We start from the raw sequence: 72,089 nt of genomic DNA, 5'->3' as shown, positions 1-72,089 counted from the left end.
GATCATGAATTTAAAACATGCTCATAGCACAGTGCTCAATTAAGAATGCCACGACTGCTGGAATTTACTAACTATGCATCAAATGATGGATAGCACTGTTGAGGGCAACTTATTTCAGTGACGAGATTGTAATTCGAGTAAAGCAATCTCAGTTCTGGGAGTTTTTCTAAAGACAGGAACTGTCTGTGAAAAATGAGATCGACATTTCAATAAAATACTATAAACCTCCACATTGAACCTGTCAGTGGTTTTCATTATTTTAAGTCAGATAAATTTCTGTCAAATAATTAAACTGTAAATGAACCGCAACTTTAAAAAACTTTCCCAAGAGTAAGGATCATATTTTTGAAAAGCACTAACATTTCATCGCCTTTGTTTTCCCATTGGCGTCTCACCCATATGGTCATTCTTCATGTATGACACAGGGCTTTTGCAGGTGGGACCCATGGTGTAGTGAATTTCAAATCATGTGGGATGTTGAATGCTCATAAGATGGGACTATTGCTAATATGTAAGCCTTGCCCTGGGAATAAAGTCCTAAACCAGTGGAAACACTATCGCAGTCTGAGGTTTGTAGATTGTGTTAAATTTTCTACTACTGAGGTGTATGCTCAGGAACTAATTCCACAGACAGGCGTCAGGGAAAGCGGGTATTTATTGTAGTCTTATTCACTCCACACTCCAAATTATGACTGCTCTCTCAGGGCTGTTTCTGGGCAGATCACCCAATACTCAGAATCACTCAACCCATTTACTTAAAGGAGCCACGCCCCAACATACATAACAGATTGTGATCTTACATTTAAGTTGCCCAGTGCTGGAAGGTTCTTTGCAAGTGTTTTGCTCGTTTTTCAGCATATCTGTCTGCAGTTTCAGGAACTGGTGCAGTATTCCAGTGTCTTGCATCCTGAAAGCATGACCAGCCAACTCAGATGATTTAACTTTCTATTTATCTCATTGGCAGCTTTCTCCATCTCCTTCCTCACCTCAATTCATCTGATTACTCCTGAGCACGTTGCAAGACCATTTGGGCCGTGAATGTCCAAATCTGGCACTGGCTAACAAGTATCGTCCATTTGGTATGATCTTTCATACACTGACTCCTTTCTTAAATCCTCACAATATGGCCTACAGTTCTTTGGCGTACTAAAAGTTCTTGATTTTACCTCTTTGAAATCATTACCTGAGCATGACAAATCTTGCATCTTTCCTCTACTTATAGGTTCTTCCCAAAATGGAAAGACGGTAAGAGACATTACCCCTGATGGTATGAGCATATCTGAAATGGGACATTGAGTGGGAAAGACAGGCCTTACCAAATTTTATATGCTGCGCCTCTTCTCAAATTGGACTCACTGGAGAATGTGAATGGATAGTGAGGACTGGAAGCTGCTTGCCTGAAAATATTGGCAAGCCTGGCAGCTTGATTTTCCTTTAAAAGGGATTTACTTCCATTGTCCTGCAACAGGGAACAATGGATTTGAGAACAGCTCACATGTAAAGAGGGAGTTACCAAAGATTCCTATATTCAGCATTGGACAAATGCTGCAAGAAATAGAGCAATGGAGGGTGATTCTGATTGTTGCTGAAGGATACTTATCTGTAAAATATCAGCTACAAGCTGCAAGTATAGGAATGGGGGTGATTGCGGGAGGTTGGATGCAAATGGGGGTGAATGAATGACTGAGTGAATTCAAGTCTCCCACAATCTTAGGGATAGAAGATGAAACTCATACACAGAGCATTGTCTTTCTTTGCACCATTCTGCATTCAACAGAAACAAAATGGTTCATTTTCACTACCAACAATTCGCTTGCAAAAGGCTGCCAGCAAAATAGATACCAGGTAAATTAGTGTGGGACAGAATGGCACAGGTTGTCAGCGAATAAGGTGCTGATTGTGATGCTTATGGATTTAATTGTACTTTTATATATGCACTCTGCTTGTGGGCCTGACCTCTGCATAACCATTGGGAAAGGACATGAGCTGGCAGTGGCCAGCAATTATCCTTACTTGTTATGATCTTTCATACACTGACTCCCTTTCTAAACCCTCACAATATTGGCTACAGTTCTTTGACAAAGTAAAGTTTTTGATTTTACCTCTTTGAAACCATTTGCTGATTTATGCATGACAAATCTTGCACCTTTCCTTTACTTATAGTTTCTTCCCAAAATGGAAAGACTGTAAGAGACTCTGACACTTCCCAATATATTACGTCAAGCATTCTGCACGTAGCAAGCAGAAAATTAGTTACTATCAGCCTAGCAAATGTAGCCAGTGTATCAGAGGAATTGGCACTGGGTAGATCACAAATCGTAAATCGGGAGGAGCAAGTGTAAAAAAAATGCAGGAGATGCAGATGAAATATCATGCCAGCTTTTGAGCCCACTTTACACGCGGTTACTATTCCCATGGAAAAACCCTGAACCAAAAAAACAAATTTACCAAAAGAACCACCAAAGAAGAAATTAATAACTAAACTTCAGTTTTTGTTACTTTAACTGGAATCAGAAGTAATGCAAATTAAACACGAAATAACAGGCAAACAATAGTTCAAGTAAAAAGGAAAATTTTACTTTAAATTGTTGAAAGAACAAAGATATCTTCCACAGAAATATACCTGTTTAATCTCACAGCCTTTCCTGTTCAATTGATTTGCACCTCGAGTCACGCTCACTGGCAGGTGTAGTGTATTCCATCCAAGGTCCCTAGATACAGTTAGCAATGACGTGTGCACGTTGTTAGAATTATGAGATTGAGCCAACTATATTATCTTGGCCTATTTCTCTAGGCCTTTTGGTTAAGATCAAGTGTGGTTTTGGCATCCTTTACTTGGTTGAAGTCATGAGGTTACACTGAGGCTTCATTTGAAGCAATTTTTAAAAGTAGCATAGAGGCCTTTCAGTTAAGATGCAAATGCGATCAAGCCTTGGAGAAGGTGCAATGCCTATTCCAATCAGTTTGGATTGTGTAGATCAAGCCCAAGGCTGGAAGAGGAATGTCTGTCCTGTCAGCTTGGATCTGGAATGTCTCACTTGCTGAGACTTTGAATTGGACTTTGATTGGATCAAATTGGATATAAACAAAAAAAATCTTGGCTTCTCTCTTTAAATTTAGATTAAAATTAAGAGGATCATGTGATCATTCCAGTATTGCCTGACAACAAATCTGGCTAAGCCAAGGGACCTGTCGAGCAAGGTGCTAAGTTCTTATGTATGGGAACAAAATATCACAGCAGTTGTGCTAACAGTAATTGGACTTGCTGGCTCCAAGCTTTTGGGCAGAAGGGAAAAGAGAGGGATGAAAAGATAAGCAGTTACTGCGGTCAGCTGAAAGAGACTTCAGGGCCAGAACTTTCCTAATGTTCATGCCAATGGGATTCTCTGGTCCTGCTTCAGTGAACGGAGATTTGACTGAGCACCAAAGTTTCCATCCTTGCTGGCAGTGGTGGTAGGCATGAATGGCTGGAAAATTCCATCTCCGGTTTTTTGCAACCACTGAACCCAAATATGGAAGGAAGATGGTCTTTAGTCAAAGAAATGCATCCGACAGTCATATAAGGATTCTGGAAGATTTGTGCTGATGTGGCTGGGGTGGAGAGAAGGATCATTGGAATAAGTGTTACTGCTAGTGGTAGATTTGGAAAACTTTCCGAAAGCTGCAGTAAATGCCTGGGGACAGTCACTCAAAGTTACTACTTGGTGAAATGGGAAAATGTGAACATTTGGACACTGGGAACAACTGTGGGCTATTTGCTAATAGGACTGTAACTCTATTGAGAGTGCAACTTAAATATAAAACGGGAATGTTCATGTCTATGGTTTAAAGTATAAGTTGCCAACAAAATTAGTGGACAAAATCTAATGAGAATTTGGCAGAGTGTCAGTTCCGGTGAGAAAACTGTCATGGAACTCTCCAGTTCCACTGGCCAGTTTACCCTCCAGATCTTATCATGTCAACTGCCAAAAATTGGATGCTGTTTGTAGCACCAGTCTGGCGCTGGATACTGGTTCCAATGAGATCATGGTGCCCTTTTTAAAGGGTGTTCTTATAACTAAAAAATCTCCACCCCCTCCACCATCGCGAGATCGGCATTCTGCCCCTCCCCTATCACTGCTGGCATTGGCTTTAACATCACATTTTTGAAGAAACAGCTTTAAACTAGTAAGTTTGAATGTCTAAAGTAATCTATTAATCTGGGTCTAAGGGTGGGATTTTTCAGCCATGCTTGCCCCAAGACTGAAAATCCTGCCCAGGGTCAATGGGCATTTTTATAGTTCTGTCCCGCCACCTATGATTCCCAGGGTAGACAGGATGGGAAAATTTCACCGAAAGTCTCTGAAACATTCTGGGCATGCTGCTCTCCCTCTGTCTTTTGATAAAAGGCTGCCAGCATTGTACAAAATATTCCAAATCTGATTTGCACTAAAGAGCAACTTAGAATAAATTATCCATCAAATGCTCTTGGGACGCTTTCCTGTTTATTATCAGCCACACTAAAAGCAGCTTCACATAATCCAAACACGTTCAGTGGCTAATCCAGTTACTAATCAAACATAAACACTTTCCTTCATCACGTCTGCTTCTAGACATGCTTTTTTTCTCTCTTTGCTCACTAGTTTTTAATCCTCACTTTGTCTGAATGAGCTAAACTCAGCCAAGATGGCAATATTTTCCTTCGGTGACTCTGGGATAAGGAGGGGATTAAACATTCCAGAGTTCTAAGCTGTTTCCAGTCACTCCCTCTGTGTAGATGCCAGATGGGAACAGTTGGGCTCAGCTGTAATGCACCTCATGCTGACTGACCTCCAGACATTTCAGTGCTAGCCTCACACTTGAGGAATGATCTTTGAAATGAGCTAATGGAGGGCAGCTGATGCTTGTGGAATTGTATCTCTTAACATGTTCAGGACTGGAGGGGAAAAAAGAAATTTCTTCATGTCCATTAAAATAGTCCAACCAAGTCAATTGCAGTTTTTCTCTTGCTGCAGAACGTATGCCTAATTCATATCCGCTGTGATGACAAAATACAAATTAGGACATTTCAGCAATTTTCTGATTCTTAACAAGATCCCTGAGACTTTTCTCTCAAGTCTTTTGGTTTGTAAGCTTTGCTGCGTTAAACAAGTCTTATAAAAATCGCCATCAAATCAGGAAATGAATGACCTTGTTCTTTACCTTTACAGCATGCAAAAAATCCGTGTCAGTTTTTAATGCAAATGCCCTTTATAGTCTGAAACAAATATCAAAAGATTTTATGTTTAAGACCAATTATATTGCAAACTCTGGGGCGCTTGATCCAAATGAGGGTATAACTTCTAACTAATATGGAAAGAAATTACATTTAAATCTTGATTAACAGGGAAAATAGTCTTGATATTAAAATTGGAAATTGAAAGGAGGCATTTACATGAGAACCAAAGAGGTCATCCCCCCAACCTCAGCAACTGTTAGAGGCCCAGGAACACAATCTGAAAGCAGAAAAACAAGGAGTAAGTGAAAAAGAATTTCACATTAGTCACGCGATTGAAAAAATTATATATTCAAATTCTTAAATGGACAGCATGCCGATAGTTTCTCCTGATGTAGATCAAGGCCTGGAATGTAAGAATAATTGAATGAGGAATAGTATGTACAACTCACCGGCCTTGAAAGAAACCAGTTCATCTTTGAACTGATGATGGAATCATGAAAAATTGCTAATAGCCATTATGGTTATTAGAGATTTCAATGGAGTCTGTTGAGAGTACAGTTCATGGGTTTGACACAGTTCTGCCAGCCATTGGGCCAAACATCGCTTTGTGGTAGCAAACAACACAAGATAAGGGAAGACCACCACCATAATAAAGCACACCATTGTGGGAAAATCCCTGTGTGCCAGAAACCTTCCATGAAGGCAGTGGAATTGGTCTCAGGTGGGAAAGAGCTGAAAGTTGAAAAGTGAGGGGAAGATTTGGATGGAGAATGATGGCAGAACGACACCAACAATAGGAACTATGTAGCAATTCAGTTACCATGGCCTGAATTCTCTGGCTGTTTTTGCCAGCGGGATTCTTTGGTGTCGCTACAGTGAATGGAGATTTGGCTTAGCGCCAAATTCTCACTTGCAGCGTCAGCTGGGCGTGAACAGCCAGAGAATTCAGCCCATATCTTTGATTACCATTAGAGTGGCATAAAGTTAATTAATTCCTCAGCTAATGTAAAAGTGAGGTCATGCAATGTCCATGACCAATTTGGTTTCCTGACTGACCAAATCTTTACTGATGATCTATTTTAGCATGGCGATTCTATAATAATTAAACATCTATATAGCTCGCATAAATCAGGAACACAAATGAGTTAAAAGGTTATTAATTAGTGCTGTGTAGCTGCAGTATCAGCATATACTGTTCACGTAAAAAGTGAATTTCTTTGTAGATTTAATGTGGATCAATGTTTTAATTAATTTAAGTAGTGCAGAATGTCTGACGAAAAGTCTTTTTTTCATTTTAGGCATTAAGAGGGTGTAACCCTGTTTGCACAGCATCTCTGCAAAGAGTTTCTGGACCGTGTCTCAAGATTTATTCAAAGTAGCTGCTTTCTTTCCAGTGTACGTTGGGCCAAAACTCTTCAGCTCTTCCAGTACATTCCTATTATTACTCAGTCAAGAAATCAGCCGAAGAACTGCAAACTAACTGGGAACCCAGGTATACTGTGTTGAACATAAGAACATAAGAAATAGGAGCAGGAGTAGGCCATCCAGCCCTTCGAGCCTGCCCCGCCATTCAATAAGATCATGGCTGATCTGTCGCTGCTCAGTTCCACATTCCCGCCCTCTCCCCATAACCCTTAATCCCCTCTCTTATCAAAAACCCATCAACCCGTGTCTTAAAAATATTTAGCGAGGCAGCCTCCACCACTTCAACGGGCAGAGAATTCCAGAGATTCACCACCCTTTGAGTGAAGAAGTTCCTCCTCAACTCCGTTCTAAACCGCCCCCCTTTTATCTTGAGGCTGTGCCCCCTAGTCCTACTGTCTTTTTTGAGTGGGAAGAGTCTCTCCACCTCTATCCTATCCATCCCATTCATCATCTTATACGTCTCAATGAGATCTCCCCTCATTCTTCTAAACTCTAACGAGTACAAGCCCAGTTTATTCAGCCTCTCCTCATAGCTCAACCCCCTCAACTCCGGTATCAGCCTAGTAAACCTCCTCTGCACTCCCTCCAAGGCCAAAATATCTTTGCGCAGGTGCGGTGCCCAAAACTGCACACAGTATTCCAGCTGCGGCCTCACCAATGCCCTATACAGCTGCAGCAAGACCTCCCTACTTTTATATTCAATCCCCCTCGCTATGAAGGCCAGCATCCCATTCGCCTTCCTGGCCACCTGCTGCACCTGCAAGCTGGGTTTTTGCGACTCATGCACAAGGACCCCGAGGTCCCTCTGCACCGTCGCCTGCTGCAGTTTTTCGCCCCGTAAGTAATAGTCCTTCCTACCATTCTTCCTACCAAAGTGGACCACCTCACACTTGCCAACATTAAATTCCATTTGCCATTTCCTGGCCCATTCGCCCAGCCTATCTAGATCCTTCTGCAGACTCTCCACACCCTCCGCACAATTTGCCGTTCCCCCTATCTTGGTGTCATCAGCAAATTTCGACACCCTACACTCGGTTCCCTCCTCCAGATCATCTATATAAATGGTAAAAAGCTGAGGCCCCAGCACCGACCCCTGGGGCACTCCACTAGTCACCATCCGCCAATCCGAATAGCACCCATTGACCCCCACTCTCTGCCTCCTATTTGACAACCAATCCTCTATCCACGCTAACACCCTACCCCCAACTCCATGTCCCTCGACCTTCTGCAATAACCTCTTGTGAGGTACTTTGTCAAACGCCTTCTGAAAATCTAGAAAGACCACATCCACCGGCTCTCCTCTATCTACCGCCCTAGACACATCCTCATAGAACTCCAGTAAATTTGTCAGACACGACTTCCCTTTAATGAAACCGTGCTGCGTCTGCTCTATCGAGCAACTCCCTTCAAGATGCCTCGCAATTTCCTCCTTAATGACAGATTCTAACATTTTACCCACTACAGACGTTAAACCACCCGGCCTATAATTCTTCTTAAACAACGGCGTAACATTAGCCATTTTCCAATCATCCGGCACTTCCCCAGAATCCAGCGACGTCTGGAAAATAACCACCAAGGCATCCACTATCACCTCCGCCATTTCTTTCAGAACCCTCGGATGCATTCCATCCGGTCCTGGGGACTTGTCCACAATCAGCCCCTCCAGTCTGTCGAGCACCGCCTCTCTAGTAACAGTAATGTCATTAAGACCCTCCAGTCCTACCACCTTTCCATCGCTAACACCCGGCAAATTATTCACGTCCTCCTCCGTGAAGACAGAAACAAAAAAGTTATTCAATACCTTAGCTATATCCTCATCCCCTACCACTAGGTCCCCTTTCTCATCCTCTAAAGGACCAACATTCACCCTAGCCAGCCTCTTCCTTTTTATATATTTATAAAAACTCTTGCTATCCTTTTTTATATTAAGCGCTAGCCCAGCTTCATAGTTTCTCCTACCCTTCTTTATCAACTTCTTTGTCAATCTTTGTTGACATTTAAACCTCTCCCAATCCTCATCTCGCCCACTACTCTTAGCTGTTTCACTATAAGCTGGCCGTTCATGCCAGCAGGATTCTCTGGTCTTGCTGCAGTGAACGGAGATTTGGCTTAGCGCTGCATTCTCCATCCTCCCTTCTAGCATCAGCAGGGCATGAACAGCCAGAGAATTCAGCCCGTATCTTTGATTATTATTAGTAATTCTAATAATAATCACAGATATGGGCTGAATTCTCTGGCTGTTCACACCAGATAATGGTACTAAATACCAAATTACCATTGCCGCAGAACATGTTGCACATCTCTTACCCTGTTTGTTCTGTCTGTTCATTTCAAAGTTAATACTATGTTCACGTAACATTGTTGGACTCGTAGAGTCTTACCTAACCAATTGTAGCCAGAGCAATAGTTTCTCTTCCTACTACACATAATTATCTCTGGAATTCCGACATTCATTCAAAAACATTGTGTTAGGGTCTTTATCCATTCTCTTAGCACCCAGCTGTACTTGCTTCGATCATTGACTAACTCATCATTGTTAGCCTATTTATCTGACATTTAGTCCAAGATGAGCAGCAATTTCCTCTGGGTAGACATTCACTATCTTCAGCCCCCACCACAAACCTCTTTCCTTTGCCTCCACTTCCATTACCACATATGACTCACGGGGAAATTACCTAGTTATCTCCATTGTAGTCAGGAATGGAGATGTCACTATGTCCAGCCAATGTTTGAAGCAGAGGAATGATGGAAGAGAAGAAAGTGTGAGTCTAATGTGAGCAAGTCGCTAGATAGCTTAATAGAATATTTTACATGATTTCAGATATGATATCTAGAACTGCTTTGGCCTGTCATTGTAACTGATTGTTTATACTGCAGAGTGAAAAGCTCCAACACTTGTAAGTCTTCAGGCTAAATAATCCCGTTAGCAATATCTGATGGAATGCACAGTCTGAATAAACTGTTGCCTTCATGGTATTTATTGTTCAAATAGCCATTTTTTTGCACAACCTGCAGTTCCAAACAAATGTAATCCTGGTATTAACAATGAGTGATTGAAGACAATGTGAGTCCCTTGTGATATTCTGTTGACCGTTACAATTTCTTCTACATGTTATTAACATCTAAATCCACTTTGATTTATTTTAATCCATAAAACAAATTCTACTATTGCCATTGCACAATCATCCACACACGATTCCTTTCCTTTAGTCAGTGTGAGATTAAATTCCCTATCATTTTGTAATTACCTTTCGATGAAAGGGGGATTTTTCTATGAATCGATGTTTTCTGAAACATACTTGGTTTCAGAGTACTTAGTTGCACTAAAATGGAGTCAAATTGCATCTTTGCAAACCAAGGAGCAAATGCTGAAATCTGAAATATAACCAGGGAATGTTGGAATTACATAACAGATCAGTTTGCGTCTATGAATATAAAAGACCAGATGCTGTTCTGGATGAGGCCCACCTTTCAACATTGAAGAATACCTTACCTAAAAATGTGTTCAGTCTTTTCTCAGTCAGATTCTACCCAACTGATCTACTATATGTTTTCTAAGGAAATTTGCCATATCAGCTACAACTCTCACCAACTTTTACAGATACATCATAGAAAGCATTTTTTCTGGTTGTACCACAGCTTGGTATGGCTCCAGCTCTGCCCAGGACTGCAAGAAACTACAAAAGATCTTGAATGAAGCCCAGTCTGTCACGCAAACTACTCTCCCATCCATTGACTCTGTCTACCCTTCCCACTGCCTCGGCAAAGCAGCCAGCGTAATTAAGGATCCCACCCACCTGGACATATTCTCTTCCACCTTCTTCTGTTGGGAAATGATGCAAGAGTCCGACTCAAGAACAGCTTCTTCCCTGTTACCATCAGACTTTTGAATGGACCTACCTCCCACTGTTGATCTTTCTCTACACCCTAGCTATGACTGTAACACTACATTCTCTCCTTTCCTTCTCTATGAATGGTATGCTTTATAAAGCATGCAAGAAATAATATTTTTCACTGTATACTAATACCTGTGACAATAATAAATCAAATCAAATTAAATCCAGCATTTTTGTTTTTTTATCAATGAGAATTCCTACTTGCCCACAAGTAAATACCAAACCAATCCATTAAAATTCATAAAGGCAATGCAAATCAGTTAACCTTTAATCTTGTATGAGCTCGGCAGGTATAAGCAGTTAGTTAGTTGCAGCTAATTAACTCAAAAAATAAATGAACATATGTACATACAAAAGAACATATATCCAAAATATTGAAAGACCTGCACAGAGTGGATGTGGAGAAGATGTTTCCAGCTATAGGATAAACTATTTTCTGAGAGGACAGAATAAATAACCAATATGAGGAGGAATTTCTTCAGCCAGAGCATGGTGAAACTGTGGAATTCATTGCCACGGAAGGCTATGGAGGCCAGGTCATTGAGTGTACTTAAGGCAGCAATAGATGGGTTCTTGATCAGTAAGGGAATCAAAGCTTATGGGGAAAAGGCAGGAGAATGGGGTTGGAAAACATATCAGCCTTGATTGAATGGTGGAACAAACTTGATGGGCTGAATGGCCTAATTCTGCTCTTATATTTTATGATCTTTCTTATACATACGAACAAAGGGTGAGATGTTGGCACAGAAAGGGACTGGGACATAGAGAAGCAGATATAAAAAGCTAATTCAATTCAGATGAAAGGCCATTGGCGTGAAATGTTAATTTTTTTCTCTTTCCTTATACTGATGCTGTCTGACCTGGTTTCTTTTATATCAGTTACAAATAATCTCTGAAGAGAAAATGCATCGATCAATTAACCGATCCTTAAATCCAAGTCAGCAACCCAAAGCGTTGTTTCCTGCTCTTCCCATTATGAGCAGGCAATGGGAAGGCAATAGTCATTAACTCCTTCAGGAAACAGCACATAACCATCCAGGAAGAATTAAAATACAATAACCTACATTGATCTTACATTGTTTCTAGTAGTGGAATATTCCACATGAATAGTACTGTGATGAGATGTGGCAGTGCTGATGCCTCCAGATACTTGTGAGCATCATTCTTTTCTTCTTGTTGGCAGGTTAAATGCTTAAGCCTTAAACCATCCATGAGAGGCCAGCAGAGCACTTGGTCGATTTAAGAGGGATTATAAGTGTTTGGATATTAAACCACAAGATGCAGCTGTGCCTTGCCATAGTTATTTCATCAGTTGGAGTCAGCATGATGGAATGCAATCCGCACTATAAATGGGACACACTTGGACTTCCAGAATATCCCAGAAGTACTTACAGTCATTTTAAAATTGAGAAATGTAAGTAAGTGGTTCATAAAAGAGGCCATCACTGAGGGTGAACAGAATAGGAAATAAAGCAAAGAAAACAAGAAATAGATTATCACAAAGCTTGTGTCTTCAGAATCTGTACAGGTTGTAGAAAGACGAAGTGAGTCAGGGGTATCACAAATTCCACAGTTTTGAGGTCTTGGGAAAATCTGAATAAAATAACTTCCATTTATTTAGAACTTCTTATAACTTCAGGACATGAAAAATGCTTCAGTGCAAATGGAGTACTTTTGAAATGTAGTCCTTGCTTTAATATGGAATCGCAGCAGATAATTTGCAGACAAGAAGACCCAACAATGAGATAATTGGCCAGATCATCTATTTTTGATCATGTTGGTGATGGAAGGAGATAAACACCAGCTAAGATGGTAGGAGAAGTCCGAATGAATTATAATAGGAAATGATGCAATGAGGGAGCATGGAGGACAATGGTTCTGCAATGTAAAGTAGAAGGAACATCTCCATCTATAATACTGTAAATTGTTTGCAAATTAGGTTAGCCTTTGATAGATATAATTGAATTACCAGTGTCCTGAAAAGCTGCTAGTACTGAATCTGGAAGGCTTTAAAGGGGTGAAATGGAATGAAAACAAGCTAGTGATTGGTGCCTTGCTGACGATAACCAACTGTAGGCTGGTTCAGGGTGAGAAGGCTGATCAAGAACCCTGACACTACTTTATGTCATAATTTTCACTAAAGTATATATGGGAACCCACTCCAAATTAATTTTAAACCTGTTATCTACAGCATGGAATCAGTCATCACACACTCCTCAGTAACAATGAATGGATTCAAATTTAAAGATTCCTAAGGCTAGCTTTTCTCAGAGATGGATTCAGCACTGAAATTGCACTAAAGCAGGACTTCTACCAACATAAATGTGGTCTAATTGTGTAATCTTATTCAGTCATTTTCCATATATTGGGGCAGCACGGTGGCGCAATGGTTAGCACAGTGTCTGGAATTTGCACTTTCTCCCCGTGTCTGCATGGGTTGCCTCCAGGTGCTCCAGTTTCCTCCCACAGTCCAAAGATGTGCAGGTTAAGTGCATTGGCCATGTTAAATTCTCCCTCAGTGTACCTAAACAGGTGCCGAAATGTGGCGATTAGGGGATTTTTCACAGTAAATTCATTGCAGTGTGAATGTAAGCCTGCTTGTGACTAATAAATATCCTTTTGGAGGTTCCATGAACAGAACTGAACACAAATGCAACACTCCAAACTGGGTCTAACTAGGCTTTATACAACTATTCCATTACATCCTCTCCCTTCTATTCCATTTCATTTGAGATAGGTACAGTACCTTTTTTTAATAGGTATTTTTGGTAGTGGCACTGGGGGACACGAAGATACAGTGGTTAGCATTGCTGCGTCACAGCGCCAGGGATCCAGATTCAATTCTGGCCTTGGGTGACTGACTGCTTGTGTGGAGTTTGCACATTCTTTCCCTTGTTTGAATGCGTTTCCTCTGGGTGCTCTGGTTTCCTCCCACATTCCAAAGATATGCAGGTTAGGTGGATTGGCCCCAATAGTGTCCAAAGATGTACTGGTTAGCTGAATTGGTCATGCTAAATTGCCCCTTAGTGTCCAAAATGTGCAGGTTAGATGGATTGGTCATGCTAAATTGCGCCTTCGTGTCCAAAGATGTGTAAATGTGCAAGGTTACAAGAATAGCAGGGAGTGTGGGCCTTGGTAAGATGATCTTTCAGGGAGTTGGTGCAGATCCCATGGGTCGAATGCCCTTCCTCTGCACTGCAAGGATTCTATAATAGTTAGGGTTCCATAGTCTTTTTAATGATTTTAGAGATTATGGTACATGGATCCTAAATCTCCCTATTTCTCCACAGTTTCTGACATCTCACCATTTACTGAATACTCCAATTTATCTTTCTTCAGTTCAAAGTGGATGATCTCGCATGTCCCCATATTAAACTCTATCCACCATAAGTTTGCCTTGCTGTCTTAATCTATCGGTGTCTCTTTGCAACTTTCTGCTTCCAGCTACGACCTCCAACTCGATTCCACACCCATGCCAGCAGGATACAGTACCTCTAACTCCACGTGTCACCATTTTTATTAATGTGAAGCTCTCGTGGAGTCTAATCAAGTCCCTTCGGGAAGTGCATATAAATAACATTTATATACAATGACGCATCAGGTGGAGAAGGAAGGGAAGAAGGGGCAGCTAAATGAGGGAAATGAGAAATATAACCATTAAAAAAAAGGGACATTACAGTTTTAATGTTTGTGAAGTTGAATTGTCTCATGCCATTCTGAACATCTTCAATGTGAATTTTGTTTTCGAATTGGTGCTTTGAATTTATTCTCTACATTTAGTTGTGTTTCTCTTTAATAATCTGAAACTTCTGGTGCAGTGAACTCATGTTAATGGTCAGATTATTCACAACCTATGCAATTTTTTTCTGTTCTAAACACATGCAGTCATTCACCTGAATGTCTACTTTTTATTCCAAGATAATATAATTCCATATTATTCAACACTGACAAATGATAGGGTATTTTCAAAAGTAACAATTATGATGACAACCAAGAGACAGAATGGGGTTGACATACGCAAAGGAAAACTTTACTTCATAGATTTGAAGCAAAAATAGTCCTCTCTTAAACTAATGCACGTTGTCTGGTATAATTTGACACACTATTCATTCAGGTGCAATAAATTTGAGGTTTTCAGGGTGACTGATCAGCAAAATGCATTTATATAACTCTTTCATTTGACAAAATATACAGTTATAGATAAAGAGTCACCTGTATTTGTAAGAAGATGGACTAATTGACAGCACAAAGAGAAATAAATGGGTATGATTTGATGGCTATAACAGAGACATGGGCGGGGGTGGTAGTTTCCCGTCTCACTTGCCATGGGAATGATAGTGGGTTGGGGGGGGTGGGGGGGAGGTGGTGGTGGTTTGGGGGGGGGGTGGGGGAAGAGGGGGGGAGTGAAGACCATGTAAAAGGTCCATTGACCTCGGGTGGGATTTTCTGGTTTTGGAACAAGTGGGCTGGAAAATCCCACCCATGGTTGCAAAATGACCACAGTTGGGAGCTGAATATTTAAGAGTATTTGATATTTAGGAAGGACTAGAAAAAAGGAGTAGGAGGTGGGGGTAGCTCTGTTAATAAAGGATGAGATCAGTACAGTTGGAAGAAATGATCTTGGTTCAGGGGAGCAAAATATAGAACGCGTTTGCGTAAAGCTAAGATGTAGCAAAGGAAATAAGTCACTGGTGGGAGTGTCTTATAGGCCCCCTGACTGTGATTAGACGTAGGACACTATGAATCAAGATTTAATGCAGGATTGTAAGAAAGATACTGCAATAATCATGGGAAATGTGAACCATTATATAGATTAGTTGAATCAAATTGGAAAAAAAGTTGTCGAGAGGATGAGTACATCGAGTGTATTCAGGAGTTTCTTAGAAAATTACATTCTGGAACCAATCAGCGAATAGGTTCAGTAATAAATCTCACTACACCAGATTAAAGTTCAACAGGTTTATTTGGAATCACAAGCTTTCAGAGCGCTGCTCCTTCATCACTCACCTGATGCAGAAGCAGCACTCCAAAAGCTCATGACGACAAATAAACCTGTTGGACTTGAACCTGATGTTGTTAGACTTATTACTGTGCCCATCCCAGTCTAACGCCAGCATCACCACATCAGGGAATAGGTTGTTTTACACTCGGTAATGTATAATGACACAGGATTAATTAATGATCTCATTAGTGAGGATCCTTCAGGTAAGAGGGATCTTAACATGATAGAATTTCACATTCAATTTGAAATTGTGAAATTTGGGTAGGAAACCAGTACCTTAAACTTAAATAAAGACAATTACAAGGACATGAAGATAACTCACTAAAGTGAATGGGAAAATGGGTTAAAAGATAAGGTGGAGAGAAACAATGGTAGACATTTAAGGAGATACTTAATAACTTTCAACAATGATATTAATTTGAGAAAGAAAGGTGTTACATGGAGAATGTAACATCCCTGGCTAGCAATGGAAGTTGAGGCTGGTATAAGATTGAAAGAAAATGGGGGTGATTCTCCCAACTTGGAGACACAAGTGGAGGCTGTATAGTGGGCTTCCCACTGGGTGTCACGGCCTTCGCGTATCTCCGGCCATCAGATTTCCAGTATCATCAGCTCCAGACCAGAAATTGGTGCAGAGCTGAATAAATTATTTAAATGAATATTAGCTTATCACCAGCCAGTCTGGGACTGAAGTCCCTGTGCCCATTGGCATCTCCCCACCTTCTCCAGAACATTTCATTCCAATGGGGTACACAACAGCTCCCTACTAGCTGGTAGCCTGACCCTGCTGGAGTGAAGGGGGGGCCATGAAAGGGATCCTGCTGCCACTCTGCACTTGAGGAAGTAGAGCAATCGGGGCTGGCCATTGGGGTGGTGGGGGCAGCTTTCTAGGGAGGGGTGGGGGGAGGGGGGGGGGCAGAGAAGGCTGAGGGGGGGGGGTAGGTTGGGGCTGCGGTTGGGGGGGTGTGCAGGACCGCAGGGGGGTGTCGGGGCTGCCAGTGGGGGATGGACCAGCAGATCGCGACTGGCAGGGCGACGATCGATGGAAATATCTGGAAGGCCAGCAATTGGAAATTGAGGGGAATTGGAGGGACAGTGTTGTGGGGTCATGGATCTGGCCAGCAACTGAGCTGGTCAACGATCAGGAGGCCAGCAGTGCATGCACCAATCTCAGCACTGACAGATTGGCACACGTGCAGTGGCCCACTCAGCACTATGCTGCTGACTCCTCCAATGGGAATAGGCTTCACCGACAAATTTTCAGCGTGCTTCACAACAGGCCACTCTGCAGTGCTCAGAGTGTGGGAGATTCGTTTTCAGTGGTCTGCTGAAAAAGCATCAGAAATTACTCCAGTTTTTACGTGCATTCGGCACTTGGAATTCTTTTGGGAGAATCGCACCCAATATCACTACGCTGCAAAAATTAGTGGCAGCCCAGAAAACTGGGACATTTCAGAAACCAACAAAACATGACTAGAAACAAAAGGGAGAAATGGGAGCATGAGAGAAAACGGGCAAGAAATATAAAAACAGGCAATGAAAGCGTCTACAAGTGTATAATGTAATGCCAAATAAAAGACGTGCCATATTCAGAACTTTAATTGTCCTTGGAATTACCTGGAACTGTCTTTATTTATTTAAAAACAGATACTGTTAAACTGCTAAGATGGCTACCAAGGGAATGCAGACAACTTTGTAGCTTTAAGCCAGACTATGAAACTTGCGCAAAGTTTCAAATTGAATCATACTCCTTCGTGAATGAGCATACCTAGAGAGCACTACTTTGTGGAATTCACAACTGCCGTTGTTCAAAACTTACTGCAAAACACAGAATCAATGGATTCCTAGACTCAATTTCTCCAGGTTTGCAATGTATCAAAGAAAAGCTGGCAAGACCACTCAGACACAAGTGTGGAATTGTATATCAATGGCAAATAACTGTGTGATTGAAACTGTTTCCCTGATACTGAAATAATTCTATCCCAAAACTCCGATTTGGGGCAGCTTGCAGAATAATACCAGCAAGTCAACAACTGCAGAGAAGATAGTATATTTGCCTTTTAAGATCTGAGAGGCTTAAAAGTCTTTTAAGAAGTCTCCCAGTCTGTTTCTACAGCTCTGAGTTCTCCTGTAAAGAAATTGGATCTCTTGATGTAACAACCATGAGTGTCTGCTGAAATTCCTTTCTTTGAAGAAATCCTATTATTCAACCACAGCAGTTGCTGAAGATATTCATCTCTTCTACTTATTTTTAGTCCCTGGAAGCAAGTTGCCGTCCTTTTATGTTCAGTTCCCTTATTCTACTGAGGTCCTTAAACTATTATACACCTATGGGATGAGTCCCACTAGCAATTGCAATTCAAGAGTAGAAAATGTTTTCTTCTTCACTGGCATCTCAAAGACAAGTGAACAATTAATTGTTCTTTTGGTTTATACTTTTAGGAGTACAGTATCTTCTTTAAGTGTATCTTTTTTGAGCATGTGATGTGTAACTGATATAATAGATTTTTTGGGGTGAACATGTGAATAAATTATTTTCTTTGTTTAAACTCACAAAAGTCTGCTACTAGAATTTTAAATTGACCATACATTAGTGGAAGTTTAGAAATGCACGCATCTAGCTTTTCAAAATGAACTACACTAATTATGGTTAGAGGGAAGGATATTGGAGGTTTCAGTTTATCTCTCCTTCCCTGTCCGTAACAATAAAAAGAGAACAGCTAAAGCAAGCATTGGCCCCTTAGGGAGTTAGAGATTTTGAAATTAATAATGGGAAAGAAGGAAGTGGCAAAGACTTTGAACAAGATTTTGTACCTGTCTTCATGGTGGAAGACACAAAAAGCATCCCAAGAAAGAAGAAAGTTAAGTGGCAAAAGGAAAGAAGCTTAAAACAATTACCATCATGAGAGAAAACCCATGGGACTGGAGGCTGGCAAGTCTCTGGATCTGATGGCCTGATTTTGCCAGATAGTAAAAGACATGAAATGATTGTGTCTTAAAGGAAATGGCTATAGAGATGGTGGATACATTTGTTGTAATCTTGCAAAATTCGCTAGATTATAGAGAGATGCCAGCAGACTGGGAAACCACAAATGTAACATTTCTATCCAAGAAAAGAGGGAGACATAGAACAGGAAGCTATAGGGCATTTGGTCTAATATCTGTAATTGGGAAAATACTAAAATCCATTATTAAGGCGGTAGTAGCAGGACATCTAGAGAATAATAATACACAATCAGGCACAGTCAACATGGTTTAGTGAAAGGGAAATAGTATTTGACAAATTTGAGTTGTTTGAGGGTGTATCAGGTATGGATAAACTGAAACAGCAAATTTGGATTTGTATTTGGATTTCTAAGAGGCATGCAGTAAGGTACTATATATATGCACAAGAGATTGTGTTCTGGAGTGAGATGTATTAGCGTGGATAGAGGATAGACTAATAGGAAACAGAGAATCAACTAAAATGGGCAAAATTTTCCCATCCTGCCTGCCATGGGAATCATAACGGGTCGGACAGGACCAAGCAAAGGTCCATTGATCTCGAGTGGGATTTTCCAGTCTTGAGGTGGGTACAGCTGGAAAATCCCATCCTATGACTAATGATTGCCACAGAGATCAATGCTAGGGCCTCAACTATATACAATCTACATTAATGTCTTGGATGAATGGACCTAACGTATTGTAATCAAGTTTGCTGATGATATTAAGATAGTTAGGCAAGCAAGTTGTGAGGGGACTCTGCAAAGGGATATGGATAGTTAGGTGAGTGCAAGGGAGTGGAGACAGGAGCAACAAAAACAAGAATTAGCAGGGTAAATATGTGAGGTTGCAAGAATAGGGCCTGGATGGGATTGTGGTCAGTGCAGGCTCAAATGGGCTGAATGGCCTCCTTCTGCACTGTAGGGTTTCTATGATTCAAGATGAGCCAGGTGGAGAAGAAAAACAGAAGTGTAGGTCTGTGATAAGATTTTGTTCTCCCATCCCCCAAACCGCACCCCCTCCCCAACCCCCACCTTTCAATGACATATAATCCATCACATTTTTACCCTCCTGCAGTCCTAGAGAAGTTAGATTTTCACAATAACTTCATTGCAATTTTAATGTAAGCTGACTCATGACACTAATCAATCAATAAATAAATAATAAACTTTCTGTTGTTATTTCATTTTTCCAGCATCAGTAATGATTTGTATTTATGATAAAAGTAGGTAAGACTTGCTGCAACTACACTTGGCATCAGTGAGGCTGTGTCTGGAGTACAGTGAACAGCTATCAATTAGTGGATCCAACGGCTCAAAGAATGTTCAATTTTTCAGAATTATTGTGCCAGATAGTAAGAAATAGTTGACAAACATCTGACTTTTTCAATTTATGTGATCTTCCAGATTGTATAGTTGATATACTATCTCCACAATCAAATCCTCAATGACAACTGCATCATAGCTATTGCTTTTCTGGTAGGAATTGATCTTACAATGTTCAAACCCTTCAAATTTTTGAAACCTCAGAGCCGTCCTAACTTGATTTGACTAAAGATACTTGTGTCAAAATTTCTATCAGTTTTTCCAACTCATATTAGTAGCAATACAATATTTAGAGCCAATGGCATCCGTGAAGAGAGTAGTTTATCCACTGGTATATTATTTAGATTCAAGGGATAGATCGACATCAGACATGGTACTCCCATCTGGGAGTGACACTTGCAGTAAGCATGATTCTCCCACCACCACAAGCTAAGTTTTTGGCAGATCAGGTCGGGAGATGCACATTTGACCACTTTGTGGGATTCGCGCATGCACATCTCCCACCGCTGGATATTCGGCACTGTGGACTCCACGCTGGAAACCAGCGGGAAGACCAGGTAAGTGATTTAAATCTGTTTTTAATGTATTTTAAATATCATTATTGGGCCCAGGACTGAATTCTCCAAGCCTGATAGCATCTCCCACGTCTCCAGGAGAATTCACTCCGGCAGGGTTAGAATAGTTCCCCACTTTTGGAAAACTAGTGGGAGACCTCGCTGGAGTGAAGGGGGAAAGTATGGCCCCCTCCGGGGGTTGGGCGGCAGGGAGGTGTGTCCCTGGGCATGGGCACCCTGACAGTGCCAGCCTGTGCACTCTGGCACTGTCCAAGAGCCAAAGTGCCCATGCCCTGGGGCACCTAGGCAATGCCCATATATTGAAGGGTCTGGGGGCAGTGCCAAAGAGGCGAGGCCTAGTGGGGTGTGGTCTATTGTGGGTGGGGCTTAGGGCAATCGGTGAGGGTGGGGGGATCCTGCTGTCACTCTGCACTGGGATTTGGTTGGGGCTGGAGAGAGGCCAGTGATCAGGGCGAGTTAGAGTGGAATGGTTTGCTGGGGCTAGTCTGCCTGTAGGGAGGGTCTGTCTCTGTGGGGGTTCTGCTGGGATGGGAGGGCATGGGGGAATGATCATTGCTGGTGGGGTGGCTGGAGATCGGGGTGCTGTAGGATTGGGAGGGGGTCTGGGCTGGCCTAGGAATGCTTGTGGGGGCCTGATCAGGGGAGGTGGGCTGGACAGCACTCCAGGGGCCCCAGGCTGCCCAGCAATCAAGCTGACCAGCAAACTGACAGTTTGGGGCCGCTGTGCAGGTGCAGGGACCCGGACCTCTCAAACTCTGGCGTGAATAGGCCTCACCCCCTGAGCTTTTAATGATATTCATGATTGTGAGCTCTGCACTGCAGAGTGTGGGCGATTCTAGTATGAACTCCTGCTGAAAGAAACAATCGTGATTTACACTATTTTTCCTGACAATTCAGCACTTCAAATTTTTTTGAGCAAATTGCCCCTCCACATCTTAAGAAATGACAGGCTTGCAGATCATAATTTTCTATCCATGAATGGCAGATTGCTGATTTGTAATTTTCCTGGATACATTTACTATGAGCACTGCTCCCTGCTTCATATGCATGATCATGGATTCACCATTCAATTTATTGTCAAGATGTCTCACATACCTATGATTGCAATTAAACTCCATTGTAGGATTATAGTTAATGCATAGAAACTGCTTTTAAGATTTAATATTTACCGGTCTTGCTTTGCAGGATTTTCCGTTGTGTAGAATATCTCATGTCATTCCGAGCATCTTCAAAGAAAGCTCCCCCACCCCCATTATCGCCTTAAATGTAACCCTAATCTGCCTTGGCTCACCACTTTAAATTCCCTTCCCCTTCACATTCCCATTCCCATTCTTGGCTCTCTAGCGTTGCTCTTCTACACTGTTCCCATGAGGCTCAACGCAAACTTCATGAACACGACCCAATTCTTTCGAACTGGCTTAAATGTTAACTTCAGTAAATTCAGAACCTTAGCTGCTCCTTTGATTTGCCTCACACCTTTACTTGCTTATGTTAGGAAGAAAGAATTTGGGATAACATTCAGGTCAGAGATCCCCTCCCAACCACTCCTGCACCCTCATGAACAGGGCACAGCACTAAACATCATATGAATCTTTAGTGTGAATTTGTTCTTTTTATTTTCTTGTGATTGACTAATCGCAGTGTTTTGCTTGTGATTTCTGTTTTGATTTCATATCTGGAACTTGGATCTTTTATTTGTCATTTTTGAGTATTGGACCTCTTTTATTCACCTTCTGTCCCGCTGTTTACACATCTTTTCTCTTTTTTGTTTGTCTGTCTCATCTAACTGATTATCTTTTCTATAATTTCTATTTAGTCATTTGTTAGTCAGTTGATAACTCCCTCTCTGTGATGTATCCGTTCTTCCCCCTTTTTCAAAAGATACCTGTTTATTTATCAAGTCTTCACCAGTAACGAAGGGTTCTCTTCCCCTTTACGAATACTATGTGTTGACTATTTCCATTATTTCTGGTTTTTATTACCACTGCCTCTTTAATCACAGTAACTCTGAATTCTAATGCATTCTCCCCAAAACCCTTTGCATTTCTACATCATTCTCATCATTTAAGAAGCTCCTCAGAACCTATTTTGTTGTATCTCCCATAACTTCTCCCTCACTTGCTTCCAGAGGTTCTTTGATCTTCTGTCTTGTTCCTTGGATCATCAGTTACATGAAAAACACATTATAAATGGCCATCTCAATGATTCTGATAAACTGGGCCAAAATATATTAAAATCTTCCACTGGGAGTCAGTTCAGCTTTTTCTCATAACCAGTGTAGTTCCTATGGTGTCATCTATACAAAGGGAGAGAGAAACCAACTTCTAACTGTAGCCTGATAATGATGTATCAGACCAGTTTGCCAAGTAGACCTGACATTATGAAATGGGTGTGTAATAAACAAGCATTTCCTAATACGTTGCTGAAAAATTCTTTCAAAAGGTGTAAAAATACATAAATGAATCTGACTGGAACACATCCCAGTTGTACTTATTATATTCAACCTTCACAAAAGTCCTAACAGAATTATTTGAGAAGAATGATTCTCCTAACATCAGTCGCTCTTGGAGTTGACACTTTCTGGGTCTCTGGTCATAATCTACTCTTCTGTGAAATGTTCATAGAGGATGGATTCAGTGTAGCTGATTTTCCTTTGTTTGATGTTCAGCAAGGAATGCTAGTAAGAAACAGACCATGCCATACAACATACGATGGGACCTTAATAGAAGTCAATTATTTAATAAAACTATTTAATTTTCTTTCCCCCACTATGAATAAGTGCACTTGGCCATTATTTGCAGTGGAATGATTTAAACAAGTAATTCTGTATGTGTTTACAGGGATGATCTGTCATTCTACTACTTCATGGTACAGCTAACTGCAAAATTCATGAGAGTGTCTCTGCCTCAAAACATTGATTGGGATTGTGGTCCTTGATCAAAAGTTGCTGGATACTGTACCAGTTGCTGATGCAGATCATGTGGTCTGTCTTAACTTTACAGAAATAACTCTTTTCAGGGGGCAAACTAAAATTCAGCTCAGAAATAAAAGCCAGAACTAAATATGAAAAAAACTTGTATTTATATAGCACTTTGAATGCAGTAAAACATATCAAAATGATTCATAAGAATGTTATGGGACCAGATTTGACATAAGTTACATAGGAGATATTAGAGAAGATGACCAAAATTTAAAAAAGTGTGAAGTAAAGCAAAGCAGTTCAGGGAGGAAATTCCAGAGCTTAGTTCTGGAGCAGTGGATATGCCAATGGTGGAGAGGTTAAGATTTAGGGATGTGAAAGAAGCTGGAATTGGAAGAGTGCAGATATCTTAGAGTGTTACAGAGCTGGAAGGGGCAACAGAGATAGAAAGCCTTAAAAACAATGAGAATTTTAAAATTAAGGCATTACTCAACCAGGAGCCAACATGAATCAGTAAACACATGAGTGATAGTTGAATGGGGCTTGGTGAAAATATGAACAGCAGAGCTTTGAATCACCTAAAGTTTATGGAGGGTGGAAAATGAACATCAGATCATAGATGCATTGGAATAGTCAAGTCTACAGGTAAAAGGATTTCAGCAGCAGGAGAACTGAGGGAGGGGCACAAAGTGATATTACACAGAGATGGAAGTAGGCAACCTTAGTGATTGTACAGAAAAGTGATTGAAAGCACATCTCTGCATTCAATACATTACAGAAGCATCAAATATCATTGCAAGTCAAATACTGAATTGGTCAGATCATCTGCACAGTTCCTCCTTCTTTCAGATTTAAAATTATATTTAATATCTGCAATAATTTGCTGTTAGACTGCATACTTCTTTCATCCAAAGACAACCAGAAAATGAGATGCTAGCATGGTGGTACTGCCAGTGGACTAGTAATTCAGTGACCAAAGGACTTGGCTTCAAATCCACCACAATAGATGATGAAATTTGATTCAGTAAAAGTCTGGAATTAAGGTTGCATGATGACTGTTGTTGAACATTGTAACCCATCTGTTTCACAAATGCCCTTTAGGAAAGGAAATCTGCTATCCTACACAGAAAGCAGTTGACTCTTTGAAGTACCCTCAGTTCAAGGGCAATTAAGGGCCCAGCCAGCCACACCTTTATCCCATTAACAATTTTTTTTTAAAGAAGAATTTGCTTCTCCTAATTTTTATTTCTCAGTAAAAAACACCAATTCATTTAAAATGCAAAGCTTCAACAGTGGGTAATATCATTTCTCCACTTAAGCTAAAAAGCATTTATAATCAGGAGATATGTTATCAACAATGCACCATTGTCACGAAATGTATTTATCCTTTCATTTTTCAAATTCAACATTAATAAGTACTTGGAAAACAAAAGTAATGTGCTTTGTTTGAACATGTTAGGAAACATGTGCTTCATAGGATGTTGATGAACAGCAAATTAGCATAAATGCTTTCAGATGTCAGCTTTTACATAACGTGAGGAGAATCTTTTTTACATTGTTATATCTCACTGTGAGCATTAAAGAGACAGTCTCACTCCTCAGACACTTTACAAGAGGAAACCTTCTGATGAGAACACATTGAAGAAAGTGGCACAGCTTCAGACAGGCAGATATAATGACAAGGATCCTTCCATACATGATAGTTTACAGCAAACAAAATACTATGGCATGGCCAGTGATGTACAGTGTTCTCCACTGACCTCAAGCAAGCTGTCCACAAATATCCAGAGAACTCTGTGGCATGGATTTCACCTTTCCTAATATCTGCCATTCAGCAACAGCAATGCCATTAAGTAAACTAAACAATGACCTCTCCTTTCAGTATTCCTCTGCCTTGAACTGTCAAGTATATTCAAGCTTCTACAGAATCTCTCAGGTATCCAGCCACACCAATAGAATGCTACAGGCTGCAGTAAGATGTCACCAAAATGTTTTATTTACCTATGATGTCTAGTTCCTCACTTTAAACCTGGTTCTAACAGCTGTCTCTAACTCAGAGTATTTTCTGTGCCTTTTGCTTGAATTCCAATGAATTGTATAGTACCTTATTCAAAATCCAGTTCCTTTTGTCTCCCTGACTTCATTCTTCCTGGGACTTCTCTTTTCGTTTCCCTGTTCTTTAGTTTCTGGGACTTGCTTTCTTCTCATTACTTTATTGTCCTGCTCTGCTTCTGGCAGAGCTGAGAGAGCTGGTAAGCTCCAAATGCCTTGGGTCCAGTTAAAACTAAGCTCAAATGGTCCTTCTAACATAAAGGTGGCCCCTGGTTGATTTGATTTATTATTGTCACATATAGTAATATACAGTGAAAAGTATTGTTTCTTGTGTGCTATACAGACAAAGCATAGCATTCATAAGGAAGGAAAGGAGAGGATGCAGAATGTAGTGTTACTGCCATAGCTAGGGTATAGAGAAAGATCAACTTAATATGAGGTATGTCTGTTCAAAAGTCTGATGGGAACAGGGAAGAAGCTGTTCTTGACTAGGTTGGTTCGCGACCTTAGACTTTTGTATCATTTTCCCGACAGATGAAGGTGGAAGAAAGTATGTCTAGGGTGTGTGAGGTCCTTGATTATGTTGGCTAATTAGCCAAGGCAGCGGGAGGTGTAGACAGAGTCAATGGATGGGAGGCTGGTTTGCATGATGGACTGACCCTTCATAGGTTCTTGCAGTTTTGGATGCTAAGCAACATCTCAGCTCTGTTTGCTTTTCACACCATAGAATCGCAAATCACAATGCAGACACAATTTGAAAAGAAACCAAAGTCCCCATACATGCAACACCTTTCTTTAATATGAATCTAACTGAAGTTTTTCCCCTCTGTTACGCAGAAACAGACAGATAAACTCACCTAATTCTATACTTTGTTTCTAATACCCAAATGTATAAATATAGATATCTTAAAACTACCTGTTTCCTGGTACATGGAACGGAGAAATTTGACATTGCACAACATAAAGTTACTTTTCAGGGCCAGTAGTACTGTAGCAGTAATTATGTCTCAGTATATCATTAAAAATCCGGTTACATGACATTAGAAGGGCTGAACCTTTTGAAGGGCTTTTTGTGGTGTGGATAGAGCACAAAATATGTATGTTTCTGTCAATGAAATGTTTTTAAATTATTTCCAGTTATGAGGGCTTCAAGAGTCAAAGAGCTACTGCTAGTAATTTCAAGGAACTACTGCTAGTAATTTCTGGATTTCCACATTTAACTGTGTATGTGCAGATTCCAGAAGTTGCTGTCACTTTCACAGTTTAACAATGGCGAACATTGACAATTTCAGTGTCATCACAGAATCCAGGTCAGCCAATATTACTTTCTTTTTTAAAAAAAAATTCCAACAGTGAGCTTTGAAGGTAGATTTTATTGCCCCAAACTGTAGAGGGCCCAGACTCCATTTTGCCTTGTGTGCCCAAAGTTAGAACATAATAAATATCAGTTACAGTTCCCATTCCCGATTATGGTGCAGAGAATCTCTTCAGGAATTTGTGTGTTGTGGAGTAGGTCAAGTGTGACCAAGGCCATGGTTATTCAAGAAAGGGAGAGAGAAGATATGGAACTACAGATCAGTTAGCCTGACATCAGTCATCCAGTATGTGCTGGAATTTATTATTAAGGAAGTCCTCATAATGTACTCACAAAAAGCATCATATGATAGAATAAATCAATATGGCTTCATGAAAGGGAAATACTTTTTGAAACTTTTATTAGAATTTTTTGAGAATATAACTAATAGATAAACTATAAACAAAGGAGAACTAATTAAGGTAGTATATTGGATTTTTAAAAGACATTTGATAAGGTATAACACAAAGGCGAATATACCTCCCTCAATTTACAGCCATTCAAATAATAATGTCTTCCTATTACTGCTACCAAAGTGGATAACCTCACATTTATCCACATTACACTGCATCTGCCATGCATATGCTCCCACACTCAGCCTATCCAAATAACACTGAAGCAGCTCATCTTCCCATCCAACTTTGTATCATCAGCAAATTTGGAGAAAATACATTTAGTGCCCTCTTCCAAATCATTAATATATAACGTGAACTGTTGGGGCCCTAGCACAAATCCCTGCAGTCCGCCATTTAAAAACTTTTAAAACACCTTTCCTAGAATCTTAGAATTCTACAGTGCAGAAGGAGGCCATTCAGCCCATCAACTCTGCACCGACCACAGTCTCCCCCGCCCCCTCGCAGGCCCTATCCCCATAACCCCGTGCATCTACCCTAGCTAGTCCGTTGACACTAAAGGGCAACTTAGCATGGCCAATCCATCTAACCTGCACATCTTTGGACTGTGGGAGGAAATTGGAGCACCCGGAGGAAATCCATAGGCACGGGAAGAACATGGGCCACACAGACAGTGACCCAATCCAGGTATCAAACCTGGGTCCCTGGCGCTGTGAGGCAGCAGTGTTAACCACTGTGCCACTCCTAAAATATTTCCTAAAATAGAAAAACAATTTAACTTTTACAGCCTCCTTGATGGTCTACATTAATGGATTCCCCCAACGGTTATTAAATCCTCCTATGTGCGTGACTAATTTTGTGGGGAAGGATTAATAAGGCTTGTTTCTAAAACCATGTTTTCAAAATAAATACAGAAGATTGTGGAAAATCAAGTTGTGCTGATGCAAATTACACTTAAAATTCTGCCATCATCTGCCCCAGCATTGGCCAAATGCTCTGAGAAAACCAGTGCAATTGAATGGAGACTCCAAGTCGTCATCTTTAAGCCTGTCATGATATTTAAAGAGAAAAGCAGAACTCAGGGAATTGATGGAAGGTATAAGTCCAGAGTGGCAAAGTACAACTGCAATGTACTGCTGCCATTCTGTATGAAGTCTCACAACACCAGGTTAAAATCCAACAGATTTATTTGGTAGCAAAAGCCACTAGCTTTCGTGGCTTTTGCTACCAAATAAACCTGTTGGATTGTAACCTGGTGTTGTGAGAATTCTTACTGTGTTTACCCCAGTCCAACACCGGCATCTCCACATCATACCATTCTGTATCACAGTGTGGTGGGAACTCAGGAACCAGCAAACCTTTTGGTATAGTGGCAAAATGATTTCACCACGGTTTCAACAATTTTTGACAGTCAGTTTATAAATATACTTGATAAAATTCTTCACGTAAGCATAACAATCATTTTTATCAGGTACACAACAAAAAATTTTGAATACAGCATACATTTTTAAGTATATATATCCAATCTCAGCTATTATTGTTACAAGAGCTACTTTCAATATATTTTGTTTTGGGCTTATGTGAAACAGTAATTCTGGGATTGGCTAAATTGTTAATAAACAGGAAGATGAATTGAATTCAATTCGGTGCAGCTTATGGCAGATATCCCTGTGTTTCAGTGTACATAATCTCTACAATTGGATAGCTGACTGCATTATATTCTTGTCAGCATGCGAATCAAAGTATCATTAACTTAGTCCCACCAGTTCAGTAAATATTGAGGAACTGGTCCCAGGTTTGCAGTCTGGATCTGCATTGTAGCGCAAAGCCAGCAACCAGAGAACAGAGAATGAAAAAGCAATGAATTGCATTTATTTTCATCAAGTAGGTTCAAACCCCAATGAGATGCATCTGAAACTCATCTCCAAACTGTGTGGCTTGGGTCTTGGCAACTCCCTCTGTGACTGGATCCTGAACTTTCCAACCTCACAGACCACAATCTGTAACACCATTGCCACGATCATCCTCAATACTGGTGCCCCACAAGTCTGTGTTCTCAGCCCCCTACTATACTCCTTATATACCTATAAAAATGTGGCCAAATTCCCCTCCAATTGGATTTTCAAATTTGCTGACAGCACCATCGTAGTGGGTCAGATCTCAAACAGTGATAAGACAGAGTACAGGAATGAGATAGTGAATCTGGTGAACTGGTGCGGCAATAGTAATCTCTCCCTCAGTGTCAACAGAAGAGATTATCATCAGCTTCAGGAAGCATAAAGGAGAACATGACCCTGTCTACATCAAAGAGCGCGAAGTAGAAAGGGTTGAAACCTTCAAGTTTTGGGTGTCCAGATCACTAAAACCTGATCTGGTCCCCCCATGCCGCCACTATAGTTAAGAAAGCCCACCATCGCCTCTACTTTCTCAGAAGACTAAGGAAATTTGACATGTTAGCTACAACTCTCACCAACTTTTACAGATGCACCATAGAAAGCATTCTTCCTGGTTGTATCATAGCTTGGTATGGCTCCTGCTCTGTCCAAGACCGTAAGGAACTACAAAGGTCATGAATGTAGCCTATTCTAACATTCAAACCAGCCTCTCATCTACTGACTCTGTCTATACTTCCCACTGCCTGGGCAAAGCAGCCAGCATAATTAAGGATCCCAGACATTCTCTCTTCTACCTTCTTCCGTCGGGAAAAAGTCATACAAGTCTGAAATCACGTACCAACCGACTCAAGAACAGTTTCTTCCCTGCTGCTGTCAGACTTTTGAATGGACTTACCTTGCATTAAGTTGATCTTTCTCTACACCCTCGGAATGACTACAATTTGCACTCTCTCGTTTCCTTCTCTATGAGCAGTATGCTTTGTCTGTATAGCGCACAAGAAACAATACTGTATGTTAATACGTGACAATAAATCAAATCAAATAGAACTTCATGAATCGTTCAATTTTAATTATATGAAAGTCAACCACTAAATAAATGCACATATAACTACTAGCTACAACATGACACTACTACAAACAAATTCACAACATAGCCCTGAGTCTCCCTTCTCTCCCAGGAGTACAGTGACATGGATAGAATTAAAATTGTGCTTCCCTACCACTGGGCTAAGTGGTGTGTGGTTCAACTGAACGAGGGAGAAAAAAGGTATGAAACATACCAGATGATCCTTCCGAACCAGTGAATGGGAACAAGAATTCTCTTCACTGGACACTTGAGTGAGTCGCTGGATGCTGGACTCAGCTGTGTGCTAACTGGAGGGCTGAAGAAAAGTGGAACTAATTTTCTGCAAAATTTGGGCCTGTGTTGGTTAGTTTCACAGGTGATTTGATGAAGGTGTAAACAATTAGGGATGGATTGGATAAAATATACTGACAGACTGTTTCTTGTGATGATAGGATTTAAAATGAAGCGACCTGGATAACAAAGCAAATCACTGCAGAGGCTGAAAATCTGAAACAAAAAGGATATCTGGAAAGGCGTGCTTATGAAGAAAAATAAGAACTACGTTCTGAATTGATGACCTTTCATTAGAAAGGTCAGGTGGCACTTGACCTGCTGAGTATTTCCATTATTCTGTTTATGTGACAGAGATGTACGGTTAAATGCAAGACACATAAAACTGATTAAAAGAAACTATTTTACATGAAGGGCAGTGAGACTGTGGAATGTACTACTTGACGTGGAGGTGGCGATATTGGACTGTGGTGGGCACGGTAAGAAGTCTTACAACATCAGGTTAAAGTCCAACAGGTATATTTGGAATCATGAACTTTTGGAGCACCGCTCCTTCATTAGGTGAGTGGAGAGGTAGGTTCACAAACGTGGCATATATAGGCAAAGACACAATTGCAAGATAATCACAGATTGGAATGTGAAGAATGGTTGGAATGCGAGTCTTTACTGGTAATCATGTCTTTACAGGTACAGACAGTACGAGTGGAGTGAGGAATTATCACAGGTTGAAGAGATGTGAATTGTCTCAAGCCAGGGCTGTTAATTGGGTTTTGTAATACGGAAAGTGCTCACTTTGTCATCCTGCTCAACATTGTTTAGTTTTCACAATGTTTATTCTACAATTCCCATGGCAGGAGGGATGGGAAAATTCCCCCCACAGAGTGGTAAAGGAGAGAGAGAGAGAGTGAGAGTGGGAAAGGAGAGCGAGAGCAAGGCAAGTGAGAAATATAATCATGCAAAAAGTTCAGCCGAGTGTCAGGAGTGCTGTGGGTGAGACACAGAAGCTGTGCTACTCTTGTTTGGCTGATTATCTAATTTGAGTGTATATATAATTTTCCTGTTAGATTGAGTACTTTATTTTATTTTGCAACTTATTCCAAGTAAGAATGCACAGTGCTGCATGTGTACAGTACACTATTTCAACTTGTAAATTGGTTTATCCAGGCAATGAATATCCAAAGGAATCTAAAAGAGGCTTCACTGATTCCTGGGGAAACTGATAATTCATAAATCTGTTTCACTTAAAGTCACGATTTTCAAGAATGCAACCACAATTTTTAAGTGAGGACTTACTGTACTGGAGTTAGAGATTAAAGCCGAGTCCATGTTAACACTTAAGAATGCATTAGGCAGGTGGTTTAAGGAAATTAAGGAAAACAGAAACATAGAAACATAGAACATTACAGCACAGTACAGGCCCTGCGGCCCTCAATGCTGTGCCGAGCTACATCCCATCCCAAGATCAAGCTATCCCCTCCCTATAATTCTGGAGTGCTCCATGTGCCTATCCAATAACTGTTTGAAAGTTCCTAAAAGTGTCCGACTCCACTATCACAGCAGGCAGTCTATTCCACACCCCAATCACTCTCTGAATAAAGAATCTACCTCCGACATCCCTCCTATATCTCCCACCATGAACCTTATAGTTATGCCCCCTACTAACAGCTACATCCACCCGAGGAAATAGACTCTGCACGTCCACTCTATCAATCCCTCTCATCATCTTATAAACCTCTATTAAGTCACCTCTCATCCTCCTCCACTCCAAAGAGAAAAGCCCCAGCTCCCTCAACCTTTCCTCATAAGACCTATCTCCAAACCAGGCAGCATCCTGGTAAATCTCCTCTGCACTCTCTCCAATGCTTCCGCATCCTTCTTATAATGAGGTGACCAGAACTGAACAGAATATTCCAAATGTGGTCTCACCAACATCCAGTATAGTTGCAGCATAACCTCACAGCTCTTAAACTCAAACCCCCATTAATAAACGCTAACACACTATAAGCCTTCTTCACGGCTCTATCCACTTGAGTGGCGACCTGCAAGAGATCTGTGGATATGAACCCCAAGATCTCTCTGTCCCTCCACATTCCTTAGAACCTTGCTGTTGACCCTGTAAATTGCATTCAAGTTTGTCCTACCAAAATGAATCACCTTGCACTTATCAGGGTTAAACTCCATCTGCCACTTTTCAGCTCAGCTCTGCCTCCTTTCAATGTCTCTTTGCAGCCTGCAAGAGTCCTCCACCTCATCCAATACTCCACCAATCTTGTGTTGTCAGCAAATTTACTAACCCACCTTCTTTCAAGTTATTGATAAAAATCACAAAAAGCAGAGGACCCAGCTCTGACCCCTGTGGTACACCGCTGGTAACTGGCCTCCAGTCTGAAAATTTTCCCTCCATCACCACCCTCTGTCTTCTATGATACAGTCAGTTACTTATCCAATTGGCCAAATTTCCTTCTATCCCACACCTTATCTTCACGAGCCTACCATAGGGAACCTTATCAAACGCCTTACTAAAATGATGTAATATGGAAACAGGGCATGGGCAAAGGATTGGGATAATTGTTCATGTAGAGGATAAAAATCAACCCAGCTCGGGTAGGATTGTGTACTGTAATGCCACTGACCATGATCAGAATTTTATGGCCTTGCTTGGGCAAGACCGGAAATTCTCGCTTGAGGTCAGTAGAGATTTCCATTGTTGGTCCCTTGCCTGTGTCAATTCCATGGCGGGGAGGTGGTAGAGTTCCGACCCATATTTCTTGGTAGGCATGAAATCCAGCATCAGAAAATCACCTCCCACATTCAGTGTCCGCTGTCTGACATGGCGATGTTGCACATCTCTCCCTGATCACACTGAAAGCTTAAGTTGCTTAAAACTGAGCGCTCACTGGAATCTCCAGTGAAACAGTGGTCCAGAACTTCCGAACTCCAGAGGATTGTACCGAGGAGGTACTCCAAAAGATATACTGAAGGATCCCCCTCCCCCACTCCCCCAGAAAGCCCATGCAATGACTACAGGAGGATTGTCTAGGAAGTTCAAACTTCTGATCAGCAATTACACTGCAGTGGGAATCACTTATACTGCAATGTAAATTGGAGACTCTCTTAAGAGAATAGTTACCCAGGAAATGTTAGGATTAAAACCACTTCTTAGGTCTGAATTTTATGCTCCCCCTACCCCTAACCTAGGCAGGTTTTGTGCCTGGAGGGGCTGGAGAGTTGTCAGTCAATCTGATTGGCTGGCAGCTCTACAAGGTGGGATTAAATTCCACCAGCTTTCAATTAACACCCATTAAAGCATAAAATGGCAGTAGGCCTGTTGGAGTCAGCAGGTTGTGTTCAGGGATCAAGCCCTCACCTTCCTAAAAATCTAACCCCTATAGTAGTGATTTCCCACGGGGCTCCCTGACTACACTCTAATCCCCCTGCAACCCAGCTACCCTCTGCAACCTCCCCAACCCCACATCCCGTCTACAACTATCACCTCTGACCACCCTCTTCATCTCTCACTCGATCCTGTAACTACACCCCACCTCCAACTGATCATCTGACCTCAGGACCCAGCTTACCCCTTCTGATGCGACCATCCCCCACGCGCACGCTCCAATTCCCCACACGTGCTCTCACCCACTTACCTTACACATTTATCTTCTCCATATCTTGTCAAAGTGATTTGGATCTTTAAACTTATTTGGTTTGCAGCAGCTGGTCCCATATAAAAGGATATGACTTCACCCCGACACCTGATATTGCTGACCTGTGCAGAACCTTCCCTCGAGCTGATACGCTGTATGTTTCTAAGCAGGCCTGAGTCAGAGGTCCGGCTGAGAAATGTGCTGATTTGACAAGAGTAAGTTAGGGAATTACACAGTAACTTCATTGAGTGTTAATATAAGCCTTACTTGTGACTAATAAATAAATAAATTTTAAAACTAGGTAAAAAGGAGCGCAGCAGTCGCCAGTCCTCTTAAGTTTTGGTCCAAAGTTTCTCCTTCCTGTTGGGAGGGAGAGAGAGCAATGGTTTTCCACGTGACAATCCAATTTAAGGATGCTCAGCATGTTCAAGACAGATATCAATAGATTCCTGAAAACTAATGATATCATGGGATAGAGAGATAGCACAAGAAAGTCGCATGAAGGTGGATGATCAGTCGTTATCTAGTTGAATAGTGAAGCAGCTTGATAAGCCTATTCTCGCTCCTATATTCCTTTGAGCAATCAGAGATTTTATTTTAAATGAAAGATTTGCAAATTGGAAAACTAGTTCAAAGCTGGACTTCAGCAAATTACCCAGTCAAACTTCAGCCTAGCAACAGCCCAATCTAGCTAAAAGATATTTTCAAACCAAAGTTGGGTGTTTCACAAGAGCAGCATTTAATCAAAGTGACTTATAACCTTTACAGTGTTTGTTAAACCTTTTAATAATGAGAAGGCAAATACTTAACCCATACATCAGTGTAGCAGGCCTGAGGCAGGGCACCTTGATGGAGAAGAAAAACAATACTGAACAATTCTTGAAATGTCATTTCACTTGAATTCTTCTATAATAATGCAGTTCACTGAACAGAATACCTTGTAAGCTTCATTTATTTGATAATACTATTCTTACAGTAAGTGCACAGGAAGTAGAAAATCCATTCATTCTGCTGCTTTACCCCCTCCAACCCTGTGAACACCCCATCAGAAAACATATCAATAATGACATGAATAATTCCAGGGAGCCAAAAACAATTACCTGGTAGGTTTTCCACAGTTGGTTCTAATACTCTTCATTCATTCCTGCCACTATCTTTTTATATCCTCATTGCTTTCCTCTAAGTGATTTGGGTATGGCAGTGATATCCCTACGTTAAAATCAAGTTTGAAGCGAGCTTCCATTCAAATTGACATTACGATTATCAAATTCATGACTTCAGAAAAACATTAAAAAGGTACTGAACACAGCAGATAATGGCTGCAGTGGATTGGAGCTTTGTTGACCCTTTCCCCCCTTTTCTCAATTTTACCTTTCCCCCCTGCCTCCCCCTCACATCTCTGCCATTTGGCCATTCACATCTTCTATTCACTCCATGGACTGCCACTAGCACTTCTTAGCCTTTCTTCCTTGTTTTTGTGGCTATGACTCATCTTTCATTTCCTCACCTTAAGTATAACTATCTCCCATTTTCAATGCCTTTTAGCTTTGACAAAGGGTAATTTGGACTCAAGACTCAAGCTCTTTTTCCTCCTTATAGATACCGCCAGACTTGCTGAGATTTTCCAGCACTTTCTCATTTAGCTTCATCTCAGGTCTTTGTTGATTTAACTGACCTTAGTTGGGACACTACAATTGTATTACTGTTATAAAGGCAAAATACTGCAGATGCTGGAATCTGAAACAAAAACAGACAATGCTGCAGAAACTCAGCAAGTCAGACAGGAGCTGTGGAGAGAGAATAGAGCTAATGTTTCACGTCAGGATGACCCTTCGTCAGAGCTGACAAAGAGTCTTCTAGTCTCAAAGTGTTGTCTCTATTTTTTCTCTACAGATGCTGTAGGAAGTTTTTCCAGCATTGTCTATAAATGCTTTACTGTGCCCTGGGTGAAGGGTGGGTTAATGTTAATAAAGGAGAACATCTGCTGGCAGTGTCACTGCCATTGCAATCCAGTGTCTCCATGTGATTGTCTGGGACTATGGGTAAGAATAAGGGTGGGCTTAGCTGGGATGTCCTGCCATGATTTTAAAGGCTATTGGCACTTAACATCTAGTTTCACGCATAAACAGTCAGCTATTCAAGTACTGGAGATTGACCAAGGTGAGAAGTTTCAAAGCCCTGCTTCAGCTGACATCTACAAGTTAGGAAGAAAAACAGAAAATAAATCAAACTTTTACTTTATATATTATTAGACAGCCATCTTAAAAGTTTATTTCAAAAAAGGATCTTTTAAAGGGGTCTTGCATATTGCTTGATATTGTCCACTGAAAAAAATAGTTCAAACAAAGAGAAATAGTTAAAAAAAAAGGTTGCAGGAAAGCAGCAAATTTCAGAATGATATCTTTGTTTCTGGTTATTAACTGCCGGGAGTTCATTTCGTTCACTGACTTCAGATGGTGAGATGCATTCAGTTTAGCTGCAAAAAGCTTCTAATCGCTCAGTTTCTTCGATGACCACTGTCTCTGTGATTGTCTCTGCCTTTATAATGGCTAACTCTGTCATGGTCATTTCTCCTCTCTTTATACTTGTCACAATGTGAATCCCGCTCCTCTCTCTTATTGCGATCGTGCTTTCTGTATTTTTCTCTGTCATCATACTTATTGTCAAACCTGTCGTCTTTTCGCATTTTTTCCTGTTCATGCTGCTTCTCCTCATCATTTCTCAGCTCTCTCCCATCACCATGAGTGTACCTTGTGTCTCTTTCTGACCTTTCATTGCAAGATCCTCTGCCGCTTTGATCATCTCTTCGCCTTTCATCTCTTTCCGAGTTTCTAGGCCGACTTCTCTCATTACGTTTTTCTCTGCTTCTCATCTCATCAGTTCCATCCGTGAGTTTTCTTCCATCTCCTCTTCCTCTTTCGTCATTCCTACGATTCACACTGCAATTTTGGTGACTCTCCTGGTTTGTATTAGCATATTTCTCATATCCTGCATCCTCTCTTTCACCCTTGACTCTTACAAAGGGTGGATGGGATTGATCTTGGCCAGAGTTTTTGTCCAATTGCCTGTTGGCTCTCTCCCCACTCTCCTTCTTCTCCAGCTTGATTTTTTTCTCCTTTTTTTCTTTCTTCTTCTTCTTTTTCTTCTCTGGAGAACAAAAAATGTTGTGGTGAATTTTGGCTCATGAAAAGGGACCATGTTAACCCCAGCAAATAGAATGACCCCTCTTTTCAGCACCCACTGTCAGCATCAAGGATTCTCAGGTAGAGTGCAGTACAGAAAAATCCTGCATCTTGTGCCAACCTCAGCAGGCCACCAGCATTATCATTTCATTTCACACATTGCCATGCATGTAACCTTACTAACCAAAACAATCACCATCCTGACTTGGAAATATATCGCTGTTCCTTCATTGTCGCTGAGTCAAATCCTGGATACTCCTTTTCTAACAGCACAGTGGCTATACCGACACCTTAAGAACTGCAGCAGTTCAAGAGGGCAGCTCACCAACACCTTCACAAGGGCAACTGAGGATGGGCAATAAATGCTGGCCTAGCCAGCAAGGCCCACATCTCATAAACAAATTAGAAATTGTCAATTCATACTGAATTACAAGCCCTTTTGTACAATGCCTCAGTGGGCACTTGAAACTGGACTGAGACTTGCCAAATTCTTTCAGTCAGTGTTATCAAATGGTTTACATCCTATTGGTTTGGCCTAGATTTTGATAATTTCTAGAGAAGAAACATGAAGTCACTACTTCTTTGCACCTACCTCTCTGCACCACCTAATTCTAATAACAGTCCAATCCAGGAATGTGGGGATTCACTGCTGATATACTTTGAGTATTGGACTAGTCCATAAAATAGAAGCAGTACACCAGTGACACATGGTTGCTGTAAGTCAGTGACCTAAAAACTCATTTATCACCTAATTTGTCCAAAAGTTTTGGCAAAATCCTATCCCTTAAACCGTTGACCCACACATTTCACTTCACATACCTTTTTTCTTTTTTTTAGCTGGCACTTCGCTAATATCCTCTTCAGAAGACTCTGAGGAAACTGGTGCTGAAGGAGGTGCTTTTGGTGCACATCCTTCCTCTCTCAGTCTTTTTGTCACAACATCAACGTCATCTCCATCCTTTGGAGGACGGTAATTGGCCACATGGTCAACACGGATTGTCCTTCCCTTAATCTAAACAGTGAATGAAACACAGAAATTATAACACACAAATGTGAAAACCAGTCCATATAGCAGATTGTTCTAATCATGCCAACCCATTGTGTCATGTGTGTTTGATTTCCTGTTGCTCTAATACTGGAGACAGTCTGCTTCTATCCATCCCACGCCAGTTTTTCATGAGTTAACACTTACGCATGACTGGCTGAACTAGAGCCTCATCTTTCTGGTCAGTGCGTAGCCACAATACTAGCGTATAAAAACACAGAATGAACATGAGTACTTTCGTAATATTGGCATACAATATGTTAGGATCCTAGACCAGAGTCCTGAATTACATTAGGAAGCCAAACAAGACTGCAACAATTTCTCTATTTCAGCATAAATTTGAGGATAGGATGCTTCGTTTCAGGTGCAATCCCGCTGAAAATTTAGGGATATTTTGTAGTAAACCAAACTTTATTTAATAATACAGTTTAATTATTAAGCTAACAAATGAAATAGCTTAACTGTTATCCATTGAAGAATATATAAACATGAAAAGAAACAACTCTAATTTTGAACTTATCACTTCTTTAGTTCTAAATAAGTAGCATTCTTCTTGCAGACTCAAACACCAGTTTAAATATAGTTAGCAACCACAGATATACTTGCTATACGGAATGCAGTCAGTCTTGAAGTTTTCAGAGAAATTTTGTGGAGCGGTTTGCAGAGCTGTCATTAAACCAACCCTAGCCAAAATTCAGAAGCTGACTTCCGTCTGCCATTTACCTAGCTCCTTCCATTAATCACAATATCACATGACCTTCTCAATCTCAAACCACCTTTCAATCCTATAATCAAAAATTCCAGGAGACCTTTTCCTTTTGTACACTGAAGTTCTGTTTTTTTTGAAGTAGAGTCTCTGGTCCTTCTTTTGTTAGCATTTCAGAAGGTTACAATGGGATATGATTAAAGCTAATTACATTTTATATTCAAGCTCCAGCCTGTTTATTTTATTGTATTTGGATATTCTATCATATTTGTGATGATAGTGTACTATATATATATTAAGGTAATGTAAAATAAACAGGCTGGACTTCATTTAGTTCTTCAACAACTTCATAGTAACAGGAAGCAACAGAAAGTCATTTTTCCACACAAACTGCTTTGCAACATTGTACTATACAGCATTTATCACAGAAAGGTTTCAGACTTTCAGGGCACCATGCAAGAATATAAAATGGAATGAGCTTTAATCATATCCTATTGTAACCATCTGAATGGAAATGCTAACAGAAGAAGGACCAGATACTCTACTTCAAAAGAGAAATAAACAGGAAACATTGGGAATTCACTTTGGCTTCTTGCTGATCCTGACAACAGCTGTTACACACAGGATAACAGCCATTACAATGGCTTTGCGAGTTCTGCATCTTGCCAATTCTTTATGATGTATCCATGGGGGCGATTCTCCCCAAAAAAAAGATGAGCCTAATGAACAGGAAAACAGGAGTTTTTCATGCCTTTTTTTGGGTGAGCTGTAGGGAATGAATCTTCAGCATTCAGTGCATCAGAATCCTTACCGTGATTCACTCCAATAGTGGGGGAAGGGTGGGGGTGAAGAAATGGGGAATGGGTTACTTCAGCCCAAGAGGCTCAGTATGCTGACAGGATCACTGTGCATGCGCCGATCTGTCAGTGGGGAGAATGGCGCATGCCTCCCCACTCCCCCAGGTCAGTCCCAATCACCAGCCCTCATGATCAGCCTAAGTTCCCCCCCCACCGCCCCCGCCACTTCACTATATGCAGCCCCTACCAACCCCTCCCCACCCACCATGTGCAGCCTCGACTGCCCTCCTCCCTCCCAACCCACTGCACCCCCCAACCACCGATTGGCCCTACCCGCTCTGGCCCCAGCCCTTGACGCTGCAAAGTGCCCGGTGGGCAGTGCCAGGGTTCCGGTGAGCCGTGCCAGGGTGCCAGTACCAGGCTGGCACTGCCAAATGGGGAATCCCATCCTGGCCCCGAACTCCCAGGAAGCCTAAGTGGTCTTTGGCCCCACCAGCAGGTGATCATGCCTAGTCTCCGTTGATGGGGACCAGCTTCAATCCCCACTGGTGGGAAGCTCTCGCAGCAGGGTAGGAGACATTAGTGAGCCGGAACTACTGTCCCAAGCTTGCTCCTGACATATAATCAGCCTTGAGCTGATTTCTGGTGTGAGACTGATCACATCAAAACAAATTGTCTGGGAGACTCACGATTGACTGGACACTGATTACTAGTCCCCCTACAGGCCATCTGCTGATCTCTCCTGGCCCACTGTGCGACTTGAGCAGTGTAGCAGGCTGGGAGAATTGCTGCCTGCCCCCCCACCATATCTTTCTTCAGGGTTATTAGCTACACTCTGATCATACTGTTCTAGCAAGTCGCTTGTTTCAACTGCCTTTCTCATTCATTAGCTTAGTTGCATTGAAGCTCATTTCTAAATGTAAAATATTGGTGCCCATCATTGATAAAAACTGGAACGTAACTGAATCATCATGAAGAGAATACAGCTTCAATATGCACAATGTTACCTCCGCTATATGTATCATACATGTTCTATTAATTGACAGAGCAATTTAATGTCCTTTACTCTGACACCTTTATTGGTCAATTTTAAACTAAACACTAAAATTACTCCATTATTTCAAAAAACACGTGTTTTCTTTAATGTAAATTTTAACATGGATCAGTGGTAAAATGTATCACCCTATGTATACGAAGCAAAACGGATTAGAAAGACCCAGGTTCAATTTTAAACTGTTGTTGCAGCAAGTCCCGTTTCCTTTGTGATTCCACGATGTGGAGATGCTGGCATTGGACTGGGGTGGAAGATTCCAAATAAACCCGTTGGACTTTAACCTGGTGTTGTTACTTTGTGGTTCCATCTATTTTGCTGTGTTGCAGTGTGGATAATTTACACTCACTAAAATCTGCATTAATGCCAACACTGTAATGGGCCGTTATTGCAAACTGGAAGCCACGGTTCAAATAATTAACAGATTTTTCTTCCTCGAGTAATCTTTGTGAATTGCAGAGGCCCAGAAAAGAGGTGGGCAATTCAAGAAGTAGTGAGGGGAAGTTATCAAGTTTGAGTTTTAGAGGCCTGGAGATTGTAGCAGGATTACAGCCAGTAGGAGATGAGTTTTACAGTCCTGAAGCTCAGGGAAAGGGGAGCACAATGAATCTTCATTCTAACACTGGGAGATTGAAAAGCATGGCCAACGCTGTGTGTGGAGCCAATGGAACATAACATTTCAGAGCAACATGGCTACCAATGAGCAGCACAGTGACACAGTGGTTGGCACTGCTGCCTCACAGCTCCAGGCGCCAGGTTCAATTTTGGCCTCTGGCGACTGTCTGCACATACTCCCTGTGTCTGTGTGGGTTTCTGCTGGGTGCTCCAGTTTCCTCCCACCGTCCAAGGATGTGCAGGTTAGGGGAATTGGATGCTAAATTGCCCCTTCAGGGGATTAGCAGCGTAAATACATGGGGTTACAGGGATAGGGCCTGGGTGGGATCGTGTGTCTATGCAGGCTCAATAGGCCAAATGGCCTCCTTCTGCACTGTAGGGTGTGATGATCACAGTATTAATAAAATAGAGAAGAACAAGGAGTGTGATGAAGAGGGTTGCTGATCGCAGTAAAGGAAGGAGGACTGCCTATTGAGTGAGAAATGTTTCCTTGCATATCTCATCTAAGAGATAAGGTTGTAGGATCACTGGAATATGTTCAAACATTCACTGAAGCTAATTTAACCTGGATATAATAAGAGCACAGCAATAAACAGATGGCCCCTCCTTCACTGTAAGGATAGGGAACCATCAATATATTTTATAAACTAATAAATACAAATATTACCCACCTTTTCTCAAGCTGAATTATGGCACTTCTTTAAAAAAAATCAGCCAATTACTAGAGTGACTTAAATTTCATTTTAAAATCTTGGAATAAGTTTGTAATCTGTACATTAAAATTGCAAAAAGCTACTGCTGATGGTAGCATTACTACCCCGTTCCAAGTCAGATTTTTCTGCAGCAACACACCAGACTAGCAGCATTACAGAAGCTTCAAATGCTATTGTAAATTTCAACCCAGATTATTTGTGCTTATAATTTTTGAAATGTTAAATCACGATGAATTTTGAATCTGCAGCCATAATTCTAATCAATTAACAGAAGCTTCAAAATTCAAATGGCCACTAGATAGTCACCTTGTTCAGAAATAATTAAATGACTCATTTGATGGTCAACTGAGCAGCTGAGCCTTATGGTACGACAAGTGCCAGACTGGATCATACCAGCATGAATTACCTGAAAGAAGTGGCAGAACAGAAGCTATAATTGGCCTCAGCCAGGACTCACTCATATCCAGGGGAAATTACTGTATATATGCAGAAAAAAACATCCATGTCCATAAAAGCTTCCAAGCTTTACAGATGTACAATGGTCAATTGAAAAAAGCTATCAAAAAAATGCCACTTACCATGGAACTGTGGACAGAATGAGTCAGAAGGCCTTCTGGAATTGTAGGCAAAGAATAGTTTTTAAATGGGGAGTGAAAGGAAGGGACTTAAATCATGTCTGAGAGCTGCATGATCAATTATTGGAACTGGCAAATGTGGTGTTTTCTTGTATCATACATCTTATTATGTTCTCCAAGCTGCTGTTACAAGAAAAACAGTCATCGATTGCTTTCTGATTTTTACATTGATCAAATCAGGTAAATTATTACCTGATTGTATGTTTTCTGCAAAAGCTGGAACTTTTTTTAACAATCAAAATTATTGTGGACACGAGATAGTCCTACGTTTCTGTGTGAAGTGTTTTCAAATTATTTTAATCTTGCAATTTCCCCAAATCTTCAGTCTGACTTATCCACAGCTGAGAAAGTAAGCATATTATCTGCCTTTACAAATACTGCCATTTGGAAGAGGCCGGATATAATACCTATGGTGCAGAGAATCTTTATATGATCTTGTTTCTACTTTCATACCTACCTTGATTCCATTAAAGTTGTCCACAGCCAAAATGGTGCTTCTCTGATCCTCATAACAGATAAAACAGAAGCCTTTTGATTTCCCAGTCTTCTTGTCTCGAACTAGATTGATGTTAACAATCTCACCATACCTGTCACATAAAGATTAATGGTTACTGTATTTCTCCTGTCTCTCTCACAGCACTTTTATCAGCGGTTACATCTCACCACATAATCCACTGCTGTTTCATCTCCTTCTCGGTAAACTTCCCACTCAGACTCACTTACATGGAGTTAGCCTCTCTGAAATTTCCTCTATCGCTCTCCAATATCCCAGGCCTCCCTCTCTGACTCACTCTTGAACATCCACTCTTGTGAGCAAGGCAGTCTCAGCTAGGCCAGTTCTGCCAATATACTGATCTTGAGGACTGTGAATCACAGATGGCAAATCCTTCTATTCAGAGGCCACCCTTCCGGTTCTATGTTCTACCGTATCTTCTTCCCAAACTATCTGGAGCTAACGTCGCCAGATAACAGCAGTGCGAGGGAAGCTTTTCAGGTTGCAGGGGAAGTTTTTCATGCAGACAATGGTGGATGCTGGAACATGCTGCCAGAGGTGGAGGTAGAAGCAGGCACATTAGCAATATTTAAGAGGCATCTGGATGGGTGCATGAATAGGGAGGGAATAGAAGGATGCAGATTGAGTAAGGGCAGGGTTTTTTTTAGTTTAGTTAGGGCATCTTGATTGGCACAGGCTTGGAGGGCTGAAGAGCCTGTTACCATGTTGTACTTTGCTCTTTGTATGTCTACTGGATCTTTCCCCCTTCTTTGCTGGTACATTTCCCCTATTCAAACCCTTTTCTACCACAGTTCTTGCAGCAGGTTTTCTTCTGCTGCTCCAATGGCTATTGAGTAGATCTGGCGCAGACAGAGAAGGAGACAGAAAGTAGTTATTATGGCCTTCTGCCACCCAATGCTATCTCTGTACATTCTTGCTGGAAGTGACATCAAATGAACAGCACACCTCTGCCTCACCCTACACAAATTCCATTTCATTCCAACTTAGACACTAAATCCTCCACAAACCGTCCCTTGCGAATCTCATGCCTATCTATGTATTTAATTATTGTCCTTGTTTACAGATAATTCCACAGGTAAAAAATCTACAGAACTTCCTCCAGTCCTAAAGTTCTCAGATATTCTGTACAACTCAGTCCCTCACACTGTATTTCCTTTGATGTCAGATAATTCAACCATCTTGGTTCTCTGGGTCTTCCTCTAAAAGTCTATTTATCTTCCTCCTTTCTTACCTGCTTCTACAATCTTTCTGATCGTGCACATGGTCTTCTCTCTTTGCTCTTCCACTCCTGTTTGATATCTGCTCTCTCTACGAAGCACTCAGAGATTTTATTACATTAAATGTATTGTATGAAAGCAAAACATTGTTATCAAACTGCAGGAAGGTGCTAAAGCTGTGAGATTGTGCCATCTACTGGCACAAAAATAGACCATTTTCACCAATCCAGAAATAAAAAAACTAAATTAAGCACACATTGTTGATGATCCTGCTTTTCAGAAAATGGAAGATTTATGATTATAAAGTGGCTTTCGTGGTCCAAAGTGCCTTGAAACTAGTGAAATCATTTTGAATTGTTGTGATGTAGGAAGAGTGGCAGCCAATTTGCACATAGCAAGCTTCTACACATAGCAGTATGTCTACTTACTCAGCAGCCAAGCAACACAGACCAAGAAGATTCCAGATTTGATCTCAAACGGTTTGCACTGTTGGGTGGTCCCAAACGAAATGGGAGGGGGGAGATGGTCTACTACAAATACTCTCAGTTCTACTGCATCAAAGAGGGAAAGATTAATCAGGATCTACTCCCACTAGCCAACAGACTCTGCTCTAAGTGAACCAGAATACATTCCGAGTGTGGACAAGGTCAAGTTTTGAAGTGCTGCACCCATGATTAAATAGTTTGGTTACTTGGTTGAGGACTCCAAGTGGAGCATACTATGGAACGCATAATATCTAGTCTCAGGTGGTGAGGAAAGTGAACAGCAAAATGGGCAAGGAAAAACAATACTTACTGGGAAAACACACAGATAATGTCTCCTTCAGTCAATTCATAGGGCAAACCACCTAGGAACAAGAAAACAGAGGCTCCTTACAGACAGAACCAAACTTTCATCGCTGAGGTTTGCGCAACCAAGGCCCAGGAATCTGTACAATCAGTACTACACTCAGCTTAATGAATAACATCATTGGTTATTGTCACAAATATTTTCCGATAGAAGTGGATGCTATTTAACCATCTGATCACATAATCCAAATTTTCATCATGTAAAGGCATCAAACAAATTCTGTTAATATCTAACCATCTGTCATTTTCCAGGTGTGGGATTGAAGAGTAAAACCCTGAGTCACTTGTCGTGTAGTGATTATGCTCACCATATTGTGAAACAGTGTCCCCTGAAATATGGTCCCAATAACAAAACATCTTGTATACGATTACAATTTATTATTCCGTTCAAATCTTCATATCTAACACCCAGGAGAAAGCACAATTAACAGTTTTTGTTCAAAACAGTAAACTCAAAAAAACTTTAATTGAATACAAAAAAAATCACTTCTTCTGTCCCACCTTTCAGTCCCTGCCTCTTCTTTGAGAGTGCTTCCATCAGCCCAGCTGAGCAGTGATTCAATAAATGGGACACACATATACCTTTCGGTGGCTTCTATTTCATCAGCACTGTGGTGAAATCTCACACCTTCAAGATCAAGGACCAAGGAGAGACAGTGTGAACCCAATCTGTGCCCATTTCACAATATCACTAAACCCTGTTCACACCTTATCCCATGTCAAGCCATCACCTTCACTGAAACTCAATGCCCAAGAAGCACAGTGCCAATATGCTCTAGCAACGGGTAAATTATCACCTCTGCCACTCCACCACCCTGCTCATTCCCTTTAGTTTTCTCAGTCCTCCCACCTGCCTCCATTTTGACTTTTGTTTGCAAATTGTTAGAATGAAAGACGTAGTGTACATGATCCAGTGGACAATCAAAGTGGATAGGAAGATGGTACTGTACAAAGAAGGGGTGGGCTAATAAGCAGCACTGCAGACAGTAGGAAACATGTGGCCGGCCACTGTTTGCAACCTGTCAGCTTCTGTTAGCCCAATTCTTTTTTAATATTTGATATTTCATTTGAATTTCTATTGAAGGTTGAGACTGAGTGACTTTTGAACTTAAAGGGAATGAAGGGATTTGGGGACCAGGCAGGAAAAAGTGAAGTTTGAGGTTAAAGATCAACCTTGATCTTACTGAATGGTGCAGCAGGTTCAAGGGGATAAATGGCCCACCCCATTTCTACTTCTTATGCTCTCATAGTCATCAGAGTTTCATTCAGCATTATTCCTGATTTATACGCAGGAAAAATTCAGAGTGAAACCTATGGGATCAGATGAGGTTAAAAGTTTGTGTTTTCATACTCATTTTCAAAAACAGCAGTTTTATGTGTTGATACCAAAAGCCACAACCTTTACTTCTCTAATGCTTGTTTATTATCCCAGTGAGGACAATAAACAAGCATTAGAGAAGTAAAGGTTAAAATCAACAGATTGTTCAACCTTTAAAACATTTTTTAATTGAAGCATCTAAATTGTTTCATTGAAAAAAATTTTTTGACAACAGTGGGTTACAGCAAAAGCTCTCCTTTCACCTTAAGTTTACAATTGTTGGCCGCAAGAGTTTGAAAGGAGATATGCCCCGTGAAATCATCTCAAAGGATTCCTCTGTAGTCAGCAGAGGTCAATCCTGAACTCGGGCAATTCTATTAAACTCATCAAGAGTTGAGGTCTTTCAATAGTTGAAATGCGAATCGAAGCGTTCCAGCCCTGGGGCAGAACAGGTCAAATTACTGAAGGTGTTTGACTGCTGGATATTAGAAAAGCTATTTGTGCAGTTTTTGATTTGACATAGCTAGGGAAGCAGGTTGTATCCAGCAGAGAGAACACTTCGGGGAAAAAGCATTTTTTGTCAAAGCTTTTTGTCTTGCACTCATCAAGACAAAATGCAAGAATACAAAATGTAAAGGAAACAATAATTTATACTAGATGAGAACAAAGTGCTGACTAAGTGGCACATGGACTCTGATTGGTAGAAACATTGCCATACAGAATACACCAGTTGATCATAACTGATAGCTAATTGTCAAGCAGTCTGAAATTTAAATCAAGCAGCTTGACTCTGATTGGCCCTGAGGAATGGACCAGCTCACAACTAATTTAAGATTATCGTATAGAAGCCGAGCAGATGGAGTTTTGTAAAGTGATATCCCAATGTGCACCAAGGAAGTTTGAATGAAAGCAAGGAATAAGCCATTAAATGTGAATAAGTATTTGGTCCATCAAGCTTCTTCCATCCATAGACCTAATAAATCATTCTTAGCTTGAACTATTTCATCTCTTAAGCAAAAGCTTTGAATAAATATTCTAATTCCCAAAGACAATGGGTGGGGATCTTTGGTTTCCCTGTGGCGTTTATCTTGCAGCAGGAGGCGGCGTGGTGTTGGCCAGTGATGGGATCTTCTGATCATGCCACTGTCAACGGGATTTCTGATTGATTCTACCCTATGTCGCAGGGAAACCAGTAACAGGAGTGTGCCATAGGCAGGACCAGAAGATCCCACTGGTGTGAACAGCTGGAAAGTTCCAGGCAATAAAACAAAACTCTATGATACATGTTCATCATCCAATTTCCACTATTTAATCCTTACAGTTTAGTAGGACAGAACTTGAGCAATGCTGAAAAAAAAATTCTCAAAGCTTTTCATCTTGCACTCACGTGGACATTCGCAAGAATGAAATGCAATGAAAATCAACTAATTTATACTGTATCAGAAGAGAGTGCTGATTGGTTGGCAAGTGGACTCTGATTGTTAGAGGCATTGCCATAGAGAATGCACCAGTTGATGGTGACTGACAGTTAATTGCCAAGCAGTTTGAAATTTAAACCTGGCAGCTTGTCTCTGATTGGTCATGGTGTTGCCCAGAAGAATTAACCAGTAAATGGCTGTCACTTATATTTAGCTGAAACAGACAAAATATGTGACATTTCAGCAATGAAGAACAAAGAACAGTACTGCACAGGAACAGGCACTTCTCCCCTCCAATCCTGAGCCATTCGTGATGCCTGCCTAAACTAAAACTATATGCACTTACAGAGTCCATATCCTTCCATTCCCATCCTATTCATGTATTCATATAATTGCCCCTTAAATGCTGCTATCGTATCTGCTTACACCACGTTCCTGGGCAGCCTGTTCGAAACATTTACCACACTCTGTGTAAAAGCTAGCTAAAAACCTACTCAATTCCTATACGAACAAATAAATCTTAAATTGGTTGCATAATTCTTGCAAAACTGAGGATTATTTAGCAAATGTTATCCAATTGTATAATCAGAACCAATAGAACAATAAAATCTCTACACTGCACAAACAGACCATTCGGCCAATCAAGTCTGCACCAACTCTCCAAAAGAACATCCCATCAAGGCCCTCCCCTCCCCCCTATCCCCCCGCATATAGAACGGCCAATCCACTTGCGGTAGAGGCAGCTGAGGGGCTTCACTTGTGCATTCTGAGAGAAGTCGCACCAGCAGCGTCTACCAAGAATTGGGAAGTGGAAGATGTGGTGTCAAGGAGCGGTAAGCCCAAAACACTACATCAGTGTTTCTTCCCTCCCTTCTCCTCTGACCAAAAGAAAGACCACTGAGAGAAGGTAAAAGTGAAGTTAAGAGTTTTATAAATTTTCTTAAATAATTTACTTGGTGCTCAAATGCTCAGAAAGGACAGTAGGACTAGGGGGCACAGCCTCAAGATAAAGGGGGGGCGGTTTAGAACAGAGTTGAGGAGGAACTTCTTCACTCAAAGGGTGGTGAATCTCTGGAATTCTTTTCCCGTTGAGGTGGTGGAGGCTGCCTCGCTAAATATTTTTAAGATGCAGGTTGATGGGTTTTTGATAAGCGAGGGGATTAAGGGTTATGGGGAGAGGGCGGGAATGTGGAACTGAGACACGACAGATCAGCCATGATCTTACTGAATGGCGGGGCAGGCTCGAAGGGCTGGATGGCCTACTCCTGCTCCTATTTCTTATGTTCTTATGTCATTCACTGTGGTTAAGTGCTGCACTTGTGAAATGTGGGAGATCCGTGATGTCCAGCATCTCGGATGACTACATCTACAGAAAGTGCATCTAATTGCAGCTCCTTACAGACCACATGGATAGGTTGGAGCAGCAGTTGGATATACTTTGGAGCATGAAGGTGGTGTAAAGCATCATAGATAGAAGCTTTAGAGATGTGGTCACATCCAAGGTGCAGGCAGATAGATGCATGACCACTAGAAGGGGCAGGCAGTCAGTGCAGGAATCTCCTGTGGGCATCTCCCTCTCTAGCAAGTATACCGTTTTGGATACTGTTGTGGGGTGATGGCCTATCAGAAGATAACAGCAGCAGCAGCCAAAGCAGTGGCATCATGGCTGGCTCTGTTGTTGAGCACGGAACGACAAAGGAGACTAGAGGAATAGTTATAGGGGACTCTATAGTTAGGGGTGCAGATAGTGCTTCTGTGGATGTGAAAGAGACTCCAGGATGGTGTGTTGCCTCCCTGGTGCCAGGGTCCAGGATGTTTCTGAACAAGCAGAAAGCATTCTGAAGGGAGAGCAACAGTAACTAGAACTAGGGGCATGACGTCAAAATAAGGAGGAGCTGAATTAGGACTGAGTTGAGGAGGAACTTCGTCATACAAAGGATTGTGAATCTGTGGAATTCCCTGCTCAGTGAAGCAATTGAGGCTACTTCATTGAATGTTTTTAAGGAAAAGCTAGATAAATTTTTGAATAAAAAAGGAATTAAAGGTTGTGTTGAGCGGGCGGGTAAGTGGAGCTGAGTCCACAAAAAGATCAACCATGATCTTATTGCATGGCAGAGCAGGCTCGAGGGGGCCAGATAGCCTACTCCTGCTCCTAGTTCTTATGTTATGTTCTTAAATTGGGGGAAGGCTAATTACAACAATATTAGGCAAGAACTGAAGAATGTAGATTGGGGGCAGATGTTCCAGGGCAAATCAACATCTGGCACGTGGAAGGCTTTCAAGTTTAGGTTGATAGGGATTCAGGACAGGCACATTCCTGTAAAGGATGAGTATTTCAAGTTTTGGAAACCTTAGATAACAAGAGATTTTGTGGGTTTAGTCAAGGGGAAGAAGAAAGCATTTGTCAAAGTTAGGAGGCTGCGAACACACGAAGCAAGTGTGGAATACAAGGAAGGTAGAAAGAAACTTAAGCAAGGAATAAGGAGGGTTAAAAAAGGTCACAAAAAAGCACTGGCCAGCAGGATTAAGGAAAATCCCAAGGTTTTTTATACATATATAAAGAACAAGAGGGTAGCTAGGGAGAGGGTTGGCCCACTCAAGGACAAGGGAGGGAATCTATGCGTGGAGCCAAAGTAAATGGATAAGGTATTAAATGACTACTTTGCGTCAGTATTCAAAGAGAAGGACTTGGCGGATTATGACTCTGGGAAAGAATGTGTAGATAGTTTGAGTCATGTTGAGATCAAAAAGGAGGAAGTATTGAGATTCTTGAGAGGGTAGACAAGTTCCCAGGGCCTGATGGGATATACCCCAGAATACTGAGAGAGGCAAGGGAGGAAATTGCTGGGGCCTTGAGAGAAATCTTTGTATCCTCACTGGTTGCTGAGGAGGTCCCACAGGTTTGGAGAATAGTCAATATTGTTCCTTTGTTTAAGAAGATTAGCAAGAATAATCCAGGTTATTACAGGCTGGTAAGCCTTACATCAATGGTAGGGAAATTATTGGACAGGATTCTTTAAGACATGATTTATTCCCACTTGGAAATAAGTGGATGTATTAATGAGAGGCAACATGGTTTTGTGAAGGGGAGGTCGTATCTCACTAACTTGATTGAAGTTTTCCAGGAAGTGACGAAGATGATTGATGAGGATAGAGTGGATGATGTCTACATGGACCTCAGTAAGGCCTTTGACAAGGTTCCTCATGGCAGACTGGTGCAGAGGATAACGTCACATGGGATCAGAGGTGAGCTGGCAAGGTGGGTACAAAACTGGCTCGGTCAAAGAAGACAGAGGTAGCTGCAGAAGTGTGTGTTTCTGAATGGAGGGCTGTGACAAGTGGTGTTCCTCAGGGATCAGTGCTGGGACTTTTGCTATTTATAATGAATATTAATGATTTGGAGGAAAATGTAACTGGTTTGATTAATAAGTTTGCAGACAACACAAAAGTTGGTGGATTTGCGGATAGTGACGAGGACAATCACAGGATACAGCAGGACATGGATTGGGTGGAGACTTGGGCAGAGAGATGGCAGATGGAGTTTAATCCGGACAAACATGAAGTAATGCATTTTGAAAGGTCTAATACAGATAAGAAATATACAGTAAATGGCAGAACCCTTCAGAGTATTGATAGGCAAAGGGATCTGGGTGTACAGGTACACAGGTCACTGAAAGCAGCAATGCAGATGGAGAAAATAGTTAAAAAGATATACCACATGCTTGTCTTCATCGGCCATGGCATTGAGTTTAAAAATTGGCAAGTTGCGTTGCAGCTTTATCGAACCTTAGTTAGGCCGCACTTGGAATATGGTGTTCAATTCTGGTCGCCACACTATCAGAAGGATGTTGCCTGGTATGAAAGTCATTAGCTATGAGGAGAGGTTGGAGAAATTCTCACTGGAATATCAGAGGTTGAGGGGTGACCTGATAGTAATCTACAAGATTATGAGAGGCATGGACAGAGTTGATTGTCAGAAACTTTTTCCCAGGGGAAACAGTCAATTACTAGGGGGCACAGGTTTAAGGTGCAAGGGGCAAGGTTTAAAGGAGATATACAAGGCAGATTTTTTACACAGAGGGTGGTGGGTGCCTGGAACTCGTTGCCGGGGGAGGTACTGGAAGAGGATACGGTAGTGACTTTTAAGGGACGTCTTGACAAATACATGAATAGGATGGGAAGAGAAGGATATGGTCCCTGGAAGGGTAGGGGGTTTTAGTTAAGTCAGGCAGCACGGTTGGTGCAGGCTTGGAGGGTCGAAGGGCTTGTTCCTGTGCTGTAATTTTCTTTGTTCTTTGTTCTAACATGTATATCTTTGGACTGTGGGGGGCAACTGGAGAATCCAGAAGAAAGCCATGCAAACATAGGGAGAACATGCAAACTCCATAGAGACAGTCACCCAAGGGCGAATCAAACCCTGGTCCTTGGCCATGTGAGGCAGCAATGCTAACCACTGTGCCACCCTTGTTGGACATTGTGTTTTAGTTTTGCAAACGAGAGCTTGTTCGCTATGGTCTGCTGTGAACAGTGGAGGGGGCATGCCGTTTGATATGATCTGCCAGTTGTTGGGACGTGCGGTCTACATCTCTTCGGCCTTACACTGTTATTGAAATTCATACACCACATTACAGATTTATGTGATGGCAGAACATCTTCCTGTTTGATGGCAGCTTCCTGTTAGCGACAAATATCACTCGTGTTATTTCTGCACAGTGCCATCATGAAACATTCACCTGTTGCTCATATATTTGAGATACTTTGCCCTTCCAGGGTAATCGAGGTAAACTGGAAACTTTTTGGGGCAAGAAGTGATGGCCTTGGGCCTACTCATGAATTCATGTAACATACAATGCATTAAAAATGATCCGATCACAGTAGCCATTATTCCGCAGAATGTCTTTGTTATGTCCTATTTCAGCGTCAAGTTTGCATAGTGTGCGAATGATTCGGGCCTTATTTACATGGTTGTTGATGAGGCCAATGTTATAGTGTATGGAACTGTAAGAGTACCAATGCATATATTGTTCAGTGAAGGTAGGCTCACGGTAGACAGTGATAGCGAAGCCCAGTGGCAGGTTTCCAACTACATTATCAAGGGAAACACTTTAGTTTGCAAAGTCAGAAAGAATCTTGTTCAGTTCAAACAGCCATTTAGCACTTGCCATGACAAGTTAATTTGGTAAAATAAGTTTTTGAATTACGAGAACGTCTGTATAAATGTATAAAATAATGGATGGGCTAAGCTAGAAGAAATAGAGGAAACCTGATGACTCAGAAATGAAAGACTACCACAGCGAAGATGCAGAAGGCATAGGCAATAGATACCATTCACATTGCAAAGAGAGACAGGTGAGACCAGATCATTTCAGGAGTTAATTTAAATGTACTTCAATAGCACAACAATTTCTGAACCAAAATGGTTTGAATTAATAACAAACGTTTAAGCAGAGAGTATGCATTACTATTCCTATGCAATTAGGACTGCAAAATATTAATATTAAATTGCAAACTAAATTGTATCAAAGTTAACATGGCTACACTGATTCTAAAAGGCTGTTATTTCAACTTTTGTAATTTTTTTGGGAAATTATGCTTTTACTATATGAGAAAAATTAGTAAAGTGAAGTAATACTGCATTTACAAATCACATACCTGATTATGCAAAATTAAATAGGTTTCAACCAATATTTTAATTTATTTGGGCTGTTATCTGTTGGGGATTTAATCCATGACAACTGGAGTGAGTTAAATATTCACCATACATTAACCCAACACAGGTATTAGTTATTCCTACATATATATATGTTAATCTGACCTGTAACCATTTCTCTTCATGTCAGGAGGTTTCTGGGTTTTATTTAGGAGTTGTCAAGGTGGTTTGAAATCAGGAATGTGTCCTCCGAAAAGCCATGTGATGAAATGTGCCAGAGATTAAGTTTCAGGCAAAATATGTCCAGAAGTGTGGTGCAGAAGGAAAGATAGCAAATAATCTCACATAGCCCCTTTCTTTCTATTCACCTTCCTATATAGAAAATTCTCTTTAGATCTTCCCATTTAAATCTGGAACTCGAAATTAAATTCTGACACACCTTAAGTTTAGCAATATCAAAGAAAATAAATCCAATTACACTTAGTTTTAAAAAAACTGATACTTTTGTTCACACGGCCACTAAAACAATGACAAATTGGAATCTGGAAAAGGTTTCACTTACCCAGAAAAATCCAGGCACTGTCCTTGTACTCTGAGTGCCAGGACACTTTATCTTCAACGCCCAGCTCTGCCTCTCTTGCATTTAGTTCATTGATGAGCTTCACTTTTGTGAGTGGACTAAGTACAGGGATAGAAAAACAAACCAGAACAAGAGATAAGATGTGAGGAGACTCTGTTGCTCAAAACAAAAACAACAGCAACTTGCCTAGCCTAAAAGTAAAATACTGCGGATGCTGGAATTTGAAACAAAGACAGAAAATGCTGGAAAATCTTAGCAAGTCTGACAGCATCTGTGGGGAAGAGAATAGAGCTAATGTTCTGTGTCTAGATGACTCTTCGTCAGAGCTGAGTCCTAGTCTACCTACTTCTTCTACTGATGGGACCTTTTATCGCATCAATTGAATCAAGTGTATGATGGATCATTTGATGATAGCCACACCTATATTCCAACTCCAGGCCACCCATTTCCAGATACAAAACTTTAGTCTTCTCTGTCTCAACTTTATCTCTTTAGGCTGTACACTCCTCAGTCACATTCTGTCACCTCCAGACTTATTTCCTTCAATGCCCTCTCTATCTGCTCCCAGACTCCTCTCCACATAAATGCTAACTTACTCTGAACTTCCTTCACCACAATCTACTCTGCACATGGTCATGCTCACCAATTGCTCTAGTTCTTGTTCAACTCCACTAACCAACTGGCTCACAATGCATATAAACAGAGAGTTCCTACAGTGCAGATGGAGGCCAATTGACCCATCAAGTCTGCACCGACCACAATCCCATCCAAGCCCTATTCCCGTAATCACACATATTTAATCCCCTGACACTAGGATCAATTTAGCATGGCCAATCAACCTAACCCGCACATCTTTGGACTGTGGGAGGAAACTCACGCAGACACAGGGAGAATGTGCAAAATCCACACAGACAGTGACCAGAGGCTGGAAGTGAACCTGAACCCTGGCGCTGTGAAGTAGCAGTGCCAACCACTGTGCCACAAATTCAGTGTACACAAAGGCACTGCTGAGATATATTCTAATTGACATTTATGAATTGTTCCTTTGCCTCACAAATTACTCCTGAAACTTCCTTCATTCCCATGTTCTAGAATCTGGTCTGCTGTGTAACCCTCTCCCTCTACTAGGAAAGAGAGCCTTCAGCTATTTCACCACTGCATCTTAGAATTATCTTGTGGAATCATTCGGTTTCTTGTTCCTTCAAACAAAACACCTCACAAATTCATTGCTCAGGCTTGATCCTGTTCCTACTCTATGTCTGTCTCTCTATGAAATGTTTAGGAATATTTTGTTGTGTTGTTATATTAAGCAGCCCCATACCTGCGAACACAGAACATTCAGAAAAGCCAACATATAATGAAACTGACACCTCAATAAATAAAAATTATTAGCAATGGAAAAGCAATGAGCATTTAGGTAATTCATCATGTCCACTGATTTAAGGGAAGTGAGTTTAAGTTTAAATTCCTTTTAATTACATTGGATTTCAAGACTTTTATAATATCTCCTTGACTTCCCTGCAGGATTCAATGGAGTCTCAGAAAGTTTTACTCAAGTGCTTCCCCTTGTCCAAATCAGTTGGACTGCCCTTGCTTGATTTACTTATCCATCTGGAGTCAGGCTATCTCTAGCATGGCATCATCTCCAGATGTCTCCAAGGATTTAGCCCTGGTCTGGGTAAGATGCTCTTTCGGACAGTCAGTGCAGACTCGAATGACCTTCTTCTGTACTGTATAGATTCCATACCTGGTATAAGGGAAAATGGTTGCTATTATCAGTGGCCAATTACCCAGTCACAGGGCATCACTGTAGGAGTTCCTCAGAGTAGTACCCTAGGCACAAATGTCTTCACAGCTTCGTTAGCGATTTCCCTTCCATCGGAAGGTCAGGAGTGGGGATGTTCATTGATGCCTGCGCATTACTCAGCACCATTCTCTATTCCTCAGATACTGAGGCAGTCCATGTCCATACGCAAAAGTGGAAAAAACATTTGCATCGCTCAAGTGGCAATTACCATCTCCAACAAGACAGAATCTAAGCATCTCTCCCTGACATTCAATGGCATTACTATCACTGAATCCCCCACTATAAACATCCTGGGGAGTTACCATTGATCAGACACTGAACTGGACTAGCCAGAAAAGTAACGTGATGGCAAGAATAGGCCACAGGCTGGGAGTTCTGCAGTGAGTAACTCACCTCCTGACTTTCCAAAGTCTGTCCACTATCTACAAGGCACAAGTCAGGAATGTGACAAAATATTCTCCACTTGCCTGAATGAGTGCAGCTCCAACAACACAAGAAACTTGACACAATGCAAGGCAAAACAGCCTGCTTGATCAGCACCCCATTCACCATCTTCAACATTTACTCCTCCACCACCACCACCAAGCTACAGTTAAGAAAGCCCACCAATGCTTCTACTTTCTCAGGAGGCTAAGGAAATTTGGCATGTCCACTACGACTCTCATCAACTTTTGTAGATGCACCATGGAAAGCATCCATTCTGGTTGTATTGCAGTTTGAAGTCTTACAACACCAGGTTAATGTTCTGCAGGTGTATTTGGAATCACGAGCTTTCAGAGCACTGCCCCTTCATCAGGTGAGTCAATTGAGGAAGGAGCAGCATTCTGAAAGCTTGTGATTCTAAATAGATCTGTTGGACTTTAATCTGGTTTTGTGAGACTTCTTACTGTGCCCATCCCAGTCCAATGCCGGCATCTTTACATCATGGGTATCACAGCCAGGTCTTGCTTTGTCCAAGACCGCTAAAAATTACAAAGGATTATAAACGAAGCACATTCCTTCATAGGATGGACTTCATCCAATGACTGTCTACACTTCCCGCTGCCTCGGAAAAGCAGCCAGCATAATCAAGGACCTCGTGCACCCTGGACATACTCTCTTCCAATTTCCTTCCATCGGGGAAAAGATACAGAAGTCTATGATCACGTACCAACGGACTCGAGAACAGCTTCTTCCCTGTCGCCATCAGACTTTTGAATAGACCTACCTACGTTGATCTTTCTCTACACCCTACATATGACTGTAACACTACATTCTGCGCCCCCTCCTTTCCTTCTCTACATACAGAATGCTTTGTCTGTATAGCACAAGAAACAATACATTTTGCTCTATACTAATACATGTAACAATAACGAATCAAATCAAAAAACCAATCAGCAGTGGCAGCAGTGTGTATTGTCTATAAGATGTACTGCAGCAACTCACCTTCAACAATACCTGCCAAACCTATGACATTGACCACCTCGAAGCACAAAAGCAGCAGATATATGGAAACACCACTACAGGCAACTTGCCCTCCAAACAACACACCATCTTGAGTTGAAACTATATTGCCATTCCTTCATTGTCACTGGGTCAAAATTCTGGAACTCTCCTTCCTAACAGCACCATCAGTGTACCTACATCACATGGACTGCAGTAGTTTAAGAAGGTAACTTTATAAGACCCTTGTCAGGCCTCATTTGGAGTACCGTGCGTAGTTCTGGTCGCCTCACTATAGGAAAGATGTAGAAGCTATTGAAAGGGTACAGAGGAGATTTACAAGGATGTTGCCTGGACTGGGAGGCATGCCTTATGAAGTTAGGTTGAGGGAGCTGGGTCTCTTTTCCCTGGAGAGACAAAGGTTGAGAGGCGACCTGATAGAGGTTTATAAAATGTTGAGAGGAATGGATAGGGTGGATTCTCAGAGGCTATTTCCCCGGGTTGAAATGGTCGCTACGAGAGGACACAGATTTAAGGTGCGGGGAGGAAAGTACAGAAGTGATGTTAGGGGTAAGTTTTTCACTCAGAGGGTGGTGAGTGAGTAGAATCGGCTGCCGTCAGTGGTGGTGGAGGCGAACTCACTGGGGTCTTTTAAAAGACTTCTGGATGAGTATATGGGGTTTTATGGGATTGGGGGTTATAGATAGGTGTCGATGTGATCGGCGCAACTCGTGGGCCGAAGGGCCTGTTTGTGCTGTAGTGTTCTATGTTCTATGTTCTAAGGTAGCACACCACCACCTTCTCAACAGCTGTTAGGAATGATCTAGACAGCAAAACCAACATTCTGTGAAAGAAAATCACTACCTCTCTGCCATGATGGTGAGTGAGGTTAGTCATCTGGATCACTAAATCGGCTGCTCTTCAAACCAACACACAAGCAGAAAACAGACTCACTGACTGTTTGGAACACAAATCATGGGATCTCACCAGTGTGCACATACACTCAATACCATTTCCTTCACTAGGTTCCTGAACATAAAACTGAATCTGGTCTAACCTGAAAAAAGCAATTTATCTTAACAGAGGGAAATTCCATAGATTACACTGTGATTCTATAACCAACAAATTGTAATCAAAGAAACTCATTTTAAATATATAAATTTCAAATGGCTATTTGGTCAAGATGGGCATTTGTAACCATCGGTGAATCTCCCACAGAGTGCACAGGCTGCTACTCCATGCTCCCCAAGCTGCATGCTTTTGTAGAATAGTACAAGAGACTTGTCCAACTAATCTGATGGGAGGAGACATTGTTTGATTCAGGTGCAAACTATCTTCATTTCAAAATGAAAGAAGGCCTGTACAGAGAACTGAGGGCACAATACACTCACAGATTGAGTTATTATGTCATTTCAGACTTCTACATGCGTTTTCTTTCATTTTAATTCAATGCCATTTCTCTTCCATAAATTCCCAGAGTGAAGAACTTCACTGTTTTCTCCAATGGATTTACTTTTGTCTCTTTTACCTATTCCTCCCAGGTTCTGTACTTTCCTCAAAGCTGCCTGTTCATCTCTTAACATCTTCCAATGCCTCTTCGAATGCGTGTGTTGAGTCTCTTTCATTTGTCAGATTATGACAGATCACAACTCACATTTCCACTGCATTCCTCACGCCCTGTGTAAAATCCCTACAATGGCTGCACAGGCCAAAAAGAAAGATAATGAGGAGGAAAGCGGGAGAAGAAAAGGGAAACAGAAAGCACGGGGGGGTGGGAGGGGGGAGGGCTTTAGGAGATTTTTGAAAGCAGGAAGATGTCAAGACAGAAGCAGAGAGGCCGTCAGACAGACAACTGCTATTTAATTCACTATTTGTGGCTACAAGTTTTAACCTCTCCACTGTTTTGCTACTAATGACGAATTCATTCCATATAGCAAACTGCTGCTGACAAACAGCTCAGATACCCTTTGGCCACATTTTACTCTGTTTGCAGCACTGCCACTCATCACCTTGACCCTTTCATTCCAGATGAATGCAAGAATTAAGGCTGAGTGCTGAAGTCAGGCTCTGTGTGTGTGTAAGCAGCAGTGTTCAGAGGAAGTGGCTGCAGATCCTGAGTGACAGATCCTCATCCTGAACATTTACCATCCACACAAACCCTGACAAACCTCCTCGTGCTCAGACCAAGCACAGGGTTTCCTCCCCTTACCGGACGCCGCCTGTTAAACCGGCAAAGTGATCATTTCAATCTCCAACTCACTTCATTTTGCGGCGAATCCCCAATTCCGGCCGAAGGAGCTGCTTCCCAGGCGTTCAACAAAGAGAAGGGCCCAGAGGATCCGCAACAAAAAGCCTGGAGAACTCCACTCACACCACCACCTACTGGTGTGCAGCGTCAATGACAAGCTGCTCGCCAAATCCTCGCTTCATCCTTTTAAGAATCGTGAAAATAATACCCAATATGGGCATGTAAATAAACGAGGTGGAGGCAAATGCGATTGATATAAATGCAGTGTAGAGCTAGAAGGGGATTTTCACAGTAACTTCGTTGCAGTGTTAATGTAAGCCTACTTGTGACACAATAAATAAACTTTAAAATAAATGAGTATTATTAGTAATTATGAGTTCTGGCAAATTGGTTGGTGAGGATTTTGACTTCCATGGTTGGAGGGCGGGGGGAGGTGTTGTGGGGGAGGTCAAAGAAGCTAAATTTTCCCTTAAAAAAGCCATACTGACTCTCCTTAATTAATTCTCATTTGCCCAAGTGACTGTTAATTTTATCCTAAATTATCCACAACTGATTGGGCTGTAGTTGCTGGGTGCATCCTTTCTTGAACAATAGTGTAACATTTAGAATTCTCCAGTCCTCTGGTACCATACTTTTACTTAAGGGTGATTGGAAGATTATGGCCAGTGCCTCTGCAATTTCCATCCATACCTACTCCAGTATTGTCAGATGCTTCTGATCCAGGATGGTGACTTATTAACTTTAAGTACAGCCAACCTATTCAAAACCTCTACTTTATCAATTTTTAACCTATTCAAAATCTCAACTATCTTATTTTCACAATGCTTTGAGCAGCATGTTCTTCCTGGGTAAAAACAGGTGATTATTTAGTACCTCAGGAATGAATCCTGCCTCTATACAGTAACCCTTTTAAATCCCTATTGAACCCCACTCCAACATTTTTACCAGCCTTATGCTAATAGAAGAGTATCAGAATCTCTTTTATGTTAGCTGCCAGTCTCTTTTTGTACTTCCTCTTTGGTTCTCTTATTTGCTTTTTCACTTCTCCTCTGAATTCACTTGTGTTATCAACCTGGCATTCACTCTGCTTCATCTTACACTCTAACTCTTTCATCATATAGGGAAATCTGAATTTGTTTGTCCTAACATTCCCCCTTGTGGAAGTGGTCCTTCACTGTACCTGAATTGTTTTTTTAAAAAGGTAGTGCATCATTCTGTTACTCTATAGCCTGACAACACCAGGTTTTAGTCCAACCCATTTATTTGATAATATACTCACAAGCTTTCGGGGTTAGTCCCTTCGTCAGGTGAATGGAGAGTTCTGGCCTCAGACAGAGCATATAAAGCTTTATATGCTCTGTCTGAGGCCAGAACTCTCCATTCACCTGACGAAGGGACTAACCCCGAAAGCTTGTGAGTATATTATCAAATAAATAGGTTGGACTAAAACCTGGTGTTGTCAGACATTTTACTGTGTTTACACCAGTCCAACGCCGGCATACCCACATCATGACTCTATAGCCTGCCAGTCTTTGATTCCAATTTACCTGGGGCAGATCTGTTCTCACCCCATAGAAATTGGCATTCCCCCAGTTAATTATTGGATTGTTCCCTGTCCTTTATCATCACTAACCTAAACCTTGGGATTCTTTGGTGACTGACACATCAATGTTACCCTATTAATATGACCCACCTCATTCCCCAGGACCAAATTCAGCAATGCATCTTTCTTCACTAGCATGGAAACATACTTATGTAGAAAATCCCTCTGAACATAGTTCAGGAACTCTTACCCTTCATTGTCCTTTACACTACTACTACTACCCCAGTTTATATTAGGACCATTATAATTCTATTATTCTTGAAGCTGTCTGTAATTTCCTCACAAATTGGTTCCTGTATATCTTTGCCATTGACTGGATGTCCTATAGACTATACCCAACAATTTAATAATACTACTGTTGTTTCTTAGCTCTAACCAAATAGATTTTGTCCTTGAACCCTCTCAGACATCCTCTTTCTCCAAAGCCATAATGTTCTCCTACCCCACCTCATTTCTTTCCTTCTGTCTCTACACCTTTTATCCAGGAATGTTTAGGATGAGTATTTCCCTTTATTGAGTCAGGTCTCTGTTATCACAACATCACATTTACACATGGCTGTTGTGAGGAGCAGAGACAACTTAAGTTTGGAGCCACACTTTAAATGAATAGGAATGAGTAACTCAATATCAAGTAACATATGAAAACAACAATCTTTATTAGACACTATTAAACAATTATTTATGAATAAAAGAATATTAAAGAAATATAACTTTATTAAAAATAAGGAAAATACGTATATATACACACATAAAGGAGGAAAGTCAACTTTATATACATACTATATATACTATTTACAACTGTTAATCCCAAATTCTCTACAACCACCCACTGGCTTCTGTCAAGAAGCCAATTTTGTATCCATTTAGATACCTCACCCTGGATCCTGTGAGATTTAACTTTATGCAACAACCTACTATGTGGTACCTTGTCAAAGGCCTTGCTAAAGTCCACGTAAACAACATCAAATGCACCGCCCTCATCTATCTTCTTGGTTACCCCTTCAAAAAACTCAATCATATTTGTAAGACATGATTTTTCACTCATGAAGTCATGCTGACTGTCCCTAATCAGTCCTTGCATCTCTAAATACCTGTAGACCCTGTCTTTCAAAATATCTTCCAACAATTTACCCATCACAGTTGTGAGGCTAACTGGCCTGTAGTTCTTAGACTTTTCCCTGCAGTCCTTTTTAAACGAAGGCACAACATTTGCTACTCTCCAATCTTCAGGCACCTCAACCGTGACTCGATGATTCAAATATCTCGGCTAGGAAACCCACAATTTCCTCCCTAGCCTCCCAGTGTGTCTTGGGATATACCTCATCAGGTCCCACAGGTTTATCTACCTTGATGCACTTTAACGCTTCCAGCACTTCTTTCTCTGTAATATGTGCACTCCTCAAGACATCAATATTTAATTCCCCAAGTTCTCTCCATCCATGCTTTTCTCAACAGTAAATACTGATGAACAATATTCATTTAGGATCTCACCGATCTCTTGTGGAATCGCACATAGATTACCTTGTTGATCCTTAAGAGGCCCTACTCTCTCCCTTGTTACTTTTTTACCCCTTATATATTGGTAGAAGCTCTTTGGATTCTCCTTTGCCTTATCTGCCAAAACAATTTTGTGTCCCCTTTTTGCCCTCCTGATTTCTGTCTTAACTCTACTCCTACACCCCCTATACTCTTCAAGAGATTCATTTGATCCCAGCTGCCTATGCACATCATGTGCCTCTTTCTTCTCCTTGACCAGGGCCTCAATATCCCGAGTCATCCAAGGTTCCCGACTTCTGCCAGCCTTGTCTTTCACTCTAGTTGGTATCTCTCCACCTGCCTGTTCTGGGGAAAATTTATAAATTGAGGCAAAGGGTTTAGTGAAATGCTGAGACCTTGAAGCAAAATATTAATGAAACTATCAAAATACATTGAAAATTTTTAATGCATCTTGTTATTTGAAATTAATGTCTGTATTTGTTTAATCTTAGTAGAAAATGTTTTCATTGAGGAAAAGATTTGCAGTTTAAGGACCTGAAAATATTGCACACTGTTGCCAAGCAACTATCAAAACTCCTTAAGTAGGTGAATAGAGTTAAATATGGGAAGGCATGCTTACAGCTTCAAGGTCACATCAAAAACCAGAACCAGCCCGGATCATGTCTTTTGTTAAGTTTACATTGCATTGAACACAAATTGAATAAAATAGAAGCAATTTATTGGGGAAACAGATATCATGCAATTCACTCTGGACCACAGGCCATGGTTCAGATGACCATCTCAGCAATACATGTAACCAGGCCTAACTCAGCAGATTTAACCCACACAAACTGAAAAGGCAACAGTGGTGGACATGCCTGAAACAGGACATCTTATAGTTGTTGTGGGACAACTCAATCACCACCAGCTCAGGATCAGGATTCAAAGCTTTAGTCTGACGTACAAAGGGAGAGACCATCTTAAACAATCTCTGACTCTGAAGATTTTCATTAAAGTGACCTCTTTACACATAGTTAGTCATGTACACAGACTATTAACCTTGTTCATTGCAATTATGTGTGAATCATATGTCTCAGGCTCAATTATCATTTCCCATGCACAAGGCATTGTTCACACAAATGGAGGCTCCCCTATCTTGCAAGACCTGACTTTGTGCTGAAGTATTCTGTACTCATTTACCTCACTCCTTATCTCAACTATAGCACATCTGCTACCCACTGCTTCTGCCTTTCACCACTGTGGTGCTAAGAAACACTTCTCGGCTAATTCCTTAATTAACTTCCTACAATTCAATCAAACTGCTTTTCCTGTTTTGTGTTTCATTTTGCTAAATGACACTCTTCAACTAAAACCATTTAACCCTTTCAGTAAATCATTTAACCCTTTTGTATTTTAATTTGAAACATCTGTGCCCTGAACAATAGAAATGAGTCCATATGTATGTGAAGAGAAAGGTGATGTGCAGAGACCTTTCAGTAATTTCTAAGATAAAAAGAAAATGCACTGTCCTTTGCTGGGCCATCCATCAAAATGACAGTAATAACACCACAGACAGAGAAATAAGGTATCCGACTGAAATCGACAAGTTATAATTTAAAAATGACAGTTTGAACTCTAGGATGTTAACCAATTGACCTCCATAAATGTTTCCAAAGATACTGAGGATTTATAAAAATCATGGATCAGTCCCAACAGCTGCATGATCATTTTGAGATACATGTCCAGTATCTTTATTTCTGTCTTTGGGTTGGTTTATGTAATGAAAAAATGGTTCTGACATAAAATATTATGATTCTACACTGCCACGGAGACTTGAAATTAAAGATTAATCCTTCTGATCCACGACACGCTTTCCAATAGTATCCTGAAGGTGATGCAGAATCCATGTGACACGTTACTCTCCATACATTCCAGATGTCTACTGCTGAATGCTTGATTTTCTCAAGGCTGTCGAATCAAGTCAAGTCCCTGTTCATGAATCTAAAATTGAAGGATGATAATTTAAGTTGCCACGCAGATGTCTTAAAGGCATTTGAGCAGCGCACAGATTTTTAATTGCAACTTCAACAAAGTGAACTGCACCAGGTGACTTGTCGACTTATGACTGCAAATGCATAATTTAGATTTGGAGAAATGGAACTGTACATCCCAAACCACAGTGATTTTCCAATCTTGGTGTTCGCCCCAAGTTTGGAAAATCCCATCCGAGATCAATGGACCTTTGCATTGTCCATCCCTTGCCCATTGTGATTCCTGTGGTAGATGGGAGAGAAAGATTACACCCATCAGTTCTTAATTTAACAACCTGGTACTGTTCATATGGAGTTGCCAATTAATTTGGAGCCAATATGATTAATGTTTAAAGCAGTGGAGATTAAACAAAAGACAGTGAATGACAGTAAGATTGCTGTTAAAGATAGATCAAAATTATTTTTTATTTGCTTTGAATTTTATAAACCAACTGCAAGACAGATTTGAAGTCATAGAATCCCTGCAGCGCCACGGGAGGCTTTTTGGCCCATTGAGCCCACACTGACTCTCCAACAGACTATCCCACTCAGGCTCTATCCCCATAACCCCACTAACCCCCCTAAACTACACATGTTTGGACATCTAGGGGCAATTTAGCATGGACAATCCACCTGACCTGCACATCTTTGGACTGTGGGAGGAATTAGAACCACCCGGAGGAAATCCATGCAGACACGGGGGAGGACATCCATGCACACAGTCACCCAAGGCCGGAATCCAACCTGAGTCCCTGGTGATGTGACGCAACAGTGCTAACCATTGTGCCACTGTGTCACCCAGTGCCACTACCAAAAACGCCTGTTAAAACAGGGTGCAGTACCTAACATTGTGCCAAATGAACTCCCACTTGTCTCTCACCTTATAACTCAATACATTGGTCAATCCAGGCCAATGGATGACATTAAAAATTATCATCTTCAATTTTAAATCGCTCTGTGGCCTGACCCCATCTTGTCTCTGGAATCTTCTCCGACCATACATTCTCCACAAATATTCCATTCGTTTGACTCTAGTCTTTTACGTGTCTACCCTCATGTCCCCACCCATAGTAGCTGAGGCTATTTCCTTTTGAAAATTCTCTGTCCTTCCATACATCATTCTCCTTTGTTTAAAAAATCTTCTCAAAACCCAACTCTTTGACCAATCTTTTGGTTATCCTTCCTAATCTCTATGAGAGTCCATTTTCCTCATGCCTAGCCGAACGGCCAATTTATTTATAATTGTTACATAACTGCAAGTTGTTAACCGTGTTGCCTTGAAATTGATTTATATTTCTCCCAATGGACACTTCGCTTGACCTCAACTTTCACAGCACAGTGCAATCCCTATCTGGTCCTTTGAATGTGAAGGGTGCAGGCACATACCTTTCAGTGTATTCGGTGTAACCTGATAACTGACAATAGCAATTGCTGGACGGGACCCGTGCATTTCACCTTCATTGCATCTCGCTGTATCTGGTCTCTGAACGTCACTCGCCTTCCTCTGACAATGGATGATGCTGGCCATGGGGGAAATCCTGAATTTTGCACAATAACACATTTGAAAAACCTGCATTCTCACATCTTTTTGCCAATAGGCATAAATCAAGGGATTCATCAAAGAATTGCAAACACCAAGAAGCCAGAGGTAGTCTTCAATGATTTTATGTAATTGGCAATTGGTGCAACATGCTTGCACAGAGCTTGCAGTGAAGAAGGGTGTCCATGAAACCATAAAACAGCCAACGAGTATTGCTATAATCTTCACTGCTTTGACATCTCGGATGTGACAGCGTTGCGGTGGAGTGGGGCTGTAGGCAGAACCAATCTGCTCACTTTCGAGTATTTGTCGCGTGTGTGAATATGCTATTTTGAGGATTACGCTGTAGAAGTAGATGAAGGTTAATGAGGCAGGCAAAAAACAAGCACAAAATACAATTATAAAATACTTTGGATTGACGACCGAGAACAGGGTACAGGTACCATTGTATCCACCAGGCTGTAGTTGCTGAATGATCAATGGAAGAAACCCAAGTAGAAGTGCTACAGTCCAGACACCTGCCATGATCAAAACCACCATTTTATCTATCATCAGTCGGCAGTACTGAAAAGGTCGTTTTATGGCTAGAAAACGATCAAAAGCAATGGAGACCATTGTTAGTATAGAGGCAGCAGAGGGCGAGATTGTGAGTGAAATCCGTAACATGCACAACTCCCTGCTGGTGGTGAAACTCTGCCTGATGAGCACTAATACAGCTGTTCCAAAGCAGGTAAATCCCAACAGCATGTCGGCAACCGCCAAGTTCAAGATGAAGCACAAACTGGCAGATCTGTTCTTCAGAATCAAAAGAACCAGCGCCACTATCACTACGGCATTGGTAGCAATGATTAGCAGTGAAAGCACTGTCACAATGCTGCCAAACAAATTAACATCCATGGTTCAAAAACTCAAAAAACAGAATCTGGAAAATAAGCTTGAGCGTTGTCTACCACATCTGGTACTGTCCATGCGAATAAATCCAGGGAGATGGCTGAAGCAACGGAGGATTCAGAATTTATGAGAACCAGTCTCTTGCATGTAGAGTCTTACAATCAACCTGAGATGCACTGTCAAAGGTAACTTCACAAGTAATTGGTCAGCTTTTTGTTCCTGACTCATTTACAGCAATGTTGGTATCATAATGAAGGACAAAGTCTTGTTGATATGTAGCAACATGATTGTATCCACACGTTGCTAACCAACAAAGTAGTGTTTGTGATAAGATGCATCCCTTCAGACACCAGGCCACACTCGCCATTGCATATATAGAATAACAATGAGGGATTTTACCTTTTCCAGTTTATTGACCACTTTACTAGGTAGTGAGCATTAATAGTGGCACAGTAATTAGCACTGCTGCCTCACAATGTCAGGAACCGGGTTCAATTCCGGCCTTGGGTGATGATCTGTGTGGAGTTCACATGTTCTCCCCGTGTCTGTGTGGGTTTCCTCTGGGTGCTACGGTTTTCTCCCACCATCCAAAGATGTGCGGGTTAGGTTGATTGGCCATGCTAAATTGCCCCTTAGTGTTGGGAGATTAGCAGGGAAAATACGTGAGATTATGGGAATAGGGCCTGGCTGGAATTGTTGTCGATGCAGGCTCAATGGACCGAATGGCCTCCTTCTCCACTCATAGGGATTCTATGAGTTTCTGGTTATAATTCTTTCACTGCCCATTTCCAGCAAGAAGCTTCTTGTAACTGGTGCTTACTGGACGCTATTGCGTAACATGCATTTTGCTATCATTCTAGGGCAGTAAAAATAACCTCGTGCAGCTATTAGAAATGAGTGAGTTTATTTTAAGTTATCTTTATTGTTATTGATAATTACTACTAACAGAAATGAAGGACTATGTCCCTATATTGAGAAATCTGGATGAAAGATCAAGGTCCATGTTGAATTACACCAAAGTAGAAAAGAATTGAAAGGAAGATGAAACAAGTCAGAAGTGATGATTAAGTGACGCTGGGGGTGAAGTTTAAGACTTTGTATGTTGTTGAAGGAAGGGAAGATTGGAGGAAAGGAATTCCAAAGGTTTGAAGTCTTGTGAAAGTAGAACCATAAAGCAGTGATAGCCCATTTACTTTTGAGTGTACTGCAACATTAGATGTGGGATTCATATTACATGCGCACACACAGACATACACACACACACACACAAACACACACATGTCATACTGTGCAGAAGGAGGCCATTCAGCCTGTCGAGTCTGCATCAACCACAATCTCACCCAGGCTCTTTCCCCATAACCCCAACATTTACGTAGCTTGTCGTCCTGACACTAAGGGGCAATTTAGCATGGCCAGCTAAATTGGAATTCAGAAGAATGAGGGTAGACATTGTAGAAACATATAAGATTATGAAGGGACTACATAAGATAGAAGCTGGCAGGTTGTTTTCACTGGTGAAACTAGAACTAGGGGGCATGAGCTCAAAATAAGGGGGAGCAGATTTCAGGAGAGTTGAGGAGGAACTTCTTCATTCAAAGGGTTGTGAATCTTTAGATTCATTGAAGCAGTAGAGGCCCATTGAAGCAGTAGAGGCTACCTTATTGAATGTTTTTATGGCAAGGATGGATAAATTTTTGAACAGTATAGGAATTAAGAGTTATGATGAGCGAGCAGGTAAGTGGAGCTGTGTCCACAAAAAGATCAGCCATGATCTTATTAAATGGCAGAGCTGGTTTGAGGGGCCAGATGGCCTACTCCTGCTCCTAGTTCTTAGGTTCTTATGCTCAATCTAACCCGCATATCTCTGGATTGGTAAATGAAGTTCAACACTTAAATGTGAGGTAATACATTTTGATAGGAAAAATAGAACAAGGAGCTCACTTGTTACTTAGTCAGGTGCAAGTCTAGATGAAATATAGAAACAAATGGATCTCAGACTTTATTTTGAATGGGATGAAATTAAAAAGTGGAGAAGTTCGGCTAAACCTGTATCAAGCCTTGGTTAGACCTAATGCTTAGGGTGGGATTTTCTGGCCCTTCCTGACAATGGAATCATCCTGTTTCACGAATATCAGCCTGTGTCATGGGCTCCCTGAAGGTGGAGGAGAAAGCCTTCCGTCTTGGAAGAGTCCATGGACTCCAAATGTTAGTTCTGTTTCTCTCTCCACAGATACTTTCTAGCATTTTCTGTTTTTATTTCAAATTTCCAGCTCCTGCAGTAAAACTCATTTCAATTAAAAATGGGAATGTACCAGAGGCCTGAAGGAGAAAGAGTAGATACCTCAGAGAAGTGTAAGGCTGGAAGAGATTACAGAGAGATGAAGGAGAATGGCCCTAGAGTGGTCTGAAAATAAGGATGAGAATTTTAAAATCCAGGCACTTCTTAATGGGAAGACAACACAGGCTAGCAAGGGGTAATAGGGGATCAGGACTTAATGTGAGTTCAAACATTGACTTCAGTATTTTATATTGTCTTCAAGTTTACAGAGGATAGATGGTAGGACATCAAGCACTGAGTCTAGTGGTAATGAAAGCAGGAATAATGATTTCGGCAAGAGCTTAGCTGATACAGGGATGAAGTCCGGCACTGTTATGGAAATGGAAATAGTCTCAATAATAGCATGAATATAAGGTCAGAAGTTCATCTTGGGGTCAAATGTAATTCCAAGGCTTGAATTTCGTCAGGACCGAAGGGGTCCACAATGTAACCAAAATCATTTTGTAGCCCTCGAATCTGGAAGTTGAAAACCTGAACCAAAATGCCACCATTTTTACAGGGAGTTTGGGCAGGTCATATTTTGCACATGTGTGGTTCACAGAAGCAGCTGCATATTTAAGACTACATTATCCATCCAACACCTGCATCAGGTTTTAGGAGGGTACAACATCTGTAACATGCAATTCTTTTGAAAATTTTGTCTCTCTTTGAAACCTCTACCACCTAGAAGACAAAAGCTTCCAATGCAGTGGGTAGACCACATAGCATGTTTGCCTGGAGCATACATGGTATTGTGACATGTGGAAAAACCATCCAAATTGCTATATAACAATCACATGCAGTTGACTGCCTTCAACATTGCGCTCGCGCTTGAGCTACAACTAATAAACTGAGTCTGATCATTGATCCTCCCTTACAGTTAATCATTGATAGACAGGAAATGCTGCAAGGAGCATCTCAAACCCTTTCCTCAACCACAAACCTCATTGGAAAATCCATAGAAGGAACCAGGCTTCCACTGTCCAACATGCATGGATACCTCATTGTTGGTGATGGTGTCAATGAGAGATAGACTTCAGTAAGTAGTCTCCATCGACGCAGGTGAGGACCACCTTCATTCTGTTAACATTCTCATTGTGGGTAGTAGTGTACAAAAGCAGACCAAGACATTTTTGACTATATTTTGCAAAACACTTAACTGTGATATACACAAAGCGATATTAAATCTTGCCATAGTGAATCCGTTAGTGGTTGAGGTGACACTGGTCTCTCAAACATTTAGACCAAGTGCCCCCATCTTGCCTCAGAGGCAATGGAGACAGGCTGCTCACTTCACGTGTTATACAGCATTGAGGAGTGTGGTGGGCGGCCTTGTCACCCACAGACCCAATTGGGGAATTACTTCAGATTGCAGCCTCTGCATTTCTGCAGGTGCAACCATTGTGACTGGCACAGGTAGCGCACATGAGGGCACTAGTGGAGAGGCTGGTGAGTTAGCATTAGATGAGGATGCTGAGATGCTTTTAGTACCTTCACCCTCTTTAATCTCCATGTCCCTAGATTGGCCTTCGGGTGGGGCTGGTTGCTGGTTTGTAGCAATCACCCATTCCAGAAACTGCTGTGCCAACAGAACAACCATTAAGGGAATGCTGTCCTCCACCCCCCATGTATTACATGGCTGTCCACACTCATACCCTAAGCAGACTGTTCCAGGCTACAGAGTGAGCCTTATACCTCTCTGAGGGTGTCCTAGGTGATCTCCAGATTGTGCATTCTCTCATGGTGGAACCCATGTGCTTGACCCTCCAAGACAAGGTAGAACTCATCACCACTGTGGACCACTCCCCTTGCAGTGTGAGCTGACATTGCCTCATGGAATGCAGTGACATCTCCACATTCCTGCTGCCAATGGTCCAAATACTGCACCCCAAAAGGTGACTCCTGAGGCCCCATGTCCTTGTCTACTGGAACATCATCGTGACTTTAGCCTCTCCTCCGAGAGGAACAGTGCAAAGATGTTGGCAGGAAGAGCAGTTTACGACATAAATGGAGAGAGATTGCAGAGGCACTTGGATATCATGTTACAGGAACCACATAACGTTGATATGCAGTTCAGCAAGGGATAAGGCAAATGGAATGCTGGCATTTATTGCAAGAGGAATGGACTAAAAGGGTGGAATTTTGTCTTTTTTTCCCCAAAGTATCATCACAGGTGAGTAAGTCAGAGGGTAGCTCATCAGCTGTCTTGTTGGCTTTTCTTGCCATATTTTTAAACACTTTGTCAATAAAAGTGAAGGGGAAGATCCCACAACATCATCCTGCCAGGAAGGGTACATCCAGAGCCTGCCCACCACCAACTTTGCTTTCTAATGATCGGGATGCCCTCATTTAAAAATGGACCCCGCCCCCGATAGAACTCCCCAACCTCCACTGCAGAACCCCCTCCCCCGACACATTCCCCATGGAACTACCCCTCCCAGCGGAATATACCCCTGGCACTGTTCCCCGGCCTTCCCTGGGCACTGCTC

General features: G+C 41.4%; 2 protein-coding genes across 2 annotated transcripts; both read right to left on the bottom strand.

The window, feature by feature from the left end:
* Nucleotides 1-35,347: 35,347 nt before the first annotated feature.
* Nucleotides 35,348-59,834, bottom strand: rbmx2 (RNA binding motif protein X-linked 2). The gene is made up of 6 exons (XM_080188231.1): nt 59,756-59,834; nt 54,249-54,364; nt 45,248-45,299; nt 43,179-43,308; nt 37,979-38,171; nt 35,348-37,124 (listed from the first exon to the last, which is right to left on the bottom strand). The coding sequence occupies exons 1-6, from the start codon at nt 59,758-59,760 to the stop codon at nt 36,475-36,477; spliced, it is 1,146 nt and encodes a 381-aa protein (XP_080044357.1). The 5' UTR covers nt 59,761-59,834; the 3' UTR covers nt 35,348-36,474.
* Nucleotides 59,835-66,173: 6,339 nt separating this feature from the next.
* gpr119 (G protein-coupled receptor 119) lies at nt 66,174-67,289 on the bottom strand. The gene has a single exon (XM_080188021.1). It carries the CDS (start codon nt 67,287-67,289, stop codon nt 66,174-66,176), a length of 1,116 nt encoding a protein of 371 aa, XP_080044147.1.
* Between the last annotated feature and the right edge of the window lie 4,800 nt (nt 67,290-72,089).

The sequence above is a fragment of the Carcharhinus amblyrhynchos genome, chromosome 4 (genome assembly GCF_965287045.1).
Source record: "Carcharhinus amblyrhynchos chromosome 4, sCarAmb.v2.hapA, whole genome shotgun sequence".
Taxonomy (NCBI): Eukaryota; Metazoa; Chordata; class Chondrichthyes; order Carcharhiniformes; family Carcharhinidae; genus Carcharhinus; species Carcharhinus amblyrhynchos.
Note: the sequence above shows the minus strand (reverse complement) of the source record. Positions and strands in the feature narration are given on the sequence as shown.

What these genes read in the sequence shown, in the direction of transcription:
- rbmx2 (XM_080188231.1), bottom strand. An exon ending in ATTATCTGTGTGTTTTCCCA is followed by an intron (nt 43,309 to 45,247) that starts GTAAGTATTGTT and finishes TTTATGTGACAG; the next exon opens with GTATGGTGAGATTGTTAACA. An exon ending in AGCTAAAAAAAAGAAAAAAG is followed by an intron (nt 37,125 to 37,978) that starts GTATGTGAAGTG and finishes TTTGTTCTCCAG; the next exon opens with AGAAGAAAAAGAAGAAGAAG.
- gpr119 (XM_080188021.1), bottom strand. Translation starts at nt 67,289, where the DNA reads ATGGATGTTAATTTGTTTGGCAGCATTGTGACAGTGCTTTCACTGCTA.